General features: G+C 35.8%; 2 protein-coding genes across 2 annotated transcripts; both read left to right on the top strand.

Moving 5' to 3' along the window:
• Positions 1-118: 118 nt before the first annotated feature.
• On the top strand, positions 119-34,655 carry AFP (alpha fetoprotein). The gene is made up of 15 exons (XM_051964882.1): positions 119-241; positions 3,294-3,345; positions 4,396-4,528; positions 5,898-6,112; positions 7,008-7,140; positions 11,484-11,581; positions 13,572-13,701; positions 16,492-16,706; positions 20,026-20,158; positions 21,444-21,541; positions 22,339-22,477; positions 24,629-24,852; positions 26,923-27,052; positions 33,825-33,873; positions 34,490-34,655. Exons 1-14 carry the CDS (start codon positions 157-159, stop codon positions 33,861-33,863), a joined length of 1,824 nt encoding a protein of 607 aa, XP_051820842.1. The 5' UTR covers positions 119-156; the 3' UTR covers positions 33,864-33,873; positions 34,490-34,655.
• Positions 34,656-43,073: 8,418 nt separating this feature from the next.
• On the top strand, positions 43,074-67,284 carry AFM (afamin). The gene is made up of 15 exons (XM_051965323.1): positions 43,074-43,182; positions 45,547-45,592; positions 48,044-48,176; positions 49,609-49,820; positions 50,808-50,940; positions 51,737-51,834; positions 56,064-56,193; positions 58,067-58,284; positions 59,139-59,271; positions 60,334-60,431; positions 62,666-62,804; positions 63,121-63,335; positions 64,905-65,034; positions 66,625-66,679; positions 67,027-67,284. Exons 1-14 carry the CDS (start codon positions 43,074-43,076, stop codon positions 66,667-66,669), a joined length of 1,839 nt encoding a protein of 612 aa, XP_051821283.1. The 3' UTR covers positions 66,670-66,679; positions 67,027-67,284.
• The last annotated feature ends 4,805 nt before the right edge of the window (positions 67,285-72,089 follow it).

Below are 72,089 nucleotides of genomic sequence, written 5' to 3'. Positions count from 1 at the left end.
TGTCCAATTTTCAACCAACAGGCTAAGAAAAAAAAATTATGTCTAGGTTAACAAATTGTTAATGGTTAACAGGCATTGCTTTTGAAGAGTATAAAAGGATTTCGGGTTGACTTTCAATATGAAGCAGCAAGTCCTCTGGGAGGAACAATTGACATCATGAAGTGGGAAACTTCTATTCTCTTGCTGATTCTATTCGGTTTTGCTGAACCAAAAATACTACACTCAAGTTCCTCAGATACAGGTAAGCCATCATTTGGAGGGCATATTTGATTAAATTTCTTTTTTTTTTTCAGCAAAATTAGCTTCAAATAATAATAAGGAAACTTACCCCAAAAAGGCTGATGTAACTTAAGATATTTCACAGGTGCAGAATGATGAAAATGCAATTAGCTAGTCGGAGTTAAAAAGGCATTGTAGAAAAGAATAACATAACTTGGGCATTTATATGTTTATGGCTTCAGTTTTCTCCTCTCTAAATGAATAAACTTCATGATAAAATAATTAGAGGGAGTTACAGCAACATGATGTAGTTGAAAGCTGGTCTTGAAGCCAGGAGACCTCGGTTTAGTATTGACCCTGGACAAATCACTTAATTTCTCAGTGTTCCAGGTAACTATCTCAGAACTTAAAGGGCAGAGAAGGTCCTGTTCTGCATTGATTGAGGAATTTTCCTGACTACGGGGTATCAATGAAATCAGTGAGATCACAGGTCTGGTTCCTATTCCATTAATGAAAAATTTAATTATGAAACTGCTTCTTAATGCCGTGGGAAACCATGGATAAGCTGTTCAATCTCTTTGAGTTTCTTCTCCTGTAAAAACGGATCTGGTAAGACTTTTGTGACTGTAATAACTAATAATAGCTAACATTTATATGGTGCTGTAAGGCTTATGGAGTGTTTAAGATGTATGAAATGCTTATCATTTGGCTTTCTTTACTAACTTCAGAGTTTCTCACAATGTTCTGTAAACTTTAAATCAATATAAAAATATGAATTACTATCACTGTGACTATAACCTCTAAGATCACTTGTAGCTCCAGAGTTCTGTGACTCTATTTAGTCTGCAAACTACAGACATTTAAATGTGTTAGCATAACAGAAAAAATAATTATTCAGAGAACAGCTAAATATTTTCCTGTTGTATGCTGAAAGATCACAAACCCCAAAACTATGGAGATGATTTATGACAATCATGGAGTTGGGTTCACAATAGATTTCATATAGGTTCATGGATCTATAGTTTGTAGGGACTTCAAAAGCCATGGAGATAAATTAGACAAAACCAAATATAGATTATTAAATTCAGGCCAATATAGTTAATTGATTTATCCAGGATCACATAGGCTATAGGTGTTAGAAGTGAATTTTGAGGTGAAAGTTCTGAATCCAGATCTAGTGTTCTTTCCATAGTATTTTAAAAATATAGTCCCTCTCTTTCTTCCTGACCCAGCTCAAGCATTACTTTCTATATAAAACTTTTCAAATTATTCCCAGTGTCCTCCCTCACAAATGCTTTTGGATTTGTATTGATTTGTCTTTATTCTCTTTATAACAATTCTGATGATTACATATTGACATGTGTGTGTGTTTGTATGTATAGACTCATCTGTTAGAAGCTCCTTAAGAGGAAGGATTGTTTCATTCTTTGTATTCCCAAAGCCTAGCATACAGTAGGTACATTAAAAAAAAAAGTTCATTGCTTGATTATTTGATTGATAGTGTGTTGTCTCTATGGGAAGCATATCAAACTTATCAATACAAAATTCCAGCTTTTTGTTGCTTCTGTTGTTGTTAACTGGCCTCTCAGATCAGTTAAATGATCAATAACAGCAATTCTTGAATTGCATAGACTCATGGAATCTCAAACTCGGAAGGCATCTCTGAAGTTATCTCGGATAATTTTGCACATGATTTAATTCAACAAACATTTGCTATGTTTCTCTTTATTGTCAGGGACTAGGATGATTTAGGACAATCATACTTTGAATTTATCCTATCCTTGACAGATCTCTGCTTCTAGTCACCCTGGCTCCATATTAGTGAATTTACATGTCTAGGAAAAAACCCCAAGAATCATGATTTACATAAAGAATCTCAAAAAGTTTTATATTCTTCAGACTTCTCTTTTGGATGAAAACCTGGAATTCTATTTTTAAATTGTTATTTATTTAGTTTGTGATTTACATAAAGAGTCTCAAAAAGTTTTATATTCTTCAGACTTCTCTTTTGGATGAAAACTTTGGAATTCTATTTTTAAATTGTTATTTATTTAGTTTTTAATTTATGGGATAAAACAAGTATTTTTATAACAGTATAATAAAAAAGATGATTACTCATGAAACTGCAAATTTATTATGCACAAGTTATTATTTCTTTTAAATACAAAATAAAGTTATCATGTAAATTTCTTTCCCTTCTTTTTTCCTGCCCTACCTAAATACATTCCTTAGTAGTAGATGAAATTCTCTAGCTAAATATAAGTAAACCAAGAGTGAAAACTATGTGTATGGGGGAGGGAGGAGACAATAGCACAAGGAGAATAGAGAAAAAGGGACAATTAGAAAGGGGGGGAAAGAAAGCAATTAGAGAAATGGTGTGACTGTCTTAAAGATAATCTGGGTAATGGTGGCAGCAGTAGGATTTGACACTACATCAAAAAGTATGAATTTTAACTGTGGTAGAAAAAGCTCTGTAGAGAATTTCAGCTATTATTCACTAACTATTCACAGGTTAATAGATTTAGATATGGACAGAACCACAAAGATTGCTTACAGACGAGGAAAACTCAGGTCAAAGGATTTACTCAGAGTCCCTTAAGTAGTAAGTAGCCAAGGTGGAATTGAATCCAACTCTTCTTCCTCCATAGTCAGTGCTCTTTACTCTACCCTTTAACTACATTAGTCAAGGGAAAACCTTTCTGGATATTGGTTTCATTGTTAAATGAAGGGATAAGACTGGATGGTCTCCACGGGCCTTTCCAGGTCTGTTTATAATCATCTTTTCTCAAAAAGGTATCTGAAATTGATCTTTGAGTATCAATTCTGCATGAGCATTAGGATAACAGCACTGCTCTATAATCTGGGGATCAGGCTTCTAGATTTGACTATTTTGCACTTGAACAAATTCTTTAATGTCACTAGATCTAAGTTCCCTCAGTTATAAAATGAGAGGGTTTAGACTCAATGAACTAGGGTTCATGTACATTTGCCTATAACTAATATTATTTTCCCAGTTGTAGGGTGATGTCTAAAATACCATTTTTCACAACTTCAAAAAAAATCTTGTTTTACAGTTTCAAGAACAAATCCTCCCCAATGCTCAACAGAAGGAAATTTGGTTGACATGTGAGTTTTGTTCCTATTAATTTAATTGCAATATATTCATGAATTATTAATATATAGGATGTCCCCAAAATTGTGGTGCATTTTAAATTTATTTGATGTCAAGATTTAAAACTAACCTGAGGCTTTTGAAACATCCTGAATAATTTCATTGGTTTGGAAAATATAAGTGTTTTACTATAATTTCATAAGAATTTAGCATTGAACTTCAAATAAAATGATTGTGTAAAGGGTCACTTGTTAGTCTTTGCTTTAGATGCAAGACTTCTTGAAATTCAAGTTCAAGGCACCTTTGAATAGGCTAGATGACCTTTGTAATCAGTTAAATGGCATTCAATTTTTTGGTCTGTAGATGACTCCAATTTAATTTTAAAAATTCAGGACCATTTAGTATCTAATTAATTATGACTTGTTCAGTGAATAAATAAGGGTCTTTGGCCCCTGATTCAATTGGATGACAATAGCCATATTCTCTCTTTACAGACATTTAAAATTTCAGAAGTAATTTTCAAAGGAAATGAGATGCTATTTCCTTTATTTGGGATTAATAAATTACCCTTCTGATTGCTGGCCCCCATTTCAGGAAGGTATGTGTGTCTAGGGAACATTCTAATTATTTCCTAAGTTCTCTAGAGCTTTTTAAAGGACAGTCACAGCTTTACACTAGAACCAAGAAGCCCACCTGGCATTGAATAAGACACTGTTCTGAAGGATTGATTTTTGAATGTGTTAAAAATAAATGCTGCAAAGAAATTAACTTCAAGGGCCAACTGAGCCAAAACCAGAAAGAAAATTGCTTATCAGGGAGTCAAGTAGGACACAAAAGAGAAACTAATTTTTACTGTCTATTCATTTTGTGTATTGAAAAAAGGGCAAGGAGGGAAAAGACAGTGAGTTTTTTGAAGTTTTATTTGGAGGCCCAGAGACCTCATTCACCTGGGGTAACCTAATTGGGAGGTATGCAGGTCATTAGAAAGTCAGGTGTTTTGAGAAAACATAAGCTTTATTCTTTTCTCCTTTGACTTTTAAATCACCATATGTTTTCTGTTTCAGTGCTACCATATTTTTTGCCCAGTTTATTCCAGAAGCCACTTATCAGGAAGTAAGCAAATTGGTTAAAGATTTCCTAGCTGATTTTGAGAAACCTGTGGCTAATGAAGACCCCAAAGACTGTTTACAAAGACAGGTAGGTATGACTCACAGTATCTTTCTGGTGCATAGAGTGAGAAATTCCAAGTATCTTCCTTGTTCTTACAAGAAAAGAACTGCTTTTTATTTCTCTTCTATATTAATTTTTTTTTCATTTAGTCTCAAGTATGGTAAAAAGTCTTCAGTTTTTCCATCAAAAATCAAGATTTTCTTTTTATCAAGCTACCTTTTGGGGTGAGATTACTAGGTATTTAAAAGACTGTGAAACATGATAGGAATGAGTTAGAAAAGGTGATTTCACATCCTGTTTGTTCCAGTTGCTTTTCTATATGTACTTTGAAAATCTCATTCCTTCTCTCTGCCTCAGTTTCCTCAGAGGGAAAATGAAGAGGTTGAACAAGATTAATTTAAAGGTATTTTTCATCCTAGGATTCTATGATCTTTGGTGATCATTGTTTTCTCTACATATTCAGATTCAGTTCTATCTTATGAACTGAATGCCCTTCTGAGTCATAGTTGAATCATAACTAAAGCTTCAATATTGATCTCACTTTTTTTGGAGTAACATTATTTTTAAAAAATTTTGTTGATGTCTTTGGTATTTATAATACTTTCATTTCCAGATAGACTTTCTCCTACCTAGTTAGCTAAATTTGGTAATAAATTAAAAAAAAAACAAAAAGAAGGGAAAATTATATTTAGTGAAACCCACCCATAGATCTATGATGTCTGAGAGTATACACAGTATTCCATAGCTAAAGTTTCTCATTTCTGAAAAGAAAGGAGGGAGACAGTCACGCATCTTTTTTCTTTCTTTTTTAAATTTTGATTGATTTTTGACATTTAAAAAAATGAATTCTAAATTCTTTCCCTCTATAAAGCTCTTCCCTCACCCAGGGAGAAGACAGGCAATACCCATTATATTTCACATTATCTTTTCAAAGTCAATCACAATTGTCCATCCCTTCTCCCCATTCCTCCCTCCCCACTTTTTTTCTGAGTCTAAATAAAAGCTATTTACTCTTTCTAAATCCCTGCTGCTGGCCATCATCTTTTGTTGGAGCTCTTTCACATTTGAAAGGAAAGGACCATAATGTGGAATGCTGTATACAGGGGGCCACAGGTTTCACTCATCAATCCCCTGCTGCTAGCTAACTTAGGAGCATAGATAACAGATCAATTAAGCCCCCCACCATCTCCTCAGCCTGGGCTCCCTGAGCACCTATGCAGAATGGGTAGAGAGAAAACCAATAGAGTAGAATCTCTTCTTTTTTTCTTGAGATATTTTCCCAGCTTCATTTGGATGAGGGGGCAGGTGGTATTGTGTAGGTTTTAATGAGCTTTGTAGAATTTCCAGTTAAAGATGCTTCTCTCCCCTTGTTCGCCCTCACTTTTTTTTGTATAAGCTATCTGCCCTGTTGGAAGAAATTTGTCATGAAAAAGATATCTCTGAAAAATATGGACTTGCTGACTGCTGCAGCAAAGCTGGAGGCAACAGATTAGAGTGTTTGCTGGCTCACAAACGGAGGAGCAGTGCAGCATCCATCCCAGAATTCCAAATTCCAGACCCTACCCAGAGCTGCAAAGCCCATCAGGAGAATCGAGTGGCTTTCATGAATAGGTGAGAAGACAGTTTTCCTCATTTACAGAGATGCTGATGAGTTCCCTGGAAGAGGCAAAATGTTGTGCTCAGCAAGTAGGACTCACCCCAGATTATTTCACTCTTGCTCAAACTGAAGTCATCTCTAAGGCAGTCATCTCGTGTATAGAATATTAACGATGGGTTCTTTGGCCAGCCTCTGAGTAAAATTCCTGATCTAAAAACATTAGGGAAAACTATTTCCTTAGGGGACAGTCTTGGTGTGGAGTCAGGAAGTCCGGATTATCTTTAGGTCCCAATCATTTATTGCTAAGTGATAAAACACATGATCCTATGGACAAAATCCATGGGGTTTTCTTGGTAAATATCCTGGATTTGTTTGCTTTTTTTTTCTCCAGTGTGTCTCCATTTTACACATGAGGAATTGAGACAAATAGGGAGTATATAACTTGCCAAGGTTACATAGCTAATAAGTATATGAGGCTGGATTTGAACTCAGAACTTCCTGACTCAGCCAAGGTGTTTATCTACTGTACTATCCAGCTGCCCATTATGTATTATAGTTATTAGTAGTAGAGTCTTATTTCCCCCTCTTCACACTAGACTATGAACTCTATCAGCCTAGCAGAATATAACACAGACAGTAGATGTTTAATGTTTATTTAATGAATAAGAAACATGATCTAAATTTTAAAGTTATTTTAACTTCATTTTTAAAAATCAGGGAAGCTAAACTTATCAGCAGGACCTAGAGAAATAATAAGATTATTTCTTCCCTTACTCCATGATGAGCATAAAAGTAGAAATCATCTACCTTTCTGGATCAATCTTTAAAACAAATCACAGAATTAACTGAATTCGCCTGCTCATTTTGTATGTGATTATAAATCTTGTCACAATGTATGCTTGATTACAGATGTATTTATGAAGTATCCAGAAGGCACCCATTCCTCTATGCACCCGCAATCCTTTCTTTGGCAGCCCGATATGACCAGATAATCTTCAATTGTTGCCAAGCTGAAAATGCAATGGAATGCTTCAATACCAAGGTATGTTGTGCATGTGAATGTGTATATCTACATTAACTTGATATTGTGGTTGAGGAAAGCTCCCAGCTTGATATTTATTAAAGAGAATTTTAAAGATAAAATTTGAATACTTCTTTTAGTCATCCATGGCTTTCTAGGAGTTATGTCTTGTTTCAACACCCAGGTCTTTTTTTTTTAACTAAAAGACTGACAGTTTGAGAAGTTGGAGAAAGTGGAAGGGATAAGTATGAAAGGAAAGGAAGGAAAATGGAACCTGAGGAAAGGAGAAGGAAAGGGAAATTTAAGGAAAGAGGGAGGGAGAGAGAGAGACAGGCAAAGAGAAAGAAAGATAGGAAGAGAGAGAGATATAAAAAGAAAGACAGACGCAGAGAAATAGGTACATACATACAGAAACAGACACAGAACCATAGAGAGATACTGAGAGAACACAGGAGTGAGAGCAACAAATAGAGCAGAAGTTAAAGAAACCCACGAGTGTTCATGGATTGTGGTATTATGGTCACACATTGAATAGCCCAGACATCCCTCTATCTCCTCTCCCTATGGTTTTTATCTGCTTTATCAACAGCAATCAAAACAACACCATAAAGGTTAATAATGTTATTAATATAACATTAATCCAAACAGTGCTATGTATTTAGTTTCCCAGAGGTCTTAGTGGAGTTTTAAGCTATTAAAGCTTCAAAATTTTGAAGAGGAAGAAAATAAAGCTACAGCAGGGATGATGATGATAATAATTTATATTTATCTAGCACTTACTATGTGCTAAATGTTAAATACTTTACAAATATCTTATTTGATTCTCACAACAACCTTGAAGTTAGATGTGATTATGACCTTCCTCCCATTTTATAACTGATATGAAGGACTGTGTGAGAGGGATAGGTGGGATGGTCTTTCCCTTGTTATCAATATCACAGAAGGGATCTATGGTCTTCAGTGTGTTTCCAGATCTCCTCATATGGACAGCAAAGAAGAAGCCAATGGATAAAGGAAGGGTTAAAATGGGGGTGGATAGAGACACAGAGAGAGGCAGAGAAAAGCATAATAGAAGGAATAAGCTCCTGGAATAGATGGGGGAAGATGAGATGGAAGGTACAATATGATGGGTTGCCATTGGCAACCTCATTCTCTGAATCTGAGGCAAAGCATGGGGAGATGATGCTACAGTGATTCATTGTTGGACTGTGGAGTAAAGGGAGCTGACATGGGCAGCTTCAGATTTTTTTCAGTGAAGTATGAAATAATTTCCAGGGCTGAGATCCAGATAAGGTCCAGGAACAGGGAGGGCTTGTGTAGGTGGGTACTTTCAGCATTGAATAATTAAAAAAAATTTCCCCAAACAGTTTCTCCTTCCATCTCTCCCTCCTAATAAATCTGTTCTCATTGCAACCTCCTATCATTTCTAGTCTAGGCAACTTTCTTCCTTCCAAAATCTTGAACCCTTAGTTAGCCAGTTCAATTTATACTACCCTTAACTCTTGGATTCCTCATTTCCTTGCCCTACCATTGTGTTCATTCCTTTCAAACACCAATTCTGTTTTATTTTCACCATTCATTTTTTGAGTTCTGCTAAATTTAGAGGTAGATAATCTACCTCTTTCTTTTTCCTTCCTTCCTCCTTCCCTTCCTTCCTTCCTTCCTTCTTTCCTTCCTTCCTTCCTTCCTTCCTTCATCCCTCCCTTCCTTCCTTCCTTCCTTTTTCTTCCTTCCTTTCTTTTTTTCTTTCTTTGTTTCTTTCTTATTTTTGGATAAAATTTCTCTTATAGTTCACTTTCTGCTTATCATACCTGTTCTTGGTTAGTTTGGAGGTTCAAAACTCTTATCCAATCCTCTTGTATGTATCAAGGTTCTGCCCTTAGGTCCTCTCCTCCTTTTTCTCTATTTTCTCTCTCTGTGATCTCATAAGCTGCCATGAGTTCAATTATCATCTCTATGCAGATGAAGACCAGATCAATATATCTCATCTTCATTTCTCTTTTGAGCCCTATCAACTTTCTATTGGATATGTCCACCTGCATATCCAGTAGACACTTAAACATAACATATCCAAAATAGAATTTGTGGTCTTTTCTCCTAACCCCATTCTTGCTCCTTTGTTGAGAATATTGCCATTCTTCCAGTCACTTGGGTCTATAGCCTAGGATCATCCTCCTGTCCTCTCTCATTACATCCAATCAAGTTTTGTTAATCCCTCTTCTTCATCATCTTCTATTATTTGTCCCCTTTACTCACAATCTTCACTCTACCATCTCCAACCTAGAAAAGAGTAATAGTTTTCTTATTCGTCTCCCTGTATCTATTACCTCCTGTTTCCAAACATCTGTCGAAGTGATATTCATATCATAGGACTTATCATATCATTCCCCTGTTCAAGAAGATTCAATGGCTCTCATTGTCTTTAGGAAAAAACACAGACTTTTCTGATTGGCACTGAGAACCCTTCATAACTTGGTTCCATCTCCTTTTAGGCTGATCACACCTTATTTCTCTTCTAGGTATTCCATCCAAATTCTATATCTCCATTTTTTTTGTGCTTTTGTATAGGCTATTTTCCATGCCATTCTTATTATCTACTTCTTGGAAACTCTAATTATCTTCAAGGTTCAGGTCAAGTCCCATTTCTTACTTTCAGTGGGCTTTTTCTGATTCTTTTTGATTATTGGTCCTCCCTTTTCCCTTCTCTCTTCTCCTCTCTCCATCACAATGTATTTATTTTGTGCATCTCTCTCTTTATCTGTAACTTTACTTTCTTAGCTGCAAAATGGGGACAAGAGCACCAAGCTCATGGGGTTGTTATAAAAGTCAAATGACATAAAATATAAAAAGTGTTTTATAAACTTTTAAGTGCTATATTCATGTTAGCAATGAATACTGTATTATTGTTGTTAGGATATAAGATTATTAAGTTTTTTTTTCACTTTTGATAGGCCATTAATAAATGTTTAGTGATTGATTGAATAACACCTCCAAAAGGGATTTGGAAAAGGGTAGGACAGGGATAAAATTGGGTATGTCTCAGAACCAGTTCTCTAACATTGGTACAATGCTTTTCAGGCCATGGCAGAGTGGTGGAGGGAGTATGTAATGATCTTCCATGTATGGTCACTTGCAGTTTTTCATGGGGCTGTTGGACTCATGTTTCAGAACAGCTCAACGATTAGATTGGGAAGGCTAAGCTCTGCTCAGATGGGGATGAGCGACCTTACATCTCTGTGATCAAAAGCAAAGAGATAGCAATCAGGTCTGAGTTAGAAGCAAGAGGGAGAACAGAAGAGAATGACACAGAATGAAGGTTCATTGCTGGAGCTGGGCAATTTGTCAAAATTAGACAGACTGAGCCCAAAAGAAAACAGGGTTTTTTGGTTAAAATACTTTTTGATTGATTAATTGATGACAATTGATCTATTAGGGATATGTATCATGAATTGGGAACATTTATCAAAGGATTAATCTTATCCCCATGACCATTCTATAAAAGATTTTTATTAAATTTAGGTCATTAGCTTATAAAGGGCAGCTAAGAATGGAATGCCAGGCTAGGAGTTTAGAACATTTATCTTTGATTCAAATTCAGCCTCAGACACTTACTAGCTGTGTGATCCTAGGCAAGTCCCTTAACCCTGTTTACCTCAGTTTTCTCATCTGTCAAATAAGCTGGAGAAGGAAAGGGCAAACCACTCCAGTATTCTTGCCAAGAAAACCCTAAATTGATCCAATTATGAAGAGTTGGACAGGAATAAACAACAAGCAACAACATTAGTTTCTAAACATTCAGTTTATTATTGCAATTCAGAGCTAGAAGGGATCTTAGAAAGGATCTGGTCCAACCCCCTGTTTTTATAGATGAGTAAATCAAAGCCTAGAGGTATTTGAATAATGGTATCTTACTCTAGAGTCAGCACTTTTTTGGGAATGGAGTGGGGTAGAAATATTTTTATATATCACTTTAAAGTTTGCAAAGCAATTTACAAATATCTCATTTGATCCTTATAATAACCTGGTAAGGTCATTACTATTATTATCCCCATTTTAAGAATGAGCAAACAGGCAAACAGGTTGTGACAGAAGTAATAAATATCCAAGGCTGTATTTGAACTTGGGTCTTCTTGAGTGTCTACTGAGCCACTTAATCCTTCCTCTCATCACTTTCCTCACTGTGCCATTTACATTTTTATAACATTAATATGTTTTAATTTTAAAAATTATTTATAAAAAGGACACACTAGTTATTTTTCTCTGTATAATTCCATGTTTTAAAATATGATTTCTTATTTGCTTGTTATTTTTGTCCTTTAAAGTATATATTTTTTTGCCATTCTATGTCTATCTTTTGAATCCAGGCAGCACCGGTCTTAAAAGATTTAAGAGAAAGCAGTTCAATCAGCCAACACATCTGTGGGATCCTGAGGAAGTTTGGAGATCGGACTTTTAAAGCCATGTAAGTTTCTAGTTCATGGGTCTGGATTGTTCACTGATTTCATATTGAAAGCAGAATCTTTGGTTATCACATCTTGTAGGAGCCAGAGTTACTCGGATCTCTGCCACTTTCTTATAATTATTCCCTTCATTTTTTTAGTCATGTCTGACTCTTCATAACCCGATTTGGGGTTTGCTTCGCAAAGATACTAGAGTGGTTTGCCATTTTCTTCAGCTTATTTGACAGATGAGGAAACTGAGGCAAACAGTTAAGTGATGTGCCCAGGGTGACACAGCGAGTAAGTGTCTGAGACTAGATTCCAATTTAATTCTTCCTGAATCAGGGCCTAGCTGCCACTGGTGTAAAGAACTAAATTCAAATTTGGCCTTAGTTGCTAGTTCCTGGGTGACTCACTTACCTCTGTCTGTGTTAGTGTCTTATAATGTAATATGGGAATAATACAAACACTTACCTCCCAAAGTTATTGTGAGGATCGAAAGGTCATATTTATAAAATGCTTAGCACAGAGGCTGGAACATTGTAGACCCTTAATAAAGGCTTATTTCCTTTCCTTCTTTAGTAAGGGGGAAAGAAGGATGGAAATGATTTTAAAATTGCATTTATAGTGATAGCATTGGCTAACATTTATATAATATTTTAGGGTTTGCAAACTGCTTTTATTTATTTATTTAGATTTTTATTTAATTTAAAAAATACCTTTTATTTTCAAAGTATATACGAAAATAGTTTTTTAACATCCATCCTTGCAAAACTTTGTGTTCTATATTTTTCTCCCTTCCTTCCCTCCATCCCCCCAGACAGCAAGTAATCCAATATATGTTAAACATGTATAATTCTTCTTTACATATTTCCCCTTTTATCTTGCTGCACAAGAAAAATCAAATTAAAAAGGAAAAAAGAGAAAGAAAACAAAAAGTAAGCAAATAACAACAAAAAAGGTGAAAATATTATGTTGTGATCTACATTCAGTACCAACAGTCCTCTCTCTGGGTGCAGATGGCTCTCTTCATCACAAGTCTGTTGGATTTGGTCTGAATCACTTCATTGTTGAAAAGTCATGTCCATCAGAATCGATCATCACATAATCTTGTTGTCACGTACAATGTTCTCCAAGTGCTTTCACTTGGTTTCAAAAAAAACACAAAAAAACCCTATGATGTAAATGTTATTATAGTCTCTATTTTGTAGATAAAACGAAGGCACAAAGAGCTTATATGACTTTTTCAGGGTCTCACAGCCAGTAGGTTTCTAAGTTAGGACTCAAACTCTTTCCTACACTATGTATGGAAAAAATTAGGAAAAAGATATTGGAGAAGGAAAATACCAGACAATGCATAAGAGAATGAGCTCCTTATATAGGAGTGAGATCTCAACTCACTCTGAGAGAAAGATTTCATCCAAAGGAAAATCTTTCTGAAGTCTCTTGGGAGACAAACTGGACATCAGAGGAACTGGCTTACCTTCCATATCTATTGTCCTTCAAGTCTTTCCTTGCTTCTTTCCTTGAGAGTGTCTAGAACCACATGTGACTCTACTTAAAAACCTGTGGATCCAGCACTACCCCTTTTGCGATATTAGTTTCAGCTTCTATTAGTCATTCAGTCATCCTATTTCATAGCAGATTGCAAAACATTCTAGGTTTGGATGGAAATCTGATTACACTTCCATCCACTTCCAATTTTTTTGGTAATAGAACATTGCCTTGAAAAAAATATATGTGATCAGATTGCTTACCATCTCAAGGAGGGAGGAGGGAAAGGAGAGAGGAATAGATTCGGAACTCAAAATTTAAAAAAAAAACAAATATTAAAAGTTGTCTTAACATATAATGGAGAAAAATAATTATTAAAATGTTTTTTAAAAGAAAGAAATGTATGTGTATCCCTCAAAAAACTGCACAAGATATCTCAATTTGTGTATTTTTAGGCTATGGAGACATTTAACTGGAAATGCTATTGGATTCTGAGAAATGATTTTCTTTCTTTTTTAGAATGCTTACCAAGCTGAGTCAAAAGTTCCCCAAAGCTAACTTTACTGTAATTCAGAATCTGGTGCTGGATGGTGCCCATGTCCACATGGAATGTTGTAATGGCAATGTACCAGAGTGTCTGCAGGATAAGGTATGACAGTATGAAGGTCCACAATTTCTCTATTGTGGGGGAACTCTACATTTACAATTTACCAACTCACAACTTGTCTATGACTAAGGCTAGAAAGATTAAGGACTGTCTAGGGATCACTTAAGCACAAGAATAGAACAGTAATGAGCAGGAGAACTGGATTTCTAAACTTAACTCATTACAAGATAGCTGAATTTCTGAACTAAGTTCAGAGACAAAGGATTGTAACTTGGGCAGTTGTAGGGCAGAATCCACCAATTAGAAATAGGAACAATCATTTAACACTTCCTAACTGTGTGAACCTGGGCAAGTCACTTAACCCCGATTGCCTCAGCAAAAAAATAAAAAATAAAAAAAAATAGAAATAGGAGCAATAAAAAGATACAAAATAAATCTTATTGTTTCACTAAAGATTACTTAACCAAAGGTTGAAGTTACTTGCTCAGAGATACATAGCTAATTTTAGAGGCAGGATTTAACTTTTCTTTTTGACTTCAAGTCCATTATTCTAGCCATTATTATTAGAGACACCTAAGTAAAAGTGTGTAGAGTACTCTGCCTAGAGTCAGGAAACTGACTTGGTCTAAATTATTTCTGAAAAGAGAATGTTCATAAATTAACTGAATGGGGATAGTCTTATTATATTGTGGGTCCTGAGTTTGAATTTAGCCTCAGATATGCTTGAGCTGGGTAATTTTGGGCAAATCACTTGACTTTTTATGCCTCAGTTTCCCCAGCTGTAAAATAGAGATAATAATAGGGTTTTTGTAAAGATTGAATGAGATAATATTTATAAAGTTGAGCACAATTAATGAATTCTTCCATTAGATTGTGAGTATTTTGGGGACAGAAACTGTATTTTGTCTCTTTTTTGTATCTCCAGGGCTTAGTACAGGGTTTGGTACTTAATAATAATAATAATCAATCATTAATATTATTATTATCAATAATTATTGACTAATTGGGACATAATAGGCTCTTAATAAATATTTGTTTCCTCTCCATTGTCTAAACATTTGACCTCTATACTTGACTAAGCCAGTTCCTTTGCTGGCCATTACAAATTATGCTGATGTCTCTAAAGAGGGGAGATGACCTCTGGGACATTTAGGCTTAAGGTAATGAGAAACAAAAAGATGCAGTGGAGAGAGTGCAAGGTTTATAGTGAGAGGAATTGAGTTCAAATCCTGATTTGGTCACTTACGACTAATATATCCTTGGTAAACCTCTCAATTTCCTCATCAGTAAAATGAAGCTTTTTGGGGGAGCAGATGACTGCTTGTTTCTCCATCTTACTGTGATCAATTAATCAGTAATTGTTCATTAAGTGCTAACTATGTGTCAAGCACAATAACAATCCCTGCCCTCAAGGAGCTTACAATCTAACAAGCTGGCCATGGAGTAGGGTAGGTAGGGGGAGAGGAGGAAATGAAGATACCTGATATGGAGGTCATTGTAGAGATAGCCCAGGAAGAGCCAGAAATAAAACCTAGAGAGGAATGAAGACATTTGGTCTGGTTCTCCTCAAAATGGAGATTTTAAGGAGAAAACCAGTCAACCACAGAGTGAAGAGGCCCCCAGAGAATAAAGTTCAGGGTTAGAGCAGAGCGCATTGTTTTATCCTTTCTACTCAGATGTGTATGTCATATCCTGATTTGATATCTTGTATATCTTTGTATTTTTTCCAATTTTTGGTGAATGTAGTGAAATTGTTATTTTCATGTCTTCCAGGTATCAGTCTATCTTCCAAGTTGTAATTTTTTTTCCAGGGACAGACAGCCATTTCAAGTTGGTTCATTTTCTTGCTCTGTGAACTAGCTTAATTCCCCTACATAAACCAACAAATGTTCATTTACTGAGCATGCTTCAGGTGCCCAATACAGGGAACTCTTGTGGCTAAAGAGTCACTGTAACTTTTTGTATATCATCAGAGTAATACCTAAAATCAATGATGGCAGTTTTCTGAGTCTATGGATGGAGAATGGTTGTTGTAACTCAATTTTGAGGTTAGTTAAGCTACTTAAGTAGAGTAAGTGATCATCCATCTTTTGAGGAATTAATAGGTAGGGATTCCAAAATCTCTCTTCCCTTTATGGGGATTTTATCATTAGAGATTCATTTCTTGGGGTTCAATGACTTTGTTAATGTTTACACAATAATAATCTTCAGAATTATAAATAGTCATATGAGGGGGTCGTCCCTTTGGTTATCAACAAATACTTTTACAAAGTTTAGTTGACTATTAGATAAAAGAAAGAAGAGAACAAAGTTCAAATTCTTAGTGGATGGGAACAAAAAAGAGGGAAAAAGGAAGAGGGACCCAAAACTGATTTAGAAACACAGAATGTTAGCACTGCAATGTATCATGGAGACCAGAAAGGCTGACTCCCCTATTTTATAGATGAGTAAACTGAAGTTCAAAGACTTATCATATATTTAGCACCTATATGGAACTTTTGACAAAGATTTGTAAATATTCTCTATTTTGCTTTCATTTGATCCTCAAAACTACCCTGAGAAGTAGGTGTTATTATCCCCATTTTGCAAATGAGGAAACTAAGTTTGAGAAAAGCTAAGTGACTTCCCAGGGTCACACACTTAATAAATGTCAGTTATGGAATTTGAATGAATCTCTTCCTGTGTCACCTATTTATTTCAGGAGAATAACTCAAGTGTTCTGAATTCCAGTGTAGTGCCCATTAACGACACTGACTCTGCCTAAGCTAACCTAGAAAGTAAATATTGCCAAGTAAAACATGAAAGCTGATATTGTCATTTTCTCTTTTACAGAATGAAATTATGTCCTATGTCTGTTCTCAAAAAGATATCTTGTCAAATCAAGTCCAAGAATGCTGCACATTGCCCTTAAGAGATCGGGGTGAATGCATAGTTGGTGCAGAAAATGATGGTCAGCCAGAAGGATTATCTCCCAATCTAAGAGGATTTTTAGAAGAAACAAAGTTCCACCTATATTCTTCAGCGGAAAAAGATCTCTTCTTGGCAAGGTAGTATGATTTTAATATGTTCATTTTAATGAGACGAGTTTGATCTGATGACCTTGAAGTCATGGTATTGGGGAATTAGTATTGCATTTTATGGAATTGTAGGTCCAACCAGTGTTGCTATTCTTTATAAGAGACACTCCATCTAGCTCCCATTATTGGGGCTTTACAGAAGCTGTTTCCCATTCCTGGAGTATGCTTCCTATTCAAGACCTCTGACAAGAAGCCCTTCCTGATCCTCGTGTCCCACCTGATTACTCTGTATTTTATGATATATAATTTATAAATACTTAGACATGTTTATGCTATCATCCTTTATGAAATATAAGACTCTTGAGATCAGGAACTAATTAATTTTTAAAAATATTCTTAGTGTCTGGAACATGGTAGGTACCTGATACATTTTTGATTGATTGATTGACTAGCGTCAGAATATAACTTTCACTAAAGGAGAAATTTTAAATTGGCAAAATATTTTCCTTACAAAACAGGAGATACTGGGAAACCGAGCATCCCTCTTCTGCTGAAAGACCCCAAGACTAGACTCTTCTACAGACTAAATTTGACTCTGAGAGATACCGTTCTTTAAGGAGGAGTTAGGTTCTTTGACTTCTGGGGGAAAATAACTTCTAGCTTTAATATTCAAATATTATATAAACATTTGGTGGCTGCAATTTTGGGGTTAAACACCAGGGGGTACTGTTAGAAAACTATTTTTCCCAATTGATTTGGACAGGAATTTTGAGACAAAAGATATATTTTTGTTGCTCTCTCTGTTGTGATTAGGGAATTATGATGGATGATTAATTTTGTTTCTTTTCCCCCTGGAAGCAGGGGGCATTTGCAATGGTTTCATACTTGGTACATAAATTGTAAACTCATTTGTTAGACTATCAGTTTCTAGAAGACAGAATTTTCTTTTGTTTTTTCTTTTTTTTGCATCCTTAGCACTTAACACAATTCCTGGCACATTGTAGGTGTTTAATAAATGTTTATTTATTGAAAGAAGCCAGTAGTTTGCATATTTTCATATCAATCAAGCTACCAATCATTAAATATTTATTAAGTGCTTACTAGATATTGTGTTAGGCTCTGAGGAATACAAACCCAAAAAGCAGAATACAGTGTATTTACAGAATTTCTAAGACAGAATTCTGTTATAAATCTAATTGTTGGATCAGAGTCTTGCTTATAATTTCAACTTGATTTTTCATATTGTACAACTTAATAAGAATATTGGGACAATATCTAGCAACCCTTACCCATTAATACAATATAAATAGACCTTCACACATATTTGCATTCTCGAATATAATCTAATAACATTTATTGAGCTTAATAGTAACAAAGTCTAGAATTAATATAGTAAAAGTAAAAGGTCACATTTCTCTCTTGTTTTACAAAGCACTTTTGTCAAAATATCTCATTGTTATGTGTAATTTAAATGCTACCATCCCAGTTTTATAAGTAGGATAGAGTTCAGAGATATCTAGATGTTCATCTGAGATCACATAGTAAGCAGCAAAGTGGAGATTTGAACCCAGGTTTTTGATTTCCAGTTCATTAATGTTTCTATGATACCAGGTTTCTGATCATTTACAGTCTGAAAAGTGACAATATCAGTGCCATATAAAAATGAACAATTAATTCCTTAGATATAGAACAATTAGTAAAATTAACAGTCAGCAGAAATTTATTAAATATCTGCTACATATCAGATACAATACTAGCCATTGAGGAATACAAAGACAAAAATGAAATGTTTTTTACTTTTAAGAAGTTTGTATTCTGTGGAGTAAAACTATTTGTATATATAGAAATATACTAGACATGTTTAAGGGGGCACATGGGTAGTATAGTAGAGAGGTGCCAGGCTTAGAGTCAAGAAGACTCATCTGAGTTCAAATCTGACCTCAAATCTGACCTCAGACACTTACTTGTTGCATGATCAGCACAAATCACTTAATCCTATTTGCTTCGATTCCACATCTGCAAAAATGATCTAGAAAGGTAAATAGTAAACCAGTCCAGTATCTTTGCCAAGAAAATGTCAGATAGAGTCATAAAAAATCATACATGACAAAATCAATTCAGTGATAACAATGAGATATATTAAAAGCAAACACAAGGGAACAATTTTAATTTTCAAAGTTAGTTATTTAATTTGAAGGTTCTACTTAGCTCATCTAGCAGTAGTGGCAATGAATATGTATGTGGAAGACCATTTGGGTTTCCCACATATATTTACATTCACAATTTACACATTTTATACCAGGAAATCAAGTTTAATCAAAACTTCCATATCCTAAAGCCTGTGCTCAAGCTATAAATCATCGCAGACAAATAACTTTGAACAGAAAAATGAAATTTATTTTGTTTAATATTTGTACAAAATTCATGAAATAATCAATCCAGAAATAATACTTATTAAGGATGTATGATGGTTCCATCCTAGGCATTAAGGCTCCATGCCTTTAAGGTATTTACAATTTAGATGTGAAGAGAAGATGCACATACTTGAAAAGATAACTGACAAAATAATAAATCCTAATTTCTAAGAAAATGGCTACTCAGTAAATGTTAGAGCGAGGAATCACTTCAGAATAGTATTTGGGAAATGGTCAGATATGTGGTGGATAGAGTATTAGACTTGGAGAAGACCTACATTCAAATTTAGTCTATTCATTGTGTGACTGTGGGAAAGTCACTTTCCTTTTTAAAAAATCTCAATTTCCTCATTTGTAAAGTGGGCATAATAACAGAACTTACCCCTCAGAGTTGTATCAAATGAGTTATGTTAAATGCTTTGCAAATGTAGAAGCACTATGTAACTTAGCAATGACGATGATGGCGGTGGTGGTGATGGCAGTAAGAGAAATGATAAGTTTGAGTTGGACCTGAGGAAAGAGCTAAGTTCATGTATATCTGTGAGAACTAATGTAGCACACAGACTCTCCACCAGCAATCCCTTACCCTTACCTCAAGGGCAAGAGACAATGTGTGCAGACTATTCTATGTGAAGAGATCTCTCTCTACACGTTATATTTTTGCCCATAAAAGGGATCGTGTATGTCTAAGTTGATTGGCTCTTGTATGATTGGAGTGAATGCCTCTTATTTCTGAAAGTAGAGTGAATGTTAGGTCATGTCTAAATGGCTATCTCAAGCTGACATCATTGTACTTCATTTGTATTCTGGTGACTTCTTAAGTTTTAAATGAGATCCTCTCACATGCTGCTCATTAAAATGCATAGAAGAAACACAATGATCAAGGAAACACTTATAATGTAGTTATAAGAGAATGTTCCTTTTGGGGCATTTAGGTTTGTGTATGAATACTCAAGACGACACCAGGAGCTTCCCGTCCCAGTGATTTTGAGGATTGCCAAAGGATACCAGATAGCTTTGGAAAAGTGTCCCCAAACTGAGAATCCTTTGGAGTGTCGGGAAAAAGAGGTATGGTGTTTTACAATTCGATGCAGTACAAAAATGTTCCTGATGCTTCCAATATGTTACAAACTCCTTAATGATAGGCACTGTCTTTTGCCTCTTTTTGTATACCCAACAATTAGAAAAGTGCCTGGCAAATAGGAAGCAATTAATAAATACTTATTTATTATTTGATTTCAGTGACTGAGATTGTTTAAACACTTGTGCCATTTTCCTCATATTTATTTTCTAATTTTTGGACTTCTGGTCCCCACCTCTGATACATGTTGGGTACAGGTATTAGATAGAGGTATTAATAATCAATAGGCTGAGGTATTAAAAAACCTTAAGAAAGTAGAATTGTTGTGCAGAATGAATATAATAGTACAATGCCTGCTACATACTAAATTCTTGTTGACTGACTTGTAAAATAAATGCTGGGTTTATAAAGAAATAATCTTTCTATTCCAAAAGTTCAAATATAATCCCTATATGTTTTGACTTGTTTTTCCATCTCCAACATCAGACATAAACATGTAGTATAGTGGAAATAATGTAATGGAAAAAGACTTGGATCTGAAGTCTAGAGAGACTTTTGTTTGTATCTCTCTTTTGACCCTTTATTGGGTAACTCTGAGCAAGTCGCTTCACCTTGATTTTCTTATCTATAAAATGAGAATTAAAAATACCTGTTAAAACTAATCTCACAGTTGTAAGGATTCTGAAGATCAATTTTTTTTTTTTGCAAATTTTAAGATAATCTGTAAAATATAAGTAAAAAAAAGACTTGGATACTCTAGACAGGTCCCAACTTCCTATTCCTTTGGACAGCTCCCTACATATCCAGACAATTATAGGAGGGAGTTAGGTAGAAAGATAGTTAGAATGTTGAGTATAGAGACAGGGAAATCCGAATTCAAATATATCCTCAGACACTTATTGTGTGAAGTTTGGCAAGTTGTTTAACCTCTCAGTTTCCTCAACTATAAAATGGGGATAATAACAGCACAACTATCCAGGGTTGTGGAGCTTAAATGAGGTACTATTTGTAAATTTATGTAGTGCTCAGCATGAATTAGGCACTTAATAAGTGCAAGCTATTTTTACTATAAACTGAGAAGGAGATAATGTACATCAGTAGGAGAGTTTCCTTATCCCTACGCCAATGAAATCATAGATTCAGACCTAATCTCTATCCCCTATTCTTAAAGTGATTTTCATGGTAATACAAAATAGAATTGTTTTGAAGGTGTACAAAAGGAGAAATATTTAAGGAGAAAAAAAATCTATGCGATACTTTTTACTTTTTCAGGAAGAAGAAATAAACAAACATATTCAGGAAAGCCGAGCACTGGCCAAACGGAGCTGTGGGCTCTTCCAGAAATTAGGAGAATATCATTTGCAAAATGCGTATGTATTTTTAGGAGCTATTTCTCAGGATTTAACAATAACATGAGAGATGAAAGAAGGCTTATCTAATTAATCAAAATCCAACTCTAAGTTTGGCAAATGTGAAAACCACACATTAGGATGAAAATGTTCCCCATTTCTTCTACATATCTTTTACCATCTACTCCCCAGGGAAGGTGGACAAATAATGATTAAGAGAGCCTATGATGTGCCAGTACTTCACAAGTAATATCTCTATACTCCTCCTTCTAAGTCCTGTTTGATTCACTCTTTTCAAGAATATTGTGAAGACAAAAGGATTTATTATTTGCAAAGCACTAGATAAATGCTAGCTATTCTTATTGTTACCATAATTATTACTATCCTCATTCTCTGACTTAACCTGCAGCCTTTGACATTGTTGTTCACTCTTTTTTCCTTAATACTCTCTTCTCTCTAGGTATCTGAGGTACCACTCTACTCTTGATTACCGTCCTACTTATTTGACTGCTCCTTCTTCGTTTTTGCTGGATCCTCATTCAAATCATGGTTTCTAACCATAGGTGTCTCTCAGGGTTCTGTCCTGTGTCCTCCTCTCTTCTCCCTCTATACTACTTCACTTGGTTATCTCAATGGCACTTAGCTCAGTGTGGTATATAGTAGGTGTTTAATAAATGTTTTTTTAATTGATTATAATGGTACCCATAGTTCAAATGTTGCCATAATTTCAGCAGGCATGGAGGAACTTAGAGGAAGATTAAGTCAAAGAAACACCCATAAATAATCAGGTAATCATTGGGAATGCTTCCCCCACCTAGATTTCTGGTGACTTATACTAAGAAAGCTCCACAACTGACCACTGAAGAACTGATTGGCTACACCAAGAAAATGGCAGCCACTGCATCTGTATGCTGCCAGCTTAGTGAGGACAGACAACTGGCCTGTGGAGAGAGTGCGGTGAGTGTCCAATTTGATTTTTCTGTCGTCTCTGCTCAGATTTTCTTATTCCTGCAATAGATAGACAGCTAAATAATTATAATTTTCATTTAGGGGATTTTAGGGTTTCACAGAAATGGTAAAACCAGAAAAACTTTGTTCAAGTTGCCTCACACATGAGGTACAAGGTCAAAACTGGAGGCCAGCCTTCTCAGTCCCTGATCTGAATCTTCTGTAAGAAGTCCTGCTTTCAGTCCTTCTAGAATGCCTGACAGAAGCATTAGTTTGCTGACACATGCCCCAACATGTATATATAGGTTCTCCATTAAGGAATAATAGTGTGGTCAAGAAAATATTAATTTCATGACCTATTTGTTTATATTCACCAAATATTTATTTGAACATTTGAAAGAAATCCTGTTTTATCTTGATAGAAGAAAAGTGGTCCTTGTGTTTTCAGTTATATTCATTTTCTTTTTTTCTCCTTTTGGACTTCAGTTCCTAATATCACATTTTTTTCTCTTCCTTTTACAATTGTATTGGCTCCCTTGACATCAGTTCTGAGATTCAGCAAGACATTCATTCTTGAGAGCCCTGTGATCTTCTATAATAATTACTAATAAGAGTATGTAGTCCCTTAAAGTTTGTAGCACACTTTATCTGATTTTATCCTCATAACAATCCCATGAGGTAGATGCTTTTAAAAAATCATAATTTTGCAGATGAGAACATTGAATCTGAGGGAACTCAAGTTACTTTCCTAAGGTTACACTATTTGATAAGTATCTGAATTAGAATCTGAACTCAGGTCTTCTTGATTCCAAGTTCAACACTATCACTATTCCACCTTGCTGTCTCAATTTAGAGATGCATAATCCCCTTACATATTAGCACTAATTTTATGAATATGCATTTATATGGAAAGACACAATTGATTGTTTCAATTACTCCTCAAGATAAAGTGGGTTTCTTTTTCCTATTTATCTTTTCCTCCTTTCATCTGCCTCATGCTGAAGAATTATTGAGTAGACCTCCATGCAGACTTCCATGACTGAAGGCACACTTTGGTTCATTATGTAGTTAAAGCTAAGCTTTAATATTCTGTGAAAAGGCATAGGAGCATGAATGCAATTCTTTTCAATTCTGAAACATGCATAGTTCCTTGGTTTCCCAAAGTGATGGGGAAAGTCTATTTAGATCTCCATGAAAAAGAAGACATAACCTTGATTTGCTTTCTTTAAAACATTTTACATATGAAAATCTCTAATTGTAACGAGAATATATAATGATTGAATATAAGCTGTTATTTGAGTAATATAACAATGGTATCAGTTAAGTCCTCCAACTATTATTCTCAAGTCAGAAAAAAGGAGACTTTAAGATAAGGGTTCTTAATCTTTTATCCACAGAGAAAGATTTCAGGGGAATAAGAATGATTGAGGGAAAAAAAACCATACCCCTATTTTCAATAATCTTTAGCTGAAATTTAGTGTTTCCTTCAATTTCAAAAACATAAATCTGAAAAGAGCTCCATAGAGTTCACTAAACTATTAAAGGAGATCTATGATACAAACAAAGTGAAAAAGAAGCCCTTTATTAGAAGGTTAAGTAATTTGCTTTATGGCCCACATTTTGAGAGATTTGAAGTGGAATTTGCTCCCAGATCTCTGATGACTCCAAGTACAAAGATGTTTAAAGTATACCACTCTCCCTCTCTATTCTTTGGAAGTTCATTTTATAAAGCAGGATTATCTCAAAAGCAAAATCCATAATCATATAATCTCTACTACTAAAATGAAGGAAAATTAAGGTAATTCTAAAACATATGGAGTAATAGTGAGTATCATAGAATGGAAAGACATAAAGACATATCAAGAAATCTACATGACTTTTATTTAATTTCAACAGACATTTATTAAACGATATTTGTATATAGAGTATTACTCTAAGGATTGAGAATGATTAAAATTTAGATCAAACATAGGCCCTGGCCACATGGGACTTATAGTCTACCAATAGAAGAAATTTATATACACACACACACACACACACACACACACACATATAAATATGCTACACATATAGGTTTAATTTTTGGAAATTAAGTAAAAAGTTTAAATTTATCAAAATTTTCTGGAAAATAACATTTTTTTCTCTCATTTTCTCTTCCAGGCTGACCTTATTATTGGGCAGTTATGTGCAAGGCATGAAGCCCAGCCTATAAATGATGGTGTGGCCCATTGCTGTGATTTTTCCTATGCTCACAGAAGACCCTGTTTCAGCAACTTTGTGAAAGATGAAAAATATGTTCCTCCCCCATTCTCTTATGAACAATTTAAGTTCCAACAAGATCTTTGCCAGGCTCAGGGGGAAGAACTGCAGAAGAAGAAGCAGGAGTAAGCAATTACTAAGGGCTTTTATGGGAAAAAACCTTCAATAATGAAGATCAGTCTTCATGGATTTCTATTATTGCCACTTAAACTGTTATGCTTGATAATGGAGCATTTGTCTTCCAAAGTGCTCAGAGATCCCTTGTTTATATTTGCCCAGTCATCTTCACAGCATCCCTGTGAAGACACCATTTTTGGGGTGGGAAAGGCAGTCAACTATGGTTCCTGGTATTCATATTGCTGCCTATTCTATACCAGATCTAAAGATATCCATCTATCAGGCTATAGGGTAGAGAGAAAGTGACTTGGTTTCTTGTTCTGGGTTCACAGTCAGTGCTGGGGGTAGAGGGCCATATACCACTGTAATGACCGCATATTTAAGATCAGCCGGAGTCAGGAATTCAGGTTAAGGGAAAAATCTTCAATATTTATTGAAGTGAAGAGGTGAATAAAGATTGCGATAGCAAATATGGGCAGCTGCGACAGGAAGCCAGCTAACAGAGAGCGACCCGAGCTGAGCCAACCGTGGCAATGGCAATCCCAAAAATCTCTCCTCCCCTTCCCCTTCCACTCCCCTGCCTCCACCCACCAAAATCGTCATTTCCTATACAACACATCAGGACTTGCACAAAGAATGGGCGGGGGCCATTCTTTCTCCAAGCTTATATATTAATAGATTATGGTCCAATCACTATTTAGCCTCATGTGCTTGGGACCTCAGTGCATCAACTCAAGCCTCAGCCCATTACATACCACCTCCTTCTACAAGGTTAAAGGAATGTCCTGACTAGTGCAAGAATATAGTAATATAGGTAAGGAAGCTTAATCCTGGGGGGACCCTACTATCATCATCAACATGACTCATTGAGCCCATGAAAGCCCTGTGCAAAGTACTAGGGAATAGGAAGGTGCACCAATCATGGTTTTTGTCCTCAGAGATCCAAGTGGGAAGACAGAACCTCTGTCCACAGAATCAGGTTCACTCATGATAGTAATAATATGGATGGCACTCTAAGGTTTACAAACTGTGTCCCTCATACCTTCCTGGTGAGCTGATACTTGACTAGCTGAATTTTGGAGTAAGAATAAAGGTAAAGTGACTCACTCAGGGCCATAAAACTAGTTTGGGCCAGCAGTGACCTGCAGACTGGGCCACCTAGCCATCTACCACAGTAGATAAAATGCCAGTCCTGGAGTTAGGAAGACTCCTCATCCTGCGTTCAAATCTGGACTCCGACACTAGTTGTCTATCCTGGGTCAAGTTACTTAATGTTTTTTGCCTCAGTTTCCTCATCTGTAAAATGAGCTAGAAAAGGAAATGACAAACAACTCCAGTATTTTTGCCAGGAAGAGCACAACTGGGGTCACAAAAGTTAGACGTGAATGAATAACTATTGTCGTCAATGACAACAAATTAGAATCCAAAGCCAGACTTGTTGATTCAAGATCCAATTTGCTTTCTCCTATGCTCATGAATGATCTATTCAAACACTTCTCTTGGAAGTTTTAAAGCACAGGGTATGGACCATTAGTTGTAGTAGCTGTAGAGAGAATGGATTCTTTGTGAATGAACTAGAACCAAATGACTTGTGAAGTTTCTTGTAACTTTGAGATTTTATAACTCTGTGATTTTAGTGCTATAGCATTTTAAAGTAAAGGAATTGGAATGATTTGGGAAGATTTAACATTGGAAATTGGACTTGAATTGGAGTCCTTCAGGTTATGTAAAAATCTTAGAAGGGAAAAAGGGCATTTCAGTTGAGGAAAAAGATTAGGGCATCTTTCCCCCAAAATGTTCATCACCTGAAGCAGAGAGGATGATGTTCAGACCAGAGTATGCAGGAACTTTTAAGCAGTCAATTATAGCGAATACTTGACCAAGTCAGCGGCTTACTAAGTGTTATCGGTACCCAGAGTAATCTCAACCCAGGGAAACTCAAAGTTACTGATTTAAGATCCAATATTAAACAGTGGCAAAAGAAAGTTGATGGTGTACAAATATAACCCACTATTATCTAGGGAAATTTCAGAAAGTGAAATAATTCCTACATATTGATGGATTTGTTTTGGTCATAGGTTTCTGATTAATCTTGTCAAGCAAAAGCCAAATATAACAGAGGAACAACTGAAAGCGGTTATTGCAGACTTCACAAGCCTATTGGAGAAGTGCTGCAAAGGAAAACAGGAAGCCTGTTTTGAAGAAGAGGTATATGTGACTCTCTTTTATCCTTATCATGATTGGTTGAATGTTATATGATTGTAGAATGGAGGGCATGACTGCAGATTACTTTTTATGCCTTGTATTTTATTTTCAATTAAAACAAAGATTGGTGGTTATTTCTACAAATTCTCCCTTTGGAAAATTTAAAAAATAAGAGGAAAAAAAGGAAAAATAAGAACAATTTTAAATGATCAATTACAGATGTCCTTATTAGTTTTACTTTGGTGTATCATGAGATAAATGTGTATATAATGTGCTTTGGTATATATACTTTCACAGTGGTTTATCATACACATCCCATAGAGCCTTTGTTCACCTTTTTACTCTCTGAGCTGTCTCTATTATTTCAAACTGCTCTCACACTGGCAGGAATAGGTTTCCAAAGAAGAATCATCTATGTTCAGACTCTCACCATTCTAGGGGTAACTTATTGAGGGGCAATGCATTTCCCCCTATTTGTCTCTTTTGCTTTTGAGTCCCTTAAACAAAACCAGCCACTTACAGAGGTGATTCATTTGGATCTTACACATGACTATTTACTTTTCAATAAGGCAAAAACCAAACAAACAAACCAAAAGCATGGCCAATATTCATTTTGAATCCCATTGTCCCACCAATACCATCAGTTTTCAAGAAGAAAAATTGTGTTTTTTTAATAGCTTTATTTTTTTAAATTTTTTAAAATAACTTTTTATTGACAGAACCCATGCCAGGGTAATTTTTTACAGCATTATCCCTTGCACTCGCTTCTGTTCCGATTTTTCCTCTCCCTCCTTTCACCCCCTCCCACAGATGGCAAGCAGTCCTTTACATGTTAAATAGGTTACAGTATATCCTAGATACAATATATGTGTGCAGAACCGAACAGTCAAGAAGAAAAATTGGCTCACATTTACAGGAATTTTATAGGATGAAAATGAGGAAAATCCTCAAGGTAACTCATAATTCTGGGCTACAGGCTTTGATGGTCCATTCAGGAACATTCTCCAGCTAGGAAAATCTTCCTCTTTTTTCAGATTAAAATAGTATTTTCAAATGCTTTCAACTTACAATTATCCTTAAAAAGATGTTGCCTCTTACTTTGGAAAGTTGTCCCCTTTAAGTCAGAAAATAAGAGTTCTCCAGACTGGTTAATTCAGACCAGACTAGCCAGTGATTCATTTAGCAAGATCTAGCCTTGGCCAATTATTACAAACAGAACTCCCAGCATAATAACTCTGGTCGCGTCTTTGGGCAAGGCAAGAAACCTAAACTTCACTCACCATATTTTGCATCATCCTATTAAGCAAAAATAGATACGTTAACTCTTTTCATTTCTGCTTTCCCCTGTTACACCAGATGGGGGCAGAAAAGAGCAACAGGAATTTCTTACACGCTTTCCCTCTCTTAAACTCTAAGTGGTGCTAAAGGGTAACGGTTGGAACTTAAGCTTTTCCATTGTGCGTCAATCTTTATCCAGCCAATCAGGAATTAGCGGCTGTAGTTTTTTGGTTGATTATACTGCAAATGGGAGCAACAAAACTGCTTTTCCCATTCGTTCAGTTTCTACACTATTACACCATTTTTTGCTTACCTCTAAAGCCCTAGTGCCTTAAATTAGAGTCTCCTGGGATTCATTTTTAACTTGTAAATGGAGGTATCTAGGTTAGATGGCTTTCTTAGGAGTCTATGGAAAAGAAATATTAAGTGATAGTTTAGCAACAACGGTAGGATCAAATGAGGGTTTTTTAGGGGTGAGGAAGACATGGACCTATTCATAATCTGCATGAAAAGGGAGGTGGTACTTGGGGACAGTTTGAAAATATGTGTGTGTGTATAAGAGAGAAAGAGAGAAGAGACGTACACAGAGAGACACAGAGACGGACAGAGGCATAGAAAAACAGAGAGAGAGAGAGACAGACAGAGAGAGAGAGAGAGAGAGAGACAGAGACAGAGAGAGACAGAGAGACAGAGACGGACAGAGGCATAGAAAAACAGAGACAAAGAGATAGAGAGAGACAGAGAGATAGAGAGACAGAGACAGAGAGACACAGAGCCGGACAGAGGCATAGAAAAACAGAGAGACAGAGAGAGAGAGAGAGAGAGAGAGAGAGAGAGAGAGAGACAGAGACACAGAGACAAACAGAGGCATAGAGAGACAGAGACAAAGAGAGATAGAGAGACAGAGACAGAGACTCAGAGACACAGAGAGACAGAGAGAGAGACAAAGACAAAAATAGAGACACAAAGGGACCACAAAATGAAATCACAATGGCCACTTCTTATCTACTCTCTTGAGTTGTTCCATTCATGCTGGAATATTTGTACTAGGACTAGTATCAAATAGCAATCCCCACCATTACATATTTGTCAGCCATTGCTAGTGATAAATTCCCAATTTGAATAGACAACATGCATTCTTCCCAGCTAATAAAAATGAGGTAATCCACCAATTCAAACCACTCATTGTTCATTCCTATTCAGAAAGCACAGACCCGCTTTCTTACTTAGTCACATGAGAATCAACAGATTTAAAGATATTGGGACAAAAGAAAGAACGAAAATGTCATTGGCTGATAATATTGCCCCTAAGAAATGAGAAGCCAGAAACTGGGTAGGGTTGTCTCACCATGGGGAAAGACAAGGGTCTATACTGGATCCTCTTTTCTCTTTCATCATCTTCATTCATTGATTCAATGATTATCTCTATGTAGATACATTTTTTTTTTCATCTATAAATACCTCTGTTCTGTCTTCTGAGTCCTAATCCTGTTTCATTAGGATGTACATAGATATCTCAAACTTAGCATGTCCCAAACTAAATGCATTATTTTTTCCCTTAAACCCTTCCCTTTTCTCAACTTTCCTATTACTATCAAGGGAATCACCATCCTCCTAGTCAACTGAACTTATACATAGGTACTCTTGATATCCTCATTCTCATGTTTACCACTCATCCAATTTATTGTCATCTTGTTATTTTTATCTTCATGGTATCTTATTAAAAATCCCCTTCTCTCCCCTAATATTATCACCACTTTAGTGCCTTCTGAACTATTTTAGAAGCTTTCTTGTGGTTCTGTCTGCACTTCAATCCACCTTCCACTAAGCTGCTAAAGTAATTTTCCGAAAGTATAAGTCCAACTATCTTGCCCTTGCCTCCCAACAAAATAAATTCCCGTTTCTCTCTTTGATCTCCATGATCAAATATAAAATCCTTTCATATGTAAAGCCTTTAAAGTAAACACTTTACTTTACTCCCCTTGATTCACCTCACCTACATTGGCCCTGGAGCTATTGTTTTGCACACCACAGCCCATCTCTTGGCTTCATAGTCCCAATACCTGGGATTCTTTCCCTTCTTACTGCTTCTTCCTGACTTTCCAAAGACTCAGCTTTAATTGACTTTTCATCAGATGGCCTTTCCTAGTTACTCCTGCTTTACTTTTGATTATTATATTTTGTACCTACACATTTATTTACATGTTCTCTCTCTGCTTCAAATATAAACTCCTTGAGAGCAGAGAACTCATTTTTCCTTTCTTAGTATCCCAGCTGTTATCATAGTGGTAGGCACATAATCTGTGTTTAATGAATGTTTGTGGATTTATTGATATAAAATGAGGAATCATATACTTTATACATCATACAAGGTGATTAAAACTTACATATTTATACCTCAGTTCATTGTTTTGATTCCACATTGTCAAATCTCATCTGAAAATGGTGGTTTTTATAAATTTTAAGTTTTTTAAAACTAATTCAAAGTTCTTTTTCTAGATGTTCTCTATGAAAGTATTAATAGTTGACAACATTTAGCAGTTGTTATAACACTTTTTCTTTATGCAAAAGTATTTTTTAAGGTTCTTTCAGCAGAAAATTCTTTTCAAAAAGGCAGCACTTTAAAGATATATATATATATATAATATATATATATATACACATATAAAGAAAAGCTCATTCATTTGAATTTTAAATTTGAATTTTGAATATTCATATAATTGAATGGATATGCTAAACTTGATCTTCCTAAGACTTTGGAGAAGGATTTGCTAAACAAATGAATACTGTAAATAGGATCATTATGGAGAGGGATATAGTAAATGTTTATTTTTGCTTTAGGCAACAAAACTTTTCTAGCTTTTCTGTAGAATACTTTCCTATAAAAAAGCATACTTTTTTTTCAAACATACTTGATATTTCTAATCTAAGTATTGGATTTGAAATCAGAACATACTGTTGAATTTAAAGCATTTAGTAGCTATGTAATCTTAAGCAAGTCACTTTCCTTCCATTTCCTCAACTATAAAATAGAGGGACTGATCAAACTATAAGACTGTTCCCACTCCAGATCATTAAACCTTTTGTAATGCCTCAGTTTCTCTGAATTGTTCTGCCTCAGTTTTCCTGGTGGCCATCCCTCCTTCCTGGCCATTAGGACTGAGAGAATTAGGGCTGAAGCTCTGGCCATTCTTACATTCCAAAGAGTCATAAACTCCCGATGGCTTATCTCAAATACCTAGATGGCACTTTCTATCTTTCTGGTCTCAGACTTCTTCTTTCCTGCTCAACCATCTTCTTGACCCTCAGCCTGTCAGAATTAAAAAGTTATGGTCCTTCCTAGAATTTCCACTCACCCAGTGCTCTGCCTCCCTTTGCTTTTGTTTCCCTGATAGCAGGAGCCCTATAAAAGTTCTGGAATTACTTGCCAATTACTGGATGTTTTGAGACAAGAGTTCAATCCAGCTGGCTGGCTATGGCTTGTATGGCTTTGCTAGTCCAAATTTTCTACTATTAAAATATTAAAAACTCTAATCTCTGTCTTGCCTCAGACATTTCAATTATATTTTGATGATCCTATGAAAATATTCACAAATAATAAAGTGCATTTCTTTTAAAATATAGCCTATAATTTATATATATATATATGTATATATGTATATATATATGTATGTATTAGGTGTGTAGCCTTTATACATATATACATAAAACAGACCATAATTTATATATATACATATATATGTATATATTCATATCTACAGTGTGTGTATACATATATGTGTGTGTATGTATGTGTGTGTATACACACACACACACACACACACACATATATATATATAATATATATATATATACACATATAAAGAAAAGCTCATTCATTTGAATTTTAAATTTGAATTTTGAACATTCATATAATTGAATGGATATGCTAAACTTGATCTTCCTAAGACTTTGGAGAAGGATTTGCTAAACAAATGAATACTGTAAATAGGATCATTATGGAGAGGGATATAGTAAATGTTTATTTTTGCTTTAGGCAACAAAACTTTTCTAGCTTTTCTGTAGAATACTTTCCTATAAAAAAGCATACTTTTTTTTTCAAACATACTTGATATTTCTAATCTAAGTATTGGATTTGAAATCAGAACATACTGTTGAATTTAAAGCATTTAGTAGCTATGTAATCTTAAGCAAGTCACTTTCCTTCCATTTTCTCAACTATAAAATAGAGGGACTGATCAAACTATAAGACTGTTCCCACTCCAGATCATTAAACCTTTTGTAATGCCTCAGTTTCTCTGAATTGTTCTGCCTCAGTTTTCCTGGTGGCCATCCCTCCTTCCTGGCCATTAGGACTGAGAGAATTAGGGCTGAAGCTCTGGCCATTCTTACATTCCAAAGAGTCATAAACTCCCGATGGCTTATCTCAAATACCTAGATGGCACTTTCTATCTTTCTGGTCTCAGACTTCTTCTTTCCTGCTCAACCATCTTCTTGACCCTCAACCTGTCAGAATTAAAAAGTTATGGTCCTTCCTAGAATTTCCACTCACCCAGTGCTCTGCCTCCCTTTGCTTTTGTTTCCCTGATAGCAGGAGCCCTATAAAAGTTCTGGAATTACTTGCCAATTACTGGATGTTTTGAGACAAGAGTTCAATCCAGCTGGCTGGCTATGGCTTGTATGGCTTTGCTAGTCCAAATTTTCTACTATTAAAATATTAAAAACTCTAATGTCTGTCTTGCCTCAGACATTTCAATTACATTTTGATGATTCTATGAAAATATTCAAAAATAATAAAGTGCATTTCTTTTAAAATATAGCCTATGATTTATATATATATATATATGTATGTATTAGGTGTGTAGCCTTTATATATATATACATAAAACAGACCATAATTTATATATATATACATATATGTATATATTCATATCTACAGTGTGTGTATACATATATGTGTGTATATGTATGTGTGTGTATACACACACACACACACACACACACACACACACATATATATATATATATATAAAACATATTTTACTAATCAGACTTTAAAAGGTACAGCTTAGAAGGTTTTATGAAATATAAATCATAGTAGTAGAACTGGAAATAAACTAGACATTGTATAACCTAACACCTTTATTTTATAGAAGACAAATGGGTCTCAGGGATTCTATGAGTTATGTAAAGTTATACAATTATTAAGGGTCAATAATAGAGATTTAAACCCATATCTTTTGTTACTCTAAACCCTGTTTCAATTAGTCAAACATTTATTAAGCACCTACTATGGACTATGTATTGTATTAGGTGCTTGGGATATAAATATAAAGTGAGATAATCCCTACCCACATTACATTGTATATATGTACGAAAATATACCCAAATTTCTCTCCGTATATTTCAAAGGCAACATTTTCAGTCTTATATTTTCAATGAAACCACTTGTTCCTTTTTGATTGCTTTTGACAACATTTACTTTCTTTCTTTCCAGGGTCCAAAATTGATCTCAAAAACCCAAGAGGCTTTTTAAGCTACTTCAGGTAATTTCAGCTTTGGTAATAAGGAACTAGACAATAGAAAAGAAAACTTCTGTAGATATACTCCAAATGTTAATTAGCCATCATTGGGAGACCCATTGTCATTTAGTGGATAGAGAGTTGGACTTGAAATTAGAAAGATCTAAGTTCAAATACTATTTTCAATACTAGTTGAGGGATTCTGGAAAAGTTACCTCACCTTTCTGAGCCTTAGTTCCCTCATTTCTAAAATGAGGGAATTGGAATAGATCCCTCCTATTTCTAAATTCATTTTCTGTAGATAGACATAAAAACCAAATTATTCCCAGGGTGTTAAATATAATGAATTATCCTATTCCTTGTATCTCTAAGGGCATTGATCCTTAGATCCTTTTAATCTTATTATTTAAAAGAAAATCTAGTCTAGAATCTATCAAATGCAATGAGAAGTTATTCTTTTGAGTATTTCTGGTGTTCTTGGTGGTTTTGATTTTTAAAAAATCTGTTGCGTTTTTTTTTAATAGTTCAGAAAAATTTTTAAAAAATCTTCACAATATGCTTAGAGTGAAAAGAATAAGTTTCTACACTTGTATATCTATTTGGTGATTATTATTTTGCTAAATCTGTCCTTTTGTTGCAGGGGGAAGAGAAGAAGATAAAAAGAAATCACTATGATATTATATTTTTCCCTCTCTTTCTTTCATGGTCATGATTATTTTAGTGGTTTTTCCATATTGTCAGTTTTAAAAACAGCATTTTTTTTCTCTCTGAAATTTCTGTATGGAAATAAAGCATTTCTCAAACTCTCTCTTCTCTTAGCCTGCTTTATTTAAAACAAAACAAAAAAAAACCCACCCTTTATATTTACTTAGAAACAACTTTTTACCCTTATTTTAATAGGTCCTTAGAATAAAAATGACGGCATTGTGTTATTCATCAGAATGGTATTGGAATTTAAGAATAGATTTACAACAAGATAGCTGATTTTATAAACAATCAGATAGAGAAGTGATGGAAGCTGTGATTTCTTTGAAATTGGGGGTTCTTAAATGTGGAAACTCTTTCCCAGACTGTGTTGGTACTTTTTTGTAACTTAGAATCCTGAAGAGGTATAGAGGACATCAAATAGGTCAGTGACCTATCCTGAGGATTCCTTGCAGTTAAGTCAGGACTAATTTAGATAGCACTGCAGAAATTTTAGCAGTTCTCCTATTTGAAGCAGCACAGGCAAAAAGGACAGCAGGAAGCTGGCAGGAGGTCCTGGTAACACTACTTGTCAGAATGGGGAAGTTTGAAATGGAACATTAATAAAATTATTCAAAAGTTCCCCTGGATGGGGAACTGACAGAATGTCAGCGGTTGAACAGATAACATGATATAAAATTGGTTAAAGTGTAGGGTCAAGAAGACCTGGCTTCAAATCTTGTTTCTGAATTTTACTAATTATCTGACTCTGAACAAGTCACTTCAGCCTCAGTTTCCCCCATATGTAAAATGATAGAGTTGGACTTGATGGCTTCTAATGAACTTTTCAGCTCCAAAGCTAAGATCCCAAGTCTAATGTCATGAATGGCAAGGAGGTGGGGAGAGGGGGCAGGTCTCCTGCACCATTTTCTCCCTTCCTGCCATTTGAGCAGTCATCACACAACTTTTAAAAAGACTGCTAACCATACTATATTTATTGAAATGGGTCCCTTTCCCTCCACTGGTTCAAAAACTTTAAATAGGCATCTCAGGGACAGACACCCCTTGGGTCCCTGTTTTGGTGCAATATGATTGCCTCAAATTTAACCTTAAAGACAAACCATAAGGATGCAGTTGAGTGAACCAAATAAAATTTCCTTTTTCATCTACACTGTTTAGTATTTCCCATTTGCCTTCCTGTTTCATGACTGTCTCAAACATTTTGATGATTCTGAATATAGAAGTTATAATAATAGAGTTTTTGATTTGGTCTATCACATTGAGATACAATAGCTTGCTACACTTTAGGAGACTGTTGTTGATATTATTGCTATTATTACTATTATATCACAAATTAGTTACCATCAACAAAGTCAGTGCAAACTTAAAAAAGCCAGAAATCTCAAACTACAATTTAGTTTTTAAAATGTGTAGGGACTATCTATGGAAAATGTGTCAGAGTAGATCTGGCCTTCTGACAAAAGTTTTGGGAAACCAGTGGCTCCTTGTTGTCCCTCACTCCCCATGACAGAAGGGGATATATTTATGTGTGTGTCGGGGTGGGGGACAGAACGGTGTGGGTGACAGAACGGTGTGGGTGGACACCTGTATTAGAGGTGATTGGAGAATGAGCCAAGAAGTTACTATCTCAGTAGTTTTTAAAAATAAAGGACAAAGTTTCATGTTTCTCTTCTATTTCACGCTCATTTAGGTGAGATCTTAGTTATGAATTATACCTAAATTTTAACTAGATTTCCCCTGAAGTTCCATGGTGGGAGTCTGGTGAGCTCTTAAAAGATATGAGAAAAAGCCCACATTCCTTATAATGGAAATAAGGTTCTTCCAAGGCTAATCCCAAGATAGAAACTTTTTGAAAAAAGTGCCCCTGGGATTGCCAGTGCCATGTAAGAAGAATAAGTGACACTGAGGAAATTGCCTCTTGAATTTTTATAATAACACCAATAAACAAAAATAACAAGGATTAGGGAAAATTACTACACTTTCCCCTGCAGTTACAAAATTTGAAGTCTTATTTTTGGCAAATCAGCCAAGGTACACTTGGAAAGTACAAATACACACCACAATTATCCAAAAAATCATTAGTACTTAAAAGGAAAAGAGTGATTATTCCAACAACAGAGGTAATCATTACATGGTACTATACACAATAAATACACACTAATAATACATGTAATAGATGTAGCAAAATATAGAGCATCTCTTGACATGGTACTTTAGTGATGAAATATTTAAATTACCTGCAGAACATAGTACATGTATATCCTAATGGTACATATAGTAGTAGTAGTAGTTGTAATAGTAATAGTAGAAGTAGTAGTGGTGGTGGTGGTGGGGTAATGGTAGTACGAAAGTCAAATTTATACTACAAATATTTGATTTGATCTTCACAACATCCCAGTGATAAGTGCCATTGTTTCCCCATTTCACAGATGAAGAAATGGAAGTAAATAGAAACCAAGTGACTTGTCCAGAGTCACACAGCTAGTAATTGTATGAGACAAGATTTAGATTCAGATCTTCCTATCTTTAGACTTGACACTCTAGTCATTGTACCACCTAGCTGCCTCAGATAACAGTAGTAACAATTATAATACTCAGCGTTTATTTTGTGTTTGACAAATATCTAATATTATTCTCCAAATAACCCTGATGGGTTTATTATCCCTAATTTACAGATGCAGAAACTGAGGCAGACACAGGCTGCCTAGAATCGGACAGCTAGTAAGAGTTTGAACCTGACTCCAGGGACATTGCACACATCCAGCTGCCTGGATGATGCACCAGAAAATAACCATAGTCAGAAAAAATTCAAAGCTAGCAGTGTTAGTATTCCCAGACATTTGACAAACATGCACGAATGTGAGCATGTATGTACCTAACATATAGAACCACTGCTAGATTCAGAAGGTTTTGGTTCTGTGTATTCTTTCTGTCTCCACAAAGGGACCCTTTGTAGCATTTGACCCATGCAAAGAATCTAGTTTCAGTTCTGACCATTTAAAGAAGGATCAAACTTTTTCCTCTCAAACATTTTGCTTCTTTATACTCACATCATGAAGACCTGGGGGAAATTGTTTAAAGTTGTTAATTTTTCATCCATATTCTATCAATTCAAAATGATAGTGTGTGTGGGAATTCTCTAGGTAGAATGTGGATAAAGTACAGGATAGCTACTTACTTTCTCTAAAGAAAAGACCCATGAGTGTGCATTTATAAAATACTTAAAACAGGACATAGTCACATTGAATTACTGTTAGACTCTCCCAGAAGTGGAAAGTTAATTTTCAAAGCATGAAACAAAACAATTTGTAGGGCTGTCTATATAATTCCCTAAAATTCCTTTTTGGCAAGCTAACCCAGGAGTGGTTCTCCTCACCTTGTCTGTGATCTTCCCTGATATAGAATCACTCCTTACATCCCCCAGGATGTCTGTGCCAGGGGTCCTCAAACTTTTTAAATAGGGGGCCAGTTCACTGTCCCTCAGACTGTTGGAGGGCCGGACTATAGTAAAAACAAAAACTTTGTTTTGTGGGCCTTTAAATAAAGAAACTTCATGGCCCTGGGTGAGGGGGATAATCGTCCTCATCTGCCGCATCTGGCCTGCTGACTGTAGTTTGAGGACCCCTAAGTCTTAAACTCATAGAATGGCCTCTAGTGCTAGGCAAGTTCATCTCAGGATCATCATACTTAGGAAATGAATGAAACAGAAAAAAGCAGCCAGGAGTTGCTGGTCATCATTTCTCCCCTATACCCTGACAAGAAATCTTTTGAGAGAGAGAGAGTTTTCATATGGGAGAACTGAAGGAAGAGAAGAAATTGGGAGTGGAATTATTAATTTTATTAGCACATAATGGGGCTTAGAAAGTTCTATTTCCAGCAAAGTGGGGGAAAAGATCAAAACAAGCATTTGTTAAGTGAAGCACTGTGCTAAGTGTTTTACTAAAATCTCATTTGATCCTCAAACAAATCCCAGGAGTTAGGTGCTATTATTATCTATATTTTACAATTGAGAAAACTGAGATAAAAAGAGGTTGAGTCACTTGCTAAGAGACATAGTTTGATGTCAGATTTGGACTTAGGTCTTCCTGGTTTTCTGTCCAAAAGACAGCTGGTGATTCAGTGGATAGAGTGATGACCTAGAGTCAGTAAGCCCCAAATTCAAATCTAGCTCTAACTATTTTCTATCTGTGTGACCCTGGGAAAGTCAGTTAGCCTCTAATTACCTGATAAAGTGGATCCTGGAGAGGGATATGGCAAACAACTGCAAGTATCCTTGCCAAGAAAATCCTAAATGGGATCAAGAAGGTCAGACATGACTGGAACAACTGACCAGTAACAGCAACAACTTCCTGCCTCCAGGTCCTAGCATTCTATGGTAACTTATCAACCTTACCTCAAACTGAGAAGAAACAGTTGAAACAAAGGGAGAAGTCTTATCCCAAAGAAAGCACTGCTCTTGCCTAGAATTTTAGTTATGGAGATTCCAGCAGTACAAAGACAATTTACAGAAGCTGGGAAGCTGGGAAGTAAGGTGAGCCTTCTACAAGTTCAAGTTCAGGGATATAGCAAAAAAGTTCAATACATAAAAAAATCAGAAAATATACCTATTATTCCACACTTGTGAACCTTTCACCCCTACAAAAGAGTAGGACCAGACTGTCTTCTCATATTTCTGCTTAACATATGTGTTTACTTTTTGTAATTTTGCAAGATACACATTTTATTGTTTTATGATTGTTCTGTGAATTTTGTGTGAATATTGTTTGCTTGCATCAGCTTATGTAAATATTTCCATACTTCTCTATTGTCATCATATTTGTTTTTTTTCTTACAATGCAAGGATACTCTATTACATTAATATATCAATATTTGTTTCGTTATTATCTGATGAGTTGGTTCTTATAGGAAGAAATGGACTCAATGAAACAAAAGTACTTCATTCCAGGAATATTTGAGAGTTCAGTGCAAAGTCACGAAGACAGGAGATGGAGTGTTGTATATGAGAAACAGAGTGAAGACCAGTTTGACTGGATTGTAGGATGCAGGAAGGGCAATAATGTTTAATGAGCCTATATAATCAGGTTGGAGCCAAGTTGTATAGAACTTTAAATAATAAAAGTATTTTTTATTTTATCCACAAGGCAAATTAATTAACATTAATCAGAATATTTATGCAGTAAGATAAAATTAAGAATTATTCAAAAATCATTTTGTTGCTTAGTTGTTTCAGTCATGTCCATGATCCCATTTGGATTTTTCTTGGCAAAGATATTGGAGTGTTTTGCCATTTCTTTTTTTAGCTCATTTGACAAATGAGGAAATGAAGTAAACAGGGTTCATGCAGCTAAAAAGTGTTTGAGTCTAGATTTGAACTCAGGAAGATGAGGGTTTTTTTTTTTCACTCCAATTCCAGCACAATATTTACTGTACCAAATCAGCTGCTTTTTAAAAGCATGATAATCCATTTATAGGGATCAGAGAGATTTTAGAGTGTCATACTTGCTATTGATCATAATTAACTGGGCCCTCATTTCCTCCTAAGTGCCCATTGATGTCTCAATTTCATTGTGGTCAAAAGTGAACCCATCATCTTTTCCCCCATTCTGAATATTCTTCACCATTCTTCCTGAAATATGGTGAACAGAACTGAATACAGAACTCCAGATGTAGTCAAACACAATAGAGATTGGATATTGGAGGGAATTGAGAAGGAAGAGGAAGGAAAACAAAGATACTTCTGAATTTTCAAGTCTGCCTGGATTTAATCAACCAATAGAGAAGTTAAAAGAAAAAACAGATTTTTGGGGAAAAATGCTGGGTAAAGTAGAGTGCTGAAAATCAAATTTTTAAAAATCCCTCATCTTCCTGAGATGATACTATTAAAATACTGCATTTAATATGCCAGCAAATTTGGAAAACACAACAGTGGCCACTAGATAGGAAAAGGACAATACTAAAGAAAGACAATGCCAAGGATTGTTCAAATTATTAAACTATTATGTTTATTTCACATGCCAACAAGGTTATACTTAAGATTCTATAACCTAAGCTTTAGCAATATATGAACTGAAAATTACTAGAAGAGAAGGTTGGTTTTTGAAAAGGTAGAGGATCCAGGGACCAAATTGCCAACATTTATCAGATTGAGCAAGAGAGTTCCAAAGACTTCTACTTCTGCTTCACTACACTAAAGCCTTTAACCGCGTGAATCACAGCAAAATGTCGCCAGTTCTCAAAGCAACGGGAGGACCAGATTATCTTACTTGTCTCTTGAGAAACTTGTATACAGGCCAAGAAGCAACCATTAAAACTGAACATGGAACAAATGGATTGCTTTTAAGATTGGGAAAGGAATACTGTATACATTTACCTTATTTATTTAGCTTATATGCAGAGTACATCATGTAAGATGCCAGGCTGTATGAATTAAAGATTGGAATTAAGGTTGGAGAAATAGCAACAATCTCAAATATAGACGAGACCACTATGATGGAAGAAAATGAAGAAGAATCAAGAAGCCTCTTGATGACAATGAAAAAAAAGAGGGTAAAAACAGCTTAACATAAAAAACAAACAAACAAACAGATCTTTGCAACTGGTCCCATAAACTTACTGCTAAATAGAGGGAGAAGAAATGAAAGCTGTGTCAGATTTCTTGGACTCAAAGATCACTGCAGACTACAATCATGAAATTAAGATATATTTGCTTTTTGGAAAGAAAGTTATGGAAAATCTGGACAGCATATTCTAAAAACAAAGATATCACCTTGCTGACCAAGGTCCATGTAGTTAAAACTGTTGTTGTTGTTGTTGTCGTTTTTTGCAGTGGTAATGCATGACTGTGAGAGTTGGATTACAAAAAAATCAGAGCACTATAGATTGAGTTTTCAAATTGTGGTGCTAGAGAAATAGTTGAGTCCTTTGGATAGTCAGGAAGTCAAATCAGTCAATACCTAAAGAAATTAATTCAGACTATTCATTGGAGGTCAGATATCAAAGCTAAAACTTAAATATTATGGCCACATAGTGAGAAGAGATGACTCATTGGAAAAGACCTGATGTTGGGAAAGATTGAAGGCAAAAGGAAAAGGAAGCAGCAAAGGATGAGATGGATAGATAGTGACATGAAAGTGATGAATAGAAGCTTGGGCAGACTTTAGGGGATAGTTGAGAATAGAAGTGGCTGGTATACTGTGGTCCATTTACTCATGAAGAGTTGGACATGACTGAATGACTGAACAATGACAACTGTTGTTCTAGGCAGGGGTCCTCAAACTTTTAAAATAGGGGGCCAGTTCACTGTCCCTCAGACTGTTGGAAGGCTGGACTATAGTAAAAACAAAAACTTTGTTTTGTGGGCCTTTAAATAAAGAAATTTCATAGCCCTGCTGCATCTGGCCCGTAGGCCGTAGTTTGAGGACCCCTGTAGACTATCAAGATAATAATATTTTTTTTTTTTTTGCAGAAAATCAAGTTAAGTGACTTGTTCCATACAGCTAGTGTCTAGAGTTGGATTTGAACTCAGTTCCTGCTGTCTTCAGGGCTTGTGCTCTATTCATTCTGCCACTTACTACCCTGCCAAGATAATTTTGAATCCCAACTTTTCCAGCCTATGTGTCAGTCATTTCTCTATAGTTGGTACCATTTACAAATCTGGTAAGCATTTTCCTAATGCAAAAGCCTCACCCGAATATATCCCTGGGGGAAAGAAAACAAAGAAAATCTAATTTTCTATGTTTTTCAATAGCCCCTCGACATGAAAATGAAGAGTGTATATTACTTAGCATGGCTCTTGGGATCTTCCATACCCTCAATCCAAGCTGTCTTTCTGAGCTTATATAATGAGAATATTCTGGCTTCATTTACTCAACATTATGCTCACTTCACTTTACTCCTCTTCATGCATTCTATATCCAACAAACTATTAGATGTGCCCTATCTTATCTTGCAATTTCCTACATTTTCATGGACCTTTTTCCAGGATGATAATATACTGTTTTTTCTTGTATTATCTGTGCATGTTCAATTCCTTTCCCTTTCCTTGAGAGCAGAAGATGTGTTACTTCAAATTTGTATAGTCACAACTTAATCCAATACCCTGCACAGAGTAGGCAGGCAGTAAATAGTTCTTTTAATTTAATTAAGTTAGGTAAATCATGTATCTTTTAATATATTGGAATGCATTTTCAGTATAGTGCTTGGACCTTAAACTAGTGAGACTGTATAGTCAAAGCACAAAGATTTTTTTTTTAAATTTATGTTTTTTTAAACAAAGTTTATTTGGTTTAAACTTTGTATGCTATTAACCTGAGATATTTCGCATAAATCAATGTTGATTTCTTTCACAGAATTTAGAGATAATAGTTAATAATTAACAAAATGATTTTCTAGTTCTTTTATTTTTATTGGTGGACCTGATGGAAATAATACAATCTACTGGAAATAAGTTGTTTTTTAACAGGCATAAGTTTTTAATAGGTATAAAACTTTCCTTATTCCTCACTATAATTCTTCCTCTCATGAAAGTCAACATCAGAACCATGATGTCAATAAAGTCCATTGGTGCTGTCATTTTGTTATTTTTTTTGGCAGAATCTGTAACACTGCCTGAAGTATCTCAGCAGGAAGGTAAGATAATACTATTACAAACTAGCTATGGCATGAATGTACAAAAGGTATGGCAGATAAATATACTAATGTGACTTTAGACAACAGTAAGAAAGACATTATCCAGGACATTGCCCACCCTTTGGCAGATGGTAAAGTTTATTGGGTGGAGCCATGAATTTGGAGGGACACTCATAAACTGGAGAGAATTCAGAATTGTGAAGATTGTAATGGGTTTGATTAATTTGAGGAAAGACAAAGCTTAGAGCAGTATATTAGGAAATAGTACTTGTCATCAGGTATCTGAAGGGCTGTCAAATGGAATATGGACAGGTTTGTGTTCTTTGGCTCTAGAGGGGACACTCAGGACTAGTGGACAAAAGTTGTAGGATAGCCAGAATTAGATGTAAAAATTTTTAAAATAGTATTTTATTTTCCCAAATCCATGTGGATAGTTGTCAATATTCACTTTTGCAAAATCTTGTGTCCCAAATTTTTCTCTCTCTGTCTCTTTTCCCCAAGACAGCAAAATTCTGATATAGTTTAAATGTGCAACAAAATTAGATTCGATATAAGACACTTGAAGTTAACAATTGGAACCACCCCCAAAATGGAATGGACTCTCTGGGGATGTGGGGACTCTACCCCTTGCTAGAAATTTTCTAGAATTATCACTTTTGGGAACTCATAAAGGGGATTTTATTTCAAATAGGGGGTTAGAGTAGATGGCTTTTGAAGTCTCTCTAGCCTCTGAGATAGTGTAATTCTTATTTTACAAATCAAGTATGAAAATGTAGCTTTCCTTTATCTTCTTACAGCTTTGGTATCTCTCCATTGCTTCTCTTCAGTTTCTTTTTATTATTATTTAGTTGATCACTCTTCTTGGACCCTGTGAACCATAGTGTTCCAGTTTCTTATCTCTTCTTCTATCTCCCAAATTCTGTCCAAGCTCATGTTCATTGCATCTATGTGTCCCTATTATCCACTGCTGTTCCTTTTTTCTTTTGTCTTCAATCTTTCCCAACCTCGGGTTTTTTTTCCCCCAATATATTTTGCTTTCAGAGTTTCTTTTCAATAATTGAACATCTCAATCTTATATTTTGAGAAACTGTTGAATAATAAGAATAACCCTTGGCAATCACTAGCTGAGGGAAGTTTTCCCAATGGAAAGGAAAACCCATTGGAAAGCTGATTGGCTCCCAGAAAACACAAAGGGTGTTTGCTAGAGAGGATTTCTTCTGATCTTGTCTGAAAACAGTTATCACCATAGCATTAGCTTCAGAACTTGCTGAAGTTAGGAAAGGCAGAAAATTACAACTGTTTTAAATTGGGCTGCTCTAAGACTGCCACATTTCAGGACTAAGATTGCTGGCCTGGAGAATTTGGAAGGGTTGGCCACTAAAAACTTACATTAAATAGAGATAAGGAAGAACAACTAATAAGAATAAAGGAATTTAAATTGTGTTAGGTGCAAAGGAGAAAATGTAGCCAAAACCATTGGGAATTTCATTAAATTACAAATTAATTAAATTAAAATTAAAAATTCAAAAACATTTTAACTGGGATGGTCAGGGAAAGTTTCATGGAGGAGGTGGCATCTGAACTGTGTCTTGAAGGAAGAGAATTACTTTAATAGACAAATATGAAAAGGGAGTGCATGCCTGCTGTGAAGATCAAATGAGAAGATAGTTGTAAAGTACTAAGTGCTATATAAATGATAGCCCTTGTTATTATTATTGTTATTATTACAGATCAGAAAGTTGAGATTTGGAAAAATGAAGTGACTTGCCCACAGTTACACCTAGAGTAAGCAGTAGAGTCTGAATTTAAAGCCAATTTTTCTGCATTAAAATCTAGGGTTAAGCCAACACATTCCATTCAGTGCTGGAATGGCCATATTTTATAGAAATAATGACTATCATGTAATTTTAGTAATGGAGAAACCTAGACAAAGAAATTAGGTTCTGGCTTGAGTCTGGCATCTTTAATTCTGGGACAGAGGAATGGAGGGTGAGGGTGATTTTGGGTCATAGTGAGGGGAAAAGATAAAAAATATGAAATGAAGCCAGATCCCTCTTTTCAGTGCATCAGAGTTTAAATTCTATACTTGCTAGGACAAAATAACTGGCTATGACCAGCAAACATCATGTCAAGAATCATGTTTGATCCATTGGTTTTCCTTCTTTTTCCTTACTGCTGAGACTCGGGATCTTTTTTCCATCATTAATTTTCCATTATTTATTTTGGATGCTGTTATTAGGACACTTTCTTCCATCACTAATTTTCCATTATTTGTATTGGATGCTGTTATTCTTTTTTGATAAATGTTTATTTGCTTTGATAAATAACATGTTTTCATAAAAATTAAATGTTCTTTGTTTTCAGACAGAAATGCCACACAGAAATTTTTGGAGAACAACATAAGAGATGTGTGAGTTGAGTATTAATATTATAAGCTCAGCTAATATATTATCATCAAACCATATAATGCTTTCAGGAGGATTTTAATTCATGCATTATTATTGCATCATAAAGGAAATATTGCCTTTTGGAGAGTATGCCTGTCTTGAAGTCAGGCAGACTAAGTTGTAAATACCTCCTCTGGCATTTACTCTGACACATGTAGCTATATGACTCTGGTCAAGTCACTTCTATTTGCCCCAAATAGGATCATGAAGAGTTTGACAGAATTGACAAACAAAAAATTTTACTCTGTATTGTATCTATAGGTTTTTAATATATTTCTTTTATGCAGAAAATTATTGCATTTTATATTTGTAATTCATTGTTCTATTCTCTTTCTTTTTATTAAGGAATTAATCCATTCATATTTATGGTTATAATTGTTGTTTCTATTTTTTTCCCTAGCTATGTATCTATACATAGATATGTGTGTGTATCTATAGATTTTTTTTAAAATCCTCTTTCAAGTTTTCATTTAGACTCTGTGATTTTTTTCTTACACTAATCTGATTCTGACTTCTTCAGCCTCTTCTTCCTTCTGTCTTCTACTCTTTATCCCATTTTTGGAGTTTATTTTATTACTTTTCTTTCTATTTTATTTTACTCTTCCACTTCAGATTGTAGATGTGGTACCTAATTCTTCCTGCACTCTTTGCCCTTGATTCATTCTTCTATCTCAGTCATATTAGTTTGTTATACTCCCTTCCAGGAAATGTTTTGACGTTCTTACTCATTTCCCTTTCTTAGATACTCTAGAACCTAGTATCAAGAACATTAATTCTCAATGGAGACCATAAAAAGTACTCTGTAAATTTAGTCAAGAGATCTTGTTCTGTTTCATTGACTTTTCTTTCATTGCTTGTTCCTTTTGAAGTTATGACCTTGAACACATGACATTCAGCTTCTTCCAAGTCTCTACATTCAAGTTCCTTCCTTCTCTCTTTTCCTTCCCTCCTTCTTTCCTTCCTTCCTTCCTTTCTTCCTTCCCTCCTTCCCTCCTTTCCTTCCTTTCTCCCTTCCTTCTTTCCCCCTTCCCTCATTTCCCCCCTTCCCTCATTTCCTTCCTTCCTTCCTTCCTTCTTTCCTTCCTTCCTTCCTTCCTTCCTTCCTTCCTTCCTTCCTCCTTCCTTCCTTCCTTCCTTCCTTCTTCCTTCCTCCCTTCCTCCTTCCCTCCCTTCCTCCCTTCCTTCCTTCCTTCCTTCCTTCCTTTCTTCCTTCCTTCCTTCCTCTTCCTTCTCCTTCCTTCCCCTTCCTTCCTTCCTTCCTTCCTTCCTTCCTTCCTTCCTTCCTTCCTTCCTTCCTTCCTTCCTTCCTTCCTTCCTTCCTTCCTTCCTTCCTTCCTTTTTTCCCTTCTTGGAATCTTTTATACAACTAGTTCTAGAACAATCAGAAGTCAAGTGACTTGACCAGAGATATAGAGATGGTATGGTTTACATCTTAGAAAGCAAGATCTCCCTGGATCCTTTGACTACAATTTTCCCACACTGCACTGATGTCTTGCTTCCAACGGGTGGTTAATAAATGTCTATGCGTTTCATGAGATTCTCTTTCATTTATACTGTACAGACCTAGTATATTTATTTATTTATCTTCTTCATTAAAACATTTTTTCTGTGTATTCCTAGTCTGACACATAATAGTTGCTTAATAAATGTTTGTTAAATGTCTTAAATTGAACTAAATCTTTCAAATGAAGAAACTGTACAGCTAATAAGTTATATCAGTTTATTCATTCATTCATTCATTTGTTCATCACACATTTAGGCAGCTACAGGGAGTAGGTAACTACTATAGAAGGTAATAAAATAGCAAGAGTCATTGGCCCAGACTTAGGAAGACCTGAGCTCAAATCCTACCCCTGAAATTTATGAGTTGTGTGACTCTGGGCAAGTTATGTACCCTTACTCACCTCAGTTTCCTCAGTTGTAAAGTAGGAGCAATAATAACATCTACCTCCAAAGGTTGTTATGAAGATAAAGAGATAATATTTTCAAAACTCTTAGCACTGTGTCTGGCACATAGTAGGCACAGACACACAGACACACATACACATCACACACATAATATATATATATATATATACATACACATATATAATATATACATGCTAACTATTATTATTATTTACCAGGTACTATGTTTACCAGAGACTATATTAAGAGCTCAGGATACAAAGTCAAAGATGAATTAGTCCTTGCTCTTCAGGAGCTTATGTCTTATTTTTGTTATACTTGAAGTTAGAATTTACAGCCTTTTCCATTTTAAATCGTAATAAAATTGGCTGAAGTTTGCTTGCTCATAATCGTTACTTTGAGATTTTCCTGGGACTAGCAATAAGGATGATGTCAGTGATTGACTTGAAGAAAAAGTTTGAGATCGAAAGTCTTAAAAGTCTTTCTTGATATGAATTCCGTTCCAGGACCACTGTTGCATTTGCTCAATATATTCAAGAAGCCACATATGAAGAAATCACTGAATTGGTCAAACAGATGATCCACTATACTGACAAATGCATGGCCAACATGGAGCTACCTGAGTGTTCACGGTTAGCAGTAAGTGAATAAAGGATTTCTTTTGCTTGCCTATTTTCCACCTAGAGGAAACTATCATAAGAGCAAATACTTTTTAGGATGTCTCTAAGTATATTACCTTGCTGTTTTATATATATTACTTCTGTATTTATAATTGAAAAGGCACCTTCCTCAAGAAAGTTCTGTTCCATTTGGGGATGCCTCAAGAACAACTTCTTTCTATGAATCTGAATCTTGAAATCCCTTTGGATATAGTACATTGGTGTAAGGGATATTTGGCAAAAACAGTTTCTTTTCAAATGACTTGACAATATGCCTCAGCCTTATAAAATAGCTCTTTAAAAAAAAAAACCCTTTTTTGCTTTGTTGTTGTTGTGCAATCATTTTAGTTGTGTAAAACTCTTTGTGACTGCACTTGCAGTTTTCTTAGAAAAGATACTAGAGTGGCTTGCCATTTCCTTCTCCAGCTCATTTTACAGATGAGGCATTTAACTGGGGTTAAATGACCTATTTCCCCAAGAGTACATAGCTGGGAAGTGCCAGAGAACAGATTTGAATTCAGGAAGACTCATCTTCCTGAATTTATTATTTATTATTTTTAAATAATATTATTTTATTACTTTCAACAAGTCTCCATGGCAGGCAAAATCAAAGGATCATAGCTTGAGAGGTAAAGATTCAACTAGATCAACTCCCTCATTTTATGGATGAGGAAACTAAGACTAAGAAGTTAATGTTAACCGTCTTGTCCCAATATTCTTTTTCTTCCACAATATTGTCCTTCTAGAAGGTCTCTATTAAAATTTTCCTTGGAAGAAACTGCCTTGTAAAAGCACTGATGCATTGAAATAAAAGATAAGGAATAGGGAAATAAGAAAGTCTCTGAAAGGATGTCATCAAAGTGAGAGCCCCTGGCAATAGTGAGAAAGCAGCATGAGACCTTTAAGCATATGAATCCTGGGGATGGAAGTTCTCAAAGGAAGAAACCAGTATCTCACTGATGCAGGTGGAAAAATAACCATTTTGCTTAGGCCCAACCAGAAGGTTGGATTATTGTCCAATAAAGTAGAAATATAGTGGTTAACTGGCACTGTGGATAGAGCACGGGGCCAGAGTGAGGAAGACCAGAGTTCAAATCTAGCCTAAGATACTTACTAGCTATATGACTCCAGATAAATCACTAATTTGTCTTGATTTTTTCATCTGTGAAGTGGGGATAATGAAAACACTTACCTCTCAAGGTTATGAAAATCAAATGAGACAATAATTGTAAAGTGTTTATAACAAGAAAGTGCAATGGAAATATTAGCTATTATGATGATGATGATGATGGTAGTGGTGGTGAGATTTGCCCCAGTAATGTCCTAATTGTTTATTGAATTGATTCCTCATCATCCAGGTGAAAGAGAGAAGTGGGCCTTATGACTAATCTGTTTTTCTTTCTCTTGTTTAGAACTATGTAATTCAGGACAAAATGTGTGGGGTAAAGGAACTTTCCGAAAAGTACGGATTTTCAGAGTGTTGTACAGAAGATACTTCCAAGAGACGACTGTGTTTCTTTGAACGCAAAAGGACTGATGTCAGTTTTCTGACTCCTTTCCAAATCCCCGATCCAGAGAAGGGGTGCCAGGAGTATGAAGCTGACCAAGAGACTTTTCTAAATCAGTAAGGAACATTGTTACTAGAAAACTTCCTCGGGAAAGTGGTCTTAGCCCTACTTGGTTATTCAAGTAACACGCACAAGGATTAGGTCGTCTATAGGTTTTGAAATGGGAAAAGGTTGTGTTATTAGGTGTGAAAAGTATGATTTGTTCCCAGTGACATGGTAATGATGACAAGATTTGCACAGGGGGAAAGCATGTCTGGGAACATAGAAAGGTCATTTAATTGCAAGCCACATTTAACATAAAGAAGGTTCCTCTTAAGAAGATTGAATTCTACCCCCCTTAAGGAGGAGACAGCTTTGTCTTAGTTGTGCAACGAAGATAAAATGCTTGGTGAAATGTATGTATCTGAGAAGTATGATGAAAGAAAGAGATGATACTAACAAGAGTACCTGTGTCTTAGGTGAAACGGTTACTAAAAGCATTGGATTGTATATTTTAAAAACCAATTGTCTGGAATCAGTACAATGGAATGCAAATGAAAAAAAAAACTGGTACTATTCAGTTCTAGTGTTTATTAAAACTGGACATTTTCTTCCTTTTCTTCTTTTTTTTCTTCCCTCCCTCTCTCTTTTTCTTTCTTTCCCTCCCTCCCTCCTTCCTCCCTCCTTCCCTCCTTCCTTCCTTCCTTTTCTTCCTTCCTTCCTTCCTTCCTTCCTTTCTTCCTTCCTCCTTCCTTCCTCCCTCCTTCCCTCCTTCCTTCCTTCCCTCCTTCTCTTCCTCCCTCCTTCCCTCCTTCCTTCCTTCCCTCCTTCTCTTCCTCCCTCCTTCCCTCCTTCCTCCTTCCCTCCTCCCTCTCTCCTTCTTCCTTCCTTCCTTCCTTCCTTCTTCCTTCCTTCCTTCCTTCCTTCCTTCCTTCCTTCCTTCCTTCCTTCCTTCCTTCCTTCCTTCCTTCCTTCCTTCCTTCCTTCCTTCCTTCCTTCCTTTTCTTCCTTCTTTCCTTTTCTTCCTTCCTCTTTTCCTTTTCTTTCTTCTTTCCCTCATCCAGCTATGTCTATGAAATATCCAGACGGAACCCATTTACCTTTGCCCCCACACTCTTGGCTCTAGCTGCTCGCTACAAAGAAGTCAGCAGCAGCTGTTGCAAAGAAGAAAACAAACATGAATGCTTTCGCATAAAGGTACAGTATTTTCTTTTTAGTTAAAATTAACAGCTCTCCCAGGTCTTTAGTTTAAAATGATAACTGTTAAATTACTTCTCATTTATGATATTACTTTTCTTGCTAATGCATTGTGGTCCAGTGGTGAGACAACTGGATTTTGGAGTCAGAGTTTGGAGTCAAATTCCTTCTTTGCTATTTACTACCTACTTCACCTTGGACAAGTCATCTTTCCTCTTTGGATCCAAGTTTCTCTATATAGAAAATGAGGACATTGGCCTTCCTGACTGCCAAAGTTCTATATTTATTATTCTATGATCCCAATGGTTTGTTTCATTAGTCAATGAATCTATTGGCTGCCAGCTGCTGGTCATATCTTCTCACGGCTTGAAATGAGCTCTGTGTGTCACAGACACCCATTTCCATTGACATTTTCTGGCCTCTATGTTCCTCTAAAATTGAATTAAACTCCAGGAAGTTATTAATTGGGGGGAAAGGTGATTATTGTACCTTCAGACCTCAGCTGTTCTTCCTATATGATTAAGAGAAATGACCAGGCTCTGCAGTGGAGATGGTGAGCCAGACGTTGATCATATATTATAGTTCACATATCTTTTTATGTGTCATTTTTCCAAGGCTAAATTCTAACCATTTTCTGTGATTCTAGTTGGAACTGGAATGCTCTTATTTCTTTTTCATGTACAGAGTTTATAGAAAAATTTTACTTTGCACAGGAAGTAATAGGTAAAAATTTCAAGTATAGATTTTAAATAAAGTGTTTTTGGTCTTTTGGTCTATTTTCCTCCTCTTCCTCCAGGCGACACCCATCACAAATGATTTAAAAGAAATCTCTGCTAATCAGCAAAACATCTGTGGGGTACTGAGAAAATTTGGACCCAAAGGCGTGAAATTTCAGTGAGTTTTTTGCTCATGTTTTTGTACATAAAGCTAACATTCTCCCATTTCTTGATTTCTTCTCTTTAACTGTTAGAGAGAAGGTAAAAGCAGAACCAGAGAGCTTTAGTACACAGGGGTAAAGAGGGAGAGAGAAGACTATAACAGAAAGTACGGACTAGGGATGGTAGGTAGAAGGGAATGCAACTGGCTTCAGAGGAGAGACAATGGGTTCTCTCTGACCAACGGGCCATCTCTGATATGAGGATCTTTTAGAAGAGAGGGGAGCTAGACTTTGAAGCGGAGGTAACTGCTTATTCCCCAAAGAATGATGATAAGAATCTGTCCATAAATGCCATTCAATGAGAGATAACCCAGTAAGAATTAGAGAAAGAAAAGTTTCTGTCCCGACAATAGATAAATCCTTTGCCTTCTCTTGGCTTGTATCCTATATATGAGATTGGTCAAACTAGATAGCAACCATTCATTTCTGTGGATTTATGTGGTTTCAAAAGATATCAAGAATGGGCAGCATGGTAGAGTAGATAGAATTGGTCTTGAAATTAAGTAGACTTGATATCAAGTTTTTGTTTCCCAGACATACTAGCTGTGTGACTCTGGAGAAGTCACTTAATCTCTTAGGGAACTCTTCAAGATTATAAATTGTAGATCACGTATCTAGAAGCATTGATAGAAGGAACTCCCCCAACAGAAGGGCCCTAGACCAGTGAAATTAGAAATCTAATTCTCTTCTGGCCCCAAACAAAAATGCTGACCAAAGGGATCTTTGACAAAGATTATAATATCTTGGACAAAAAGTACTAGCTCTTAAGAATATAGGAATTGTTTTAATTTGAGCTGTTGATGAAACATAAGTGCTTTTCAGGACTTCAAATGCACATTGAGCATCTAGCTAAGAAAATGGTTTCTATTAATGAGATCTGGATTTTTATGCTATGGTTTAAAATATAGGAATGGATTCTACCCAAATTGGGCTGGTGAGAATGGATTTGATAGAATTTTTCACAAGTCAATTAAAAGGCTTTAAATTGGAAGAGTCAGACTAGACTGAACAAGGATGAGGACATGGAGATAAGTATTTGCATGTGGAATTAAGATTTGTAAATCACTTAATTAGCTACCAGGAAGTGCACTATCAATGGAAAAAAAAAGACTATCAATAAAGATACTTAGCAGTTCAAATGCAAGAAAGGAGCCCTAAAATCTATTGCATCATAGATAGTGGTTTAGCATAGAAATAAATATTTCTCAAAGGAAGAATTGCAGATTATGCTCCAAGTAACTAATAAATTGAGAAATACAAATCAAATCTGAGCCTTTATGTCAGACCCAGAAGGATGGATATAATTAGTGTTGGGGTGTGCAAGTGTAAAGGCACACTTGTGCATTATTGAGCGATCTGAGAATTCTGCAAAACAAATTGTAATTATTTTTTAAAATGTGACTAAAATATTCATACCTTTTGACATGAGCTCCTGGTATTACACAGGTTAAAGACAGAAAAAACACATACCACATATGCACACACATATGTATGTGTATACATACATATACACATATAGCAACACTTTTTGTAATAGCAAAGGATTAAAGAACCTTAAGGATTAGATGCCTATTTGGAGAATGGTAAAATATATTGTGGTCCATGAATGGAATGGGATTTTGCTGTATTGTAAGAAACTATGAATATGAAGATACAGACATAAATGGAAAGAATTATATGAAATGATGCAAACTAAAGAAAGAAGAAGCAGAAACCATTATCCACAATGGCTTATTGTTCAATTGTTTTCCCGTCATGTCTGACTCTTTGTAAACCTATTTGGGTTTTTTTGGGAAAAGATACTGGAATGATTTGCTTTTTTGCTTCTTTCATTTTACAGCTGAGAAAACTGAGGCAAACAGGGTTGTAACTTGTCCAGGGTCATACAGTTAGTGTCTGAGGTTGGATTTGAACTGAGGGAAATAAGTTTTTCTGGCACTCTATCCATTGTACCTATAACAATATAAATGAAAAGGAAAAAAAAAAAAAGAAACTGAATGCCATGTAATTATAATGATTGAGTTTGGTTCCTAAAAGAGATAAGAAAATGAATCTCCTTTTCTTCTCTGCAGAGTGACCATGGCTCAGTGGAACAACTGATACACTGACAGACTTGGTTAAGCAAGATTCTTGTTATCTTATTATCTAGCCCTAAGGGCTAAAGATTTAGGGCCCAGGCCTACATATCACCACCACACATTCCCTAGAAGTTATCCAAGAGCAAAGGTGCACTAACACTGACTGCCTCAGAGGGTTATTGTGAGAAAGACACTTGATAAAACTTAAAGTCTAAGTAAAGATGATTCGGCAGTTAGGTAGCCCATGGATAGAGCACTGGGCCTGGAGTTAGGAAGATTCCTGAGTTTCTGAATTCAGACACTTATTGGCTGTGTGAACCTGGACAAGTCACTTAACCCTGTTTGCCTGCATCAACCCAATGGAGCAGAGATAAGGGATGAATGGATAGTTGCTGTCTCTGTGAGATGACCGCTGCAGATGATGGTATTTGCCTGCCCAAACTGCACTTTCTCTCACCTGGAGAATACTTGCTAAATGCAAAGCTTATTTCTGTTCTTTAAAGTTTGTTTACACTTCTGTTTAGTTAGCATTGAGTGCCACTTTATGACAAATGTATTCAATCCCAAGAGTTTTTCATAAATATGTTTTCATTGTAGGGAATGAGAAGCTAGGGAGAAAGGTAAAGATGTGCATAGTATAGAAGTAGAGAGGAGACAGATTTTAACCAAATTCCTTTAAAAAATTTTTCTCAATTATATGTAAAGACAATTTTTTGTATTCATTAATTTTTTTTTAATTTCCAAAATTTCTCCTTCTCTCCTTCCCCTCCCTCTTACCCTAAGACAGTAAGCAATTTTTTTTTAGAGGTTATATATGACTTAGATTTCTAGATTTTTAAAACTTCTTGTTCAATGTAGCATGAAGATTATGAATATTTGGTACAATCACATCTCTTAAAAACATGGTTGTTTTTAAGTGAATGGATCTATTTTATGTCCAACCAAGTGTAGGCAACAGTTCAACTTATACTAATGGTTTCCTTCCAGCACAATTTATTAACTGAGTTCAGCTGGATATGTTGTGGTCTCTACTTGTAATGTGAGGGGTTGTAATCTGCCAGCCCATGAGATTGTGAGTTTAATTTTAAAGTCTCTATTTAAATCAGTAAGTTGTTCCAGATAGCAATATCTTGCTTTTTTTTGCTAAGCGGTTGGTAAGTGCTAAATGATTATTATCAGTAGTGGATTGTGCATTAAAGCAAGATTTTCCCTTACTTGTGGTCTTCAGCTTTTGTCTCTTCATTCAGATTTTAGTTAGGCCTTGATTCTTTCTTATTTAATCAAATCTAGGTTGAGGGGAAAAGTTATTTTTTTTTTTTATTTTTGCCTTTCATTGATCAACAATTTAGTGTTATGTGATTTGAACCCAAAGGTGCCTTTAATAAAAGTAATATGCTAAGATTGAATTCCAGTTTTGTTCTGATCTAATGTTATAGCATAATAAAAGTATTCATATCTTTAGCCCATTTCATGAGCATTCATGGTTTGCTTACTTTTAGTGGATATACATGGAAGCATTTCCTGTAAAGTGGGACAGATATTGATGTTTAATACTGTTAGGTTGAGTCTTGCCTTCTTTTGATACAGAAAGGAGTAATACTCTGTGAGTTCCATGAAAAACTGATTATCATGATAGTTTGGAGAAGAGCCAACCTGAAGGCCTGCTCCATTTCCCTTCTTTCTTAGAGCAATTGCATCACACAGGGGGTTACTAATCTAATCAGTGATATGGCCTGGGTGCAATTGTTCAACCTTTAAGGGTTCCACCAGATCTCCATTAGTGATCTTAGTGATCTCAGGGTACAGAGTCTCTGCTATGTATCATTATTTTGCATTCTTTTTCATGATAAAGATGATGGGTTGGCCTTTGAGGGGTTAAAGTTCTGGCCCTGGAGTCATCATTTTACTTTTAACAATAATAATAATCTGGCCAACTGTAGGAGAAGTGTTCTCTCCACCTAGCTGCCATTGTTTTCATCCTTGTTATTATTGGCCAAGGACTATGTTAATAGAACAATGTAGATTTTACCATCTATTGTTTCAAATAATTTTAATTTTTTTCTTAATCAACTGACCAATCAACCAATATTTACTGATTATCTTCCCAGGAAAGTTGTGGAAATCAGCCAAAAATTTCCCAAGATTGACTTTAACTTACTTAACAAACTCCTGGAAGATATTCCTAACATGCTTGATGGGTGTTGCGAAGGAGATGTAGTTCACTGTTTCCGACTCAAGGTAAATTGTCACTAACAACACATGTATTTTGGAACTACATTTATTTGGAACATTTATTTTAAAATTAGCATATTAATTTATAAAAATACTGTTCTTAAATTAAAAAATTCAATTTAAACAGTTACAAATCATTCTTTTTGGGGGGAATGAAAATTTCTAGATAACATTATTCTCCTTGGTTTGAGGCAGCCATCTTTTGCCAGGTAAGGGAAATGGTGGTGGTCTGTTGTGGCCTGTGCTTATTGCTGTTTGGATTTGTGATTCTTCCTCTTCATGTCCTTCCATACTTTGCAACAGTTGTGTTTTAGCATGGCTCATGGGCCTGTTGGTGGGAATGCCCTCTAATGAGAAAATGATTTCACCAAGGGGCAGATAGCAAACCCTTCATGACTTGGTAAAGAAATCTTTGGGAGTTACCTGAAGTTCAGGAAAGTGAAATGACTTATTCAGGGCCACAGAGCTAGTAAATGGAAGAGACAGGATTCAAAAAAGTCTCTGTGACTTCAAGTCCAACACTATCTATTATATTGTCTCTATTGGTTGGATTTTATATATAGTTAAAACTCATTAAATCGGGTTCTACTTATTTGGAATTTAGGCAAATTACAATAAACTGGAGAGAAAATTTCTTTTAGTTAGCAAATCATATCCCTAAAAGTCCTAGAAAAGAAAAAAAAAGGGATTGAATTTGGAGCATTTATTTTAAAATTAGCATATTAATTTATAAAAATACTGTTCTTAAATTTTAAAAAATCAATTTAAACAGTTACAAATCATTTTTTGGGGGGAATGAAAATTTCTAGATAACATTTTGTTAGCTTCATTGGACTTGCTGTCTGAAAAGCTGTTCTGAAAGTCAGAAATCTGAATTTTTTTTCAAAAATTTTCTGTAATTTGGACTTTTTGAATAATTTAATCTTCCCCCTTAGCCCAATTTTGTGCATTCCAGAAGAATGTTTATTGAACAGCTTGCATTTCAGAAAGTTTAACTATGTAAGACAATAACATCATACATGGAACTGGGATGTAAGCTCTTTCTCGGATGGTTTTTCTTTGGATAGCTATATTGAAATGCCTTAGCTCCAAAGAGATAGCATGCTATGTTGGAAAGACCACTAGTCTTTAGAGAAAGAAGATCTGACTTCAAATCTCAATTGTACCCCTTGTTAGCCATGTGCCTTTGTCACTTCATTTTTTTTCCTGCAACTCAGTTCCCTCAGCTAGAACATAAGAATCTTAATACTTTTACTATTTGTCCTCTTGTTTTCTGTAAGCCTGAAATAGCTACGTTATATTTATCCAAGCTCACATAGAATCACTTCATGTGAAAGAAATCTGTTTAAACCCTAGATAATAAAATTACCTATCAACTGAGGGCAACACTAGTTGTATCTCAAATGGAGAATTGTTGTTGTTTGTCCTTCATTTTCAAAGAGAATTGATGATATCATGGAGTGATGTCTTGACTCCTGGATGGATTATATGAAATATTTTGTAAAAGATAGAAACATCAGAACAATATATTGTTGTAGAAATAGACCTTCATTAAGGTCACAAAATTCCAGCATCTCTGAGGCTTAGGAGGACAGAATTGAAAAGAGTAATAAATTAGCTTTCCTGTAATTCAGAATTGATGGAAATTTAGGACATGTATTTCTTCTTAAATTATGCCATCATGAATTCTGGGGAACAAAGCCTTCCTCAAATCAAGAATTCTCTTATTATGAAGTTAATACCATAACTTTTATAGTTATTAAAAAGGAGACCCATTAATTAAATGATTTCTAGATGATAGTCATAGGTTATGGGTTATAAAAGGAAACCAAACAAATGAGACAAATGTGAAAATTAACTTCTGTTTGACCTTATATAGGCCAAGATTATAAACCATATCTGTTCAAGACCAGACTCTCTCTCCAGCAAAATTAGAGACTGTTGTCAACTCACAATACCTGAAAGGGGTGAATGTATCATCATTCACTCAGAAAATGATGATAAACCCAAGGATTTATCTCCAATAGCAGAGAGATTTATAGAAGGAGATGATGTTTGCCAACGTCTGCATGAAGACAAAGAAAACTTCCTGATTGAGTAATGTAACTTTTTTAACTCTTAAAATGAACATAGAGAGGGATACAAGAAAATCCTACCAGCTTGGATTAAATTGGATGAGAAAGGAATGGAGTGGGAAATCAGTCTAAAATATGGAAATTTTAAAAAGAAGTCAAATTATGTTGGGATGAACAACATGGTATAATAAAAAAATCATTAACTCAGGAGTTAGATGAATATGAATGTGAATCCTATTGTGTGATCATGGGTGTTGGATAGATGATATCTGGGACTGTCCTCTAGAATTATGATCCTATATTGCTTTCCTGCATTCAAAACAATTCCGAACAATAACTCCTTCCCCTCCAAATGGCCAAAATGAAGCTTTTTTGGACATACACGTACATACCTTTGTAAATAACTTGAGAGCAGGAACTGTTTTCTGATGAACCTATGGATGAGTTTATATAGGTTTAATTATGGACTGGAATTATGGTACTAAAATGTACTACACAATGGTTCACAAAGGCAAATTACTGTGTTGTGATCAGCATTAATGGAGGAGTTATGCTGATGAAAATGTGCATGCTTGAAGTATCATGGAGTGGTCACTTTGCATCTTCTTGAGTTTCCAAATCAGAGAAGGAATTAAGCCATTACATTGACAGGAGTAGGGATAGAAATAACATTTCCAGATGGGGATACTCTCTTCACCAATGTAGGTCTTGACACTTTTTCTACCACATTTAGAATTGCCTAATTTTCCAAAAGATGAAATGACTTGACCAGGGTCCAATAACAATTATCAATGGACTTATGTTCATTGATAAAGCATGGAAATTGACATTATTCTACCTCATTCATATAATTTAATGTAATAAAATATGTCATAGGTTTCTGCATGAATATTCAAGACGACATGTAGAGTTACCTCATTCGGTGCTGTTAAGTATAGCTGTGATATATGAAGAACTGCTGGAAAAATGCTGCAAAACTGACAACCCCAAGGAATGCTATAGCCATGGGGTAAGTACCACAGAATAATCAGCAAATCAATGGAAATGATGGAGACATCAAAATTTAAATGATAATCTTTCTTGACTTTATTGATTTGCTTCCTTTACCAACAAGACTCACTTTCTAAGCCACTACTATCATGTATCTATATTTATGGAAACAACATAAAGTCAGGGGAAGGTATCAGAATTGACCTGATGAACTTTTCTGAGATTTCTTCCTTTCACTGAGAATTTAGACAAAGAAACAAAAACAAAATTGTAATAGAAAAAAAAATTGCATTTGTAACCTTGGTTTCAAACCTGTTGCTTTTACATTAGATTCTGTTCATCAATGGAGAGAATGAAAACTCAATAATAAGTTGGCACCTGAGCTTCAAAGAAGCTAGTCCTTCTTTCTTCATGCTTTAAGAGAGGGTACATGTGATTTTAGATTGTCTTATGAGAAAGACCCATGGAGAAAGAACAGATTTTGGAATCAGTGATCTGCCTTTCAAAGTCTGTTCTCTTTCTCTTTCCTTTAAGAAAATAGAAAAGGCAACTAGGTGGTACCATGGATAGAATACTGGCTCTAAATTTTGGAGAACCTGAGTTCAAATCCAGCCTTAGATATCTAATAGCTGTGAGATCCTGGGCAAGTTACTTAACCCTGATGGGGGGGGGGGGAGAGAGAGAGAGAGAGAGAGAGAGAGAGAGAGAGAGAGAGAGAGAGAGAGAGAGAGAGAGAGAGAGAGAGAGAGAGAGAGAGAGAGAGAATAATGGTTTTTTCTCTTAACAAAGGAAGAATTTAGTTTCTCCTCTCCCATACTCACATGGTAATGTTACCCAGCCTCTCAGGGAAGGATGTGATACTGAATCATCACTCTCCACCAATGAATATCTTATGTAGAAGATACTTCAGGCTTAAAGCCAGGAATAAACATTTTGATCATTGCTCAATGGATAGTGATATGAGTAAGACATCCTCTAAGATGTCTTTTTTTTTTTTTAGTGAACCTTATGAAGCTATTTTGCTAACCTATTATAGAGCTAAATTAAATATTCACAAAAATAATCCTATTTATTTTTTCAGGAAGAAGAATTCCTAAATATAACAATGAAAACCTATGCCATTTCAAAACTGCAGTGTGACTATTTCCAGAAACTAGGTGAAGAAGGCTTCCTCACTCAGTAGGTATTTTTGACTTAACCAATTTAATTCTTGATCAGTTGATCTGATGAACCTGAGAAGGGGGACCAAAAATTTACAGCTAGGTAGAACCTTAGGTCATAGATCGCCTCACTAGTTAGTCTAATTTAACCCATTTGTCTTACAGGTGAGGAAAATGAGATTCAAAAAAGTGTAGGGATTTGGCAAAAGTGAGAGACAGGATTTGAACTTCAATCCTGACTCCAAATCCAGTACACTTTCCATTTCACCATTGGGTTCTTCTCTCCTCTTTCTCTAGGGGGCCAGTCCTCATCTCTTTGTGCCTGGATTGTTGCAGAAACTTCTTGGTCGGTCTCCCTATCCCCAATCTTTTCCCATTATACACACCGATCTTCCTAAAGTGGAAATCCTCCTATTCAATAAATTCCAATGGCTCCCTTCTCTCTCTCTCTCTCTCTCTCTCTCTCTCTCTCTCTCTCTCTCTCTCTCTCTCTCTCTCTCTCTCTCTCTCTCTCTCTCAACAGAGAAAAAGCATGCTATCCAAAAACTAAATTGTTGCTTCATAGGTAGATCTCCCATAATTGTAGAGAATGAAAAAAAGGAACCCAAATTTCATTGAATAAGATAACTATCACCTATCTTTTTCTTTAATATTATTTTATTTAAAAAAATCAGAAATACTATATGAGATTATATTTGTAAAGCTCTTAGCACAATATGTGGCACATAGTAGGCATTTAATGCAACCTTCTTTGATTTCTCTTTCTCTTCCTTTTCCTTTTCAAATTTATAGATAAAAAATTTTAAGTATCATTTATCTCAATGTACTATGTAATGATTAGAAGAATATTAATGCAATTTCATTTCATCCTATTTGGGTGATGTTTGATAAGCCCCTGATGTAGGCACTATGGTAGAGTATAAGGTCATACAAAGATAAAGCCATTCCTGCCCTCAAGGAGCTTCCATTCTGTTGGGTGAAGAGCAGCAGAATACAACAGTTTAAAGAGATGTATATCCACCCATACATATACACAGAAATATATGTGAAATGTATAATATTTATAATAAACACACATATAAATATATACACAATTATTTAATGAAGGACAAAACATTGATAGAGGGACCAGGAAAGACTGTAGAAGGATGTTCATGAGTTGAACCTAGAAGAAAACCAGAGTTTCTAAAAAATGAAGGTGAAGAATGACTTCCAAAAGCATTCTTATGCTTTTAGAAGATGATTTTCATGGCTGAAGAGAAGATAGATAAAAGAAGCTGGAAGCTAAGAATCTAAATGGAACCTATTTAAACAGACCAAGTCTGGGGAGACTTGGACACTTAAAAACTGGAAGGAGAAGACAACCAATAGAGAGTATAACATGAACATGGAAATCAAGAATGGGGAAGTAACAAAAAGAAGCATGTGAACAAGTGACAAAGGCTACAGAAAACTAAAAGGATGACAATGAAAGAAAAGTCATTGGATTTAGTAATGAAAATGGCGAAGAGAACAGATGCAACATAAGGATTAGTATGGAAGCCAAACTGAAAGACTGAATGGACAAACAGAAAATGGAAGTAGTGAATATAAAACTTCTTTTGAGAAGTTTGTGATTGAAGAGGAACAAAAAGATAACATGAAATAAAGCTTAAGCAGGTTCAAAAGGAGTCTATTTAGGATAGCTTGGTGGTGCACTGGATAGAACACCGATCCTGAAGTCACAAAATACCTGCGTTTAAATCTGACCTCAGACACTTCTAAACTCGGTGATCCTGGGCAAGTCACTTAATCTTGTGTGCCTTGGTTTTCTCAATTGTAAAATGAGCTGGAGAAGAAAATAGCAAATCACTACTGTATCTCTGTCTAAGAAAACCCCAATGGGATCCCAAAGACTGTAATGATTAAACAACAATGAATTAGGATAGAGCCCTGTTCTTATTGTTGGAGTTAATTGTACTCAGGACATACAGACTGTTCAGAACATCTAAAAAGATACAATAGACTTTTAAGCAGTCACTTGTTCTCAGATGAGTCTGGAAAAGAAATATCTGATAAACCTTGAATGTGTCAGAGAAAGGAGAAAGAAGAGCAGAGTAGTGACATACATGAACACAGGTAGGAAAAGAAGGAACTGGGCAAACTCTTGCTGAAGTACTTTCACTTATAGCTAATGTCAGTTATACAGTAGTCAGGTGTGGGAAAACATCAAATGTTTCTTGTCCAGAGATCAATAACCACTTATTTTCTTAGGTGCCTTCTTTTCCTCACCAAAAAAGCACCACAACTCTCATCACAAGAGCTCATTTCTCACAGTCAGAAACTTGCTTCCTCTTTCTCTAAGTGCTGTTCCCTGGAGAAAAAGCAACAATTTGCCTGTGTTGACAATCAGGTAAGTACTTCAGGGTCCCATTACCAATATTTCATTTATAAAAAGCCAGAATTCATCTGATTCTTGCCCTTGTGAAATTTTTTTGCCCTGCAGAAGAAAGATGAAAAACCATGGTAACCAAATTGGGATGCACAGACCCCCGAGATATGAAAAGAACATCAAGCAGTTCCTAAGCTATGGTTATAGATATAGGAAGGAATTCTTATTAAATGGATGAATAAACCCATGAACTTAAGTCCATTGAAATGGCTAAGATAAGTACGTAAAAAAAAATCCCTTTCAACTGTATTTGACCTCTCATTTTCTCTTCATACAGGCAGGCCTAGTTCTTGGAGAGCTTTGTGGAATAAATAAAAATCGAACCATAAACCCAAGTGTGGATAATTGCTGTGCATCTTCACCTGCATTCAGACCACTGTGTTTTAATGATCTGCCAGCAGATGAAACACATACTCCTACAACGTTCCTCCCTGAGGTGTTCACTTTTAATATCTCTTTGTGCCAGGAAATGGAGCTACAGAAGAGACGAGAGTATGTAATAGTCTCTTCATTTTTATCCACATTCCTTTCGCATGTACTTTGTGATGATTTATGTCTTATTTAAAAAAAACCCCAACCATATTAGAGAGAAGAAACTGTTTTCAGTGATGCAATAGGAAATTCTGAAACCTATTTTCATGTATCTGTCCTTACAATTTCAAAAGAAGACACCAAAACTTTGGTTTATAAAGGCCAACTGAGTTTTCTCCCATTGCTGAGGATTAGTTTAAAAGGAGTACCAAAAATGTGCTAGAAGTAGGGGGTCGGGCTCCCAAAGAACTAATGACATATTAAATTGGTCTGAGTGACTGCTGAGTTCCCATCTAGTAATATTACTCTTTGATCCTTCTCCTGGAAAACTACATTGGTATATTCACTGGAAGTATGGCCAAAAGTTTTACTTTGTTCTTTTTATCTGTCCAATTTATACTTCTCTTTAGGTAGGAGATGAAGCCCACCTAAATCTTAAAATACTTGATTTTGTCAGTTTCCAATGCATTGATCATTTATCACCTTCAATGACTCTGGAAGGCTCATGATTTTGTGCAGCTCTACCTCACTTAAATCCAAGTCACACACATTATTCTGTGATAATATTGAGCCTTTTTAAAAACAAAGGATGAATAGCAACAGCAGTAACACAGAGGTATCATTGAATATTGGGTAGAGGCCAGCCTCAGAGCCAGGAAGACCTGTGTCCAACTCCCTTAATTTTTCAGTGGCCTAGGCAACTAAAACTATAAATTTCAGAAAAGTTGCTGACCTTCATTGGTAGATGGAAGTTCTTCTTTTGGCAGTTCCATATGCTGATAAAATCATGAGGTCAATTATTATGTATTACATATGTAATTATTTATATGTATTATAGTCATATCCTCTACTAGACTGGAAATTCCATGAAGGTAGGAAACATATCTTATCTATTTTTTGTATCTACTCCAAATAGTAGTCAAATAGAGAGGAGTTCAATAAATGTTTGTTTAATTGAATGTTTACTTAAGGAAGAGGAAAAAAATCTACCAATAAATATTTATTAAGGGCTTATGTGCTAAGTGATGAGGATACAAAAAAAGAGCAAAAGATATTCATTCTTGCAACGAGTTTACAATCTAAGGAAACAGCATGCAAACAGATACCTATAAATTTTATTTTTTTATCTTTTAGGACAAGGTCATTAACTAAAATGATCGTAGACAACTCCATAAAGCAGATTATGTTTATACAAACATAGGAAAGGTTATTTACAAGAAAAGGAAACCTTGATTTTAAGGGAAAGGGGTCTGAGAATAATTTTGATCTCAATTACTCAGCTCAATCAAGTTAGTCTTCACAGTCCATATTTCTACACTTGGTTTCTCACATCATTTTGCCAAGAAGTCATAGACTTCTGAAGATTGTAACCATATGCATGAACCTCCTAAATGGAGAAAGGAAGCCTATGAATGAAGCTTTAAGGGCCCATCCTGTTCCCTTCTTCTTCTCTCCATTGTTCTTAAGAGAGCTAGCTACTAGAGAAGTGAAAAGAAAAAGAGATCTGAGGGGTATCTGTTTGAACTTTAGGCTAACTGTGAACCTTGTGCGACAGAAGCCTCTTTTGGAAATGCAGCAAGTGATGCAACTGCTTTCAGATTTTTCCACACTGATAAGTTGCTGTGAAACAGAGGAAAAGGAGACCTGCTTCAAGGAAGAGGTACAGATACCATTTCCCTCACTCTAGTAATTGAATGTTAGATTTAAATGCCTGTGCCCATATGGAGGCTCATGATCAAAACACTGAAAAACCTTGAATTAATCTGGAATGAAAAACACCTCTCCTATCCTATCCTATCTTCTGTAGAATGACTGTTTTTACCCTTGGAAATTCTCCCTAATATTATTGACCAGAGATACATTTTTGAATGTTCTCTGGTTGTGTTAGAAAACCTGGGTTTGAAACCTGCCACTGGGGAATACGACCTGTGTGCCCTTCAGTAACTCACCTAATTTACAGGTTCTCAGTTTCCCCGTCTGTAAAATGAAAACTTTGGATCAGGTGGCTTCTGATAATCCTTCTACCTCTAGATTTTTAACTGCAATGCTCTTATCCCTTCTTCTTACAAGCATCTTTTTAAAGAACCCTTTTTTCATACCTTCCTTCCTTGTTCTACTTTTACTCATCTGTTGTAGATTTTCAAACAAATTAATGTTTACTTTTTTAAATAGAAGATTTCCTAAATCAAAACTGAGCTGGATTAGTGAGGTAACTGTGTGATACTCTTCTCTTTTTCTTCTTCTCCCTTTCCTCACTTAGGAATTATGAATGTGGGAAAGAGATGGAGAAGACTGGGATAGGCAACACTCACAAATGTCATAGGACAAAATCTTAGCTGTGATTTTTTAGATCTCTCCACAATTCTGGCTGACCAGAATCATGTCATCTCCTACAAGTTTAGGTTTGATATTGAAACCAAATGAAAAAATTTTAAATTATTTTATAGTTAACAAAAGAAGATTTACTTAACTACAGGGAAAAAAGGCTAGATGGACATCGAGGATATTTTGAATTGATTGTTTGGGCAAAGCTTAGATCTTGATTCAATATCCAAGAATCTTCCTGTCCATTCCATTCTCCTTGGCTTTGTGGTATTTTTATTGCTTTTGCCACACTCATTAAGTTTTGGGATATATTCATTTGCTCTCAGTTCCTATGCACTGATTCTGCAATCTCTATAGCAATTCAGCTATTTCAGTCTTTCCCAATTCCTCTTCCCCTCTCCCATATAGTATGCACCAATGATCCCCTCTTGTTGCTTCTTGGGCCAGTTAATTGTTATTTTTTATGGATTTAATTAATTTCTTTAACAATGATTTAAAAAGCATGTGACAACAATTTACCAGAATATAGAATACCAAGGAAAAGTGAATTTACACGAATAACAGTGATAATGACAAGAAATGTTTTTGGATTCATCCCTTTATTCCCATTATGGGGGTAAAAAAGTGGGAGGGAGAAAGAGAGAAACAGAGATAGAGACACAGAAACAGAGATAGGCAGAGAGATATACATAGAGAGATAACATGCAGAGATAAAAAATTACAGAGCTAGAATGGAGAAATGGTTGGGAGTGGGGAGTTGAGGAGGCAAGGAGTGGGAAGGAGATACAGAAAGAAAAGAGGGAAAAAGAAAAAGGGAGGGAAGGGGGAGACAAATAGAGAGAATATGAGAATGTATTTTTTCAGAGATTCCTCAATGTTAACAGTATTCTTGAATTTTTATTCCAATGTTTTTCATTCCTGTCAGCATTCAAAATTATACAATAAAATTGAGGCCATCTTGGGATCATAAAATACCAAAGGTAATTTTTATTATTTCTATCAAGTTTTCTAGAGGTTTTTTTGGTGAGGGATGGTGGTGGTAAGCAGATCCAGGAATGACAAAACTTTTTAGTACAGTTTTAATTTTGAACTCATGGACTTTCCTCATCTTTCATATCTCTACTCCTTTAAGTTCATTTATAAAGTAATTTCACAAATGTGTAGAACATTACATGTGGGAAGAGAAATGTGTTTTGGGTTGAAGATAGATCATTACTCAGCAGCAATTTTCATATGTAATTTTTATAAAGCAATTTCACTTCCTATTCCTTAAGAAATAACAGTTTTTACTCAGTTACAACTTTCAAATACTATTTTCTTTCCCTAGATTGCTGGGAGAAAGGAATGAAGATTACTTATCATTGCTTTTTTGAGGCAAACAATTTTATGAAAAAGACAGAAGATTTATCTGAAACATTTACTTGTGCTTCAAGCTACACAGAATGACTAAGTTCTGTTTATTAGTGGCTGACAAACGACTTAGAGTAATATTAATTGCTTAATCATAGGATTAAAATATATCTATGATTGGTCTGCTCTCATATTTACAGAACAACAGTGACAATAAAAACGAAAGTTGCTTATACTTTATATGCTATTTATTTAAACTTGCTTCTCGGCTTTACTGTACTGCCCCAAGGAATTTCATTGCTGAATCGGTGGTTAAAGTCTTATTGGAGGACTGTTATTTCTAATACTGTTACTGGGACAGTAAGAGAGGTGAGAGCTTAGAATATATATTGTGGCTTCCTACCTATCACTGCTGCTACTGCTAGGCTAACTGCAGCTCCATACACAATTCCATTATTGGTGGTGAGTTATTTTAGTTGCGTCTAACTCTTTGTAACCTCATTTTTTTGGAGAGGATGTGATTTACCACCATCTTCTCCAGCTCATTTTGAAGATGAGGAAACTGAGGTAAATAGCATTAAGTCACATTAAGTGACTTGCCCAGGGTTGCACAGCTAGTAAATGTCTGAGACTGGATTTGATCTCATGAAGATAACCCTTCCTGATTCCAGGTCCAAGGCTCTAGCTACTGTGCCAGCTGGCTGCCCTTCATTGTTGGTAGAAGTAAGCATTAGGCATCAACTATATTATCAAACTTTGTCTTTCATCATGATGACTCTCATGATAAACTGTCCATATGTAGTTTATGTACATGGATAGTGGCAATAGAAGAGAGGAAGCTTTCACAGGATCAAATGGCAGAATAAGGAGACGGATACAAAAATGAGGATTACTTATAAAATACATAAACTATTTCTCTTGGTTTTTGTCTTTTGAGGAATTCCTCAGCCTGGAGATCCTAAGATCTTCTCAGAGAGTTATTCTTTTCACCTTGATCTATTTGACTGAAGGTCAATAAATGAAGGCTAGAAGATAACAAATTTAATTTGCATCAACTTTTAGGCAGATGGATGGATAACAACCCATGAAACAAAGGAAAATACACATAAAGTTTTAGATAGCCTTAGGGAGACAGTATAGCAGGACTGAGATTAGTAGGTTAGGCTGAGAAGCCACATTCCCTTTTTGGAAGGTTGAATATAGGGACCAGATTGGGATGAAGTGTTAATCTAATGAATCAAATAAAACCTGGAGTTCCAGGAGTTGTCAAAGTGCAGGTTTGTTCCATAGAGATGTTTCATTGTAGTTAATATTCTGTTTGGAAGGAAATTTCCAAGATAGTGGATGAGGATCAGTCAGGCTCATCTTGTCATTGTCAGACCAAAGTACTCCAGTTATTCATCCCCATAACTCTTTCTTTTGCCTCTAAGATTACTTTTTCTCTTGGGAGCAGATGTTTTCCCCAAATTTCACACCCACGTTATCTGCTTCTGCAACACCAATGCATTTAAATGTTTCAATGGTTCAGAATCTGAAACTTAAAGGACTTTGAATTTTTAGATTTTGAGTGACCCTTTTGCCTTGGAAGGGATCAGAAAACTAGATTTGGCAGAGACAATAAAATGCTCACTGGGTAGAGCTAGCCTTAGTAGAAATAGAAAAAAGGTAAAGTAAGTAACACTTTTTGGTATTAAATTTAAGTCATTCTAGAATAGAACTAGTGATGAAGGAAGCAGGAAGCTCTATTTATTCTATTGCCACACTTCCCAAGCAGTAAGGGAAAAGGTAATGTGTGGAATAGAGAGATAAGGTGAAGAACTTACAGGAATGTATGAATTCTTTTTCTGTTTTTTATTTTCATTATTTCTGTGTTTCCCCTATGACCTGTAAAAATATGCAGGCCCATATTTACTTGAGCCTTAGCCAGCTATTTACTTAACTGAGCTGATGACATTTATCAGTATTTGACATTTATTGATATTGAGTCTATTAGCTGGACTGCTGTCTGCTTGATTAAGCCTGGAGGCCTGATTTTCTGTTTCCTAGAAATCAGGAGATTTCCCTAAAACCTTCCATTCCAATCTCTGTGAATAGCAACAACCAATTAGAGGCATCCCTCTCCCCTTCTCAAAGCTCTCTTACTTGTGATGTAATCTCTTGTATAAAAGCTGTGTATCTTTACTACTTCTTTAGCCCTCCTACCACAAGCTTTCTCTTTCTTATCTCTTGATAGGGCAGCTCATCTTCCGGAGGTTTTAATAAACAACATTTCTGCTTTCTACTGAATGATCTCTGAGTAGTCATTTTGGGTAAGGGTCTTCTACATCCTTCATAGTAAGAAGCAAGATCTCCAGAACTTCCTCAAAAGCTGAATTCATCCTCCACACACTTACTCGCCTTCTTGCCATGGTATAATGCTCCATTCCCTGCCTTCATCCCAGTATTCCAGCTCCTCCATTGGGACCTTGAGCACCTGACTGGTTCACAGTATCCTGACTTTCTCATGCCCACCATGACATACCACCACCATCTTCCTCTCTGGTTGCTCTGTTCTAGTCACAGTCTCTCTCAAGCCAATTGGCCTTTGGAGGACATTCTCTCCACTCCCCATCCCCTTTCCACTTTTGGCTCTAAGAATACTAATCAAACCAACATTACCTTTCCTGAAATGGATATGTCCATTAATTATTATATGACTCTATTTACTATCTCCATTGGAGAAACCAATATGATCATTCTCTGTGTCCTTAAAAAAACCTATTCAGAGGACAAGTGTAGTATGGATGCTTGAATTTGTATAATACTCAATCAAAACATCCCATTCCTTGTCACCATGAACCTATGTGTGTGTTTCTTCCTATTACAATGTAAGTCCTTTAAGAGCAGAGAGAATATTTCTTTTTATATTTGTATACTTAGCACTTAGCAGTGCATAATAAATATTTAATAAATTATTTTTCATTCATTCCTTCATTGTTAGCACTCTTCTCATCTGTCTCTGAAGCTCAATAGTCAGTATAGTGGCTCTTTTGCTTTTAAACTCACTGACACTAACTCCAAACAGGGCCAGGTCCATTATCTCTGGGATCCTCATGATAATTTCACATGACCACTCAAAGCCTTAGACATCCAGAAGGAGCTATCCAATAGACATAATAGATAGGAGCCTAGAGGTCAACAGAGAGGATCCATGGGTGCTGATGAGATCACCAAGAGAAATTGTAAAGAGGGAGAAGAGAAAGTCCAGGATAGGATCCTATGGGATATTCAAAATTAGTGAGTGTAATCTGGATGAGGATACAAGAGACTAAGTGGTGTAGTATTAGAGTGGAAGCTGAAGTTGAGTTCTACTCAGACAAGTAGTAGTTGTGTTGTATGACCGAGGGCAAATCTCTATGTACTTCAGTTTCTTAATATGTAAAATGGGTATATTGATAACACCTACCTCACAGAATTGTTGTGAGTTAACATATAAAGTGCTCTGCAAACATCAAAGTGCTCATAAATAGTAACTATTAATAATTATTAAGTAGGGGGACTTCCGGCCAAGATGGCGGAGAGGAGGCACACTGCTGTGTAACCTCCGCGCTTTTCTCTATCCATTTCATTTCATGCCTCTGAATTAATGCTCAACTGAAAAACAACATACAATTACTTACTAAGAGAAACCATCCTTGAGACTCGTCAAGAAAGGTCTGTTTTTGCGTGAGGGCGGGGACGATTATTAGATCGGAAGCAGCCTGTGGGCAGCAGCTGCAGCGAGAGCACAGAAAGCAGCTCAGAGCCGAGCAGAGCGGAGAGGGGGTGGGGCGTGATCGCAGCCGTCTCTGCGGGGAGAGCTTTGCTACAGGATTAGATACTTTGCTCCGGCAGCAAGTCAGCAGCCCAGCAGAGAAGCTAAAAACACCGAGGGTGAAGAATACAACCCCAAACAGCTGGAGTCTCTCGGGACCTGGCCACCCCTCCCCCACAGTGTCTCAGCACGCTCTCAGATCTCAGAGTGCAGGCGCAGCACAGTAGGACCCGTGCGCTACCCTGCCCCTCCCCCAAAGAAAGCAGCCTCCATTCAAGGGTTTTTTTTTTCTTCTGTTTCTTTGCTAGTTTGTCTCTGATTATTAGACAGAATGAGCAAGAAGCTGAAGAGGACTTTAACCCTTGACAGCTTCTATACAGATAAAGAGCAGACTCCAAATCCTGAGGAGACTAAAAACAGACAGTCCCCAGGTGAATCCCCAAAGGAGGAGATCATCTGTTCCTCAGCACAGATGAACCTCATAGAAGTAATTAAAAAGGCTCTCACAAGGGAGCTAGAAGAAAAATGGGGAAAGCAGAGTGAGGCTTGGCAAAAGGAGAGGGAAGCTTGGGAAAAGGAGAGGGAGGCTTGGCAAAAGAGCCTGGAGAAAGTTAAAGAGAGAGTGGATAAAGAAATCAAATCCTTGAAAAATAGGATTGATGAACTAGAAACAGAAAATAGCTCTCTAAAAAACAAAATTGGCGAAATGGAAAAAAATTCCACAGAACAAAAGAACTCAATTGGACAATTAGAAAAAGATCTTAAAAAAGTGAGTGAAGAAAATACTTCACTGAAAATCAGGGTCGAACAAATGGAATTGAATGACTCGAGGAGACAAGAAGAATCAGTCAAGCAAATCCAAAAAAATCAAACAATGGAAAAGAATGTGAAATACCTTCTGGGGAAGACAACAGACCTGGAAAACAGATCCAGGAGAGACAACCTGAGAATCATTGGACTTCCAGAAAAACATGATGAAAAAAAGAGCCTGGACACTATTTTCCAGGAAATTATCAAAGAGAACTGCCAAGAAATCATAGAAACAGAGGGTAAAATAGACATTGAAAGAATTCATCGATCACCCACTGAAAGGGATCCTAAAATCAAAACACCAAGAAATATAGTGGCCAAATGCCAGAACCCTCAAACGAAGGAAAAAATACTGCAAGCGGCTAGAAAAACCCAATTCAAGTATCAAGGAGCCACAATAAGGATCACCCAGGATCTGGCAGCATCCACATTAAAGG

The sequence above is a fragment of the Antechinus flavipes genome, chromosome 6 (genome assembly GCF_016432865.1).
Source record: "Antechinus flavipes isolate AdamAnt ecotype Samford, QLD, Australia chromosome 6, AdamAnt_v2, whole genome shotgun sequence".
Classification (NCBI taxonomy): Eukaryota; Metazoa; Chordata; class Mammalia; order Dasyuromorphia; family Dasyuridae; genus Antechinus; species Antechinus flavipes.
This window is presented reverse-complemented; position numbering and strand designations above follow the sequence as displayed.

Coding starts and splice junctions, on each gene's coding strand:
- AFP (XM_051964882.1), top strand. CDS start 157: ATGAAGTGGGAAACTTCTATTCTCTTGCTGATTCTATTCGGTTTTGCT. Junction 242..3,293: donor CTCAAGTTCCTCAGATACAG/GTAAGCCATCAT, acceptor CTTGTTTTACAG/TTTCAAGAACAAATCCTCCC. Junction 7,141..11,483: donor TGGAATGCTTCAATACCAAG/GTATGTTGTGCA, acceptor TTTTGAATCCAG/GCAGCACCGGTCTTAAAAGA.
- AFM (XM_051965323.1), top strand. CDS start 43,074: ATGAAAGTCAACATCAGAACCATGATGTCAATAAAGTCCATTGGTGCT. Junction 59,272..60,333: donor AGGAATGCTATAGCCATGGG/GTAAGTACCACA, acceptor TTATTTTTTCAG/GAAGAAGAATTCCTAAATAT. Junction 65,035..66,624: donor AGACCTGCTTCAAGGAAGAG/GTACAGATACCA, acceptor CATTCCTGTCAG/CATTCAAAATTATACAATAA.